Source organism: Schistocerca nitens, chromosome 3 (genome assembly GCF_023898315.1).
Source record: "Schistocerca nitens isolate TAMUIC-IGC-003100 chromosome 3, iqSchNite1.1, whole genome shotgun sequence".
NCBI lineage: Eukaryota > Metazoa > Arthropoda > Insecta > Orthoptera > Acrididae > Schistocerca > Schistocerca nitens.
In genome coordinates this window covers 858,192,187-858,264,275 of record NC_064616.1, presented here as the reverse complement: position 1 = coordinate 858,264,275, position 72,089 = coordinate 858,192,187, and the positions used below count along the sequence as shown (strand labels likewise).

The window sequence follows — 72,089 nt, the reverse complement described above, 5'->3', positions numbered from 1 at the left end:
TTGTTGAAAGTAAACTCTTCCGTCTTCAGACAAGTCTCGGATGGCAGGTAAAATGGATGTCTGAAGTTTCTGAAGGTACACCTCACCAGTAACTGTGCCGTCAATGAAGAATGACCCAATCAAGCCCCGGTAAGACAACCCACACCACACATTTACTCCTGGCAAATTCACGGCTTTGTCTACATGGACGTTCGGATTCTCGGCGGCCCAGTAGATGCAGTTGTGGCGATTTACTGTAGCATTGAGTTTGAACTGTGCCTCATCAGACTACACTATCATCTCTGCAAACTCTTCATCGTTGCGCACCATGTTACTAAACCACTCGCAGTACTCCACTCTACGATCTGGGTCGTCCTCGTTCATTGCGTGTAGCAGTCGTTGGATGTAGAACTTCCACTTTGCTGTCTTCAAAATTCGCCGAAAACTTGAGCGACTCACACTAGTTTCACGGGCACACTGTCTCACAGACTTCTGTGGTGAGCGAGTGAATTGTTGTAACACACGACGGGAGTTAGCTGGACTTGTTACTGTTACAGGTCGTCCAGATCGTTGTTTGTGTACATCTTTAACAGAGCCTTCGGCTTCAAATTTGTCTCGAATGCGACGAATTGTTAAACGTCTCGTTGGCTCTGTTTGATACTCATTTTGCCATTGCCGTTGAACCTCATTAATGTTTTCGTAGTTAATATACCGCTTTAAAACTGACTTCCTTTCATCGAATGTAAGCCTTGCGCCAGTCATGTTTCCTCGAGTAACTAGTTGCAACTAAGGCCAAAACACTGACTATCTGGCGACTGTCATCTGACAAAACAAAACAACGCAATACAACGCTTGTGTGGCGATTGCCGGATCTACAAACTATTACACTACCAAAGATGGGACAACTCTGCCAATTAGTTTGCCAGTTATGGACTTTTAAACAGTGGATACATTTTTTTGGTTCAAATGGCTCTGAGCACTATGAGACTCAACTGCTGTGGTCATCAGTCCCCTAGAACTTAGAACCACTTAAACCTAACTAACCTAAGGACATCACACACATCCATGCCCGAGGCAGGATTCGAACCTGCGACCGTAGCAGTCGCACGGTTCCGGACTGCGCGCCTAGAACCGCGACACCACCGCGGCCGGCGATACATTTTTTTGGACCCCTGTGTACAAAGCAAGAAAATTTTTTCGTATTTTGTTATCCGACTTGAAACTTAAAATCAAAACATTTTCGAAAGTTTTGAGGTTCTCGGGACCGATATCTTGCTAGCACTAATGTCTAAAAAAGGCAAAAATCGTCGAAAATTTCGTTTCCCAGATGAATGAACCGTCTATACACATAATTAAGTTTGTATGGAATCCTCAGAGAGCGATTCCTATTCGCAAGTGACCAGTTTTTTTCTTCTCATGTCGATGCAGCCAATGCTTTCAGCTGCCCTAAATTGAAAAATCTCTAAACTGGTTCTAAGACTTCATTGTTAACTTGAACAGTTTACTTTTTCGTGTCTTCATTGTTCATTATTTTAATTTTCTTCTAGTTGATTTTCAGGTTGTGTTAATACTCTCATTTGTTGCTCGTTTATATTCTCGTCTGGCAAACAGTGCAATTTCATCAGCAAAATTCGGTTCAGATACCTTTCGGACCACCCTGATTTAGGTTCTACGCGATTCCCTTAAATCGCTAAAGGCAAAGGCCGGGAGGATTCCTTTAAAATGGACAAGGTAGAATTTCTTACCCAATCCGAACATGAGCACCATATCTGATAACCTCGTCGTCGACGGGACGTTAACCAATAACGTTCCTTCCATGAGCCAAACGAAGGTGTTATTGGTATGTTCGATTGGCACTTATTCCTCCTTCGATGCCTCAGTTGAAGGGATTGAAAAGTTCCACTATATTTGCTAGGAATAGTTCTGCGGATGCGGAATCTCCTCTTTTACTTTAGAAATCCTCACTGTTGCCTATTGAGTTTAGTTCGGATGCGTAATTTACGTTCTATAAGGGCGATTTCTTTTTTACTTTAACAGTAGGTTTGAATTGTTATCAGACTGGTCCTCCCACGTTATTGCTTATGACACGAACTACATGTTGTCCACCCTTGGTTCAAAACGGTTGTTATTGCCGACGGAGGTGTGGTCCTTGGAGAAGTGCAAGTGCTTGAAGGGCGCTCCACAGGCCGCCTACTGTCACGTTCGCGTGATGCAGCAAGGTCTGCGGCGCCAGATGAACGGGACTCGTATTGACCAAACGCTTCGTGCTTCAAGGCGCGCGTCCCGGTTACCAAGAGTTTACAGAGGTCAAGCCAACTTTAAAGCGCGCACCGCCTTTATTAGTTAAGTTGCTTCATGACGAAAACATTGCCCTGCGATGAAGAGAGGACAAGCGCCCACTAAGAAGTTCGAATTGCCTGCTCTTATCGTCACCGTAGATAACGTTATTTGCTCACTACACTGCATAGATTTAAGATGAGACATGCAGGAATGCAGTATCGCTTTACAAAGGACTGCATGTGTCTCAGGTCGAGAGAGCAATATTCTGACTGGTGTACGTTCTTAAGAACGCCGAAACTTGTACTAATTTTATCAGTCTCTCCACTACTGTCGCGATATATCCTAACTTAAATACGGCACTCTGCTTACTACACGGAACAAAAATGTAGAGACGGGTTTTGTTATCATAATCTCTAGTAATACCGAAGTCAATCATATTGTCAGGAAACCTGTGCATGACACTTGTGACGCTGATGTTTTTTTATAAGTAGACTTCGTACCGTTTTTGTGATTATGATAGTTAGTATGAAGCTAAGTAGAAACTTTCTGGAGTTCTTGTGTTTTTATGGCTTACGATCTTTACTTAATATCAGGGTCCTTTTAATTTTCAGAAGTATTCTTTGAGTTCTGAAGTATTTATGTAATTCCAGTGTGAGTAACCACTATAATACATTTTATTTTATGGTACCTCTCATGTGACGTTAAAATACTTCACTTGTTAAAAACAATTGTATGATTTTTATTTGCATAGCAGTGGATTGTTATAGCACCACTTTTTGTACATTATTGGTCATTAAAATTGCTACACCAAGAAGAAATGCAGATGATAAACAGGTATTCGTTGGACAAATATATTGTACTAGAACTGACATGTGATTACATTTTCACGCAATTTGGGTGCATAGATCCTGAGGAATCAGTACCCAGAACACCCACCTCTGGCCGTAATAACGGCCTTGATACGCCTGGGCATTGTGTCGAACAGAGCTTGGATGGCGTGTACAGGTACAGCTGCCCATGCAGCATACTACAGTTAATCAAGAGTAGTGACTGGCGTATTGTGACGAGCCAGTTGCTCGGCCACCATTGACCAGACGTTTTCAGTTGGTGAGAGATCTGGAGAATGTGCTGGCCAGGGCAGCAGTCGAACATTTTCTGTATCCAGAAAGGCCCGTACAGGACCTGCAACATGCGGTCGTGCATTATCTTGCTTAAATGTAGGGTTTCGCAGGGATCGAATGAAGGGTAGAGCCACGGGTCGTAGGACATCTGAAATGTAACGTCCACTGTTCAAAGTGCCGTCAATGCGAACAAGAGGTGACCGAGACGTGTAAGCAATGGCACTCCATACCATCGCGCCGGGTGATACGCCAGTATGGCGATGACGAATACACGCTTCCAATGTGCGTTCACCGCGATGTCGCCAAACACGGATGTGACCATCATGCTCCTATAAACAGAACCTGGATTCATCCGAAAAAATGACGTTTTGCCATTCGTGCACACAGGTTCGTCGTTGAGTACACCATCGCAGGCGCTCCTGTCTGTGATGCAGCGTCAACGTTAACCGTAACCATGGCCTCCGAGCTGATAGTCCATGCTGCTGCAAACGTCGTCGAACTGTTCGTGCAGATGGTTGTTGTCTTGCAAACGTCCCCATCTGTTGACTCAGGGATCGAGACGTGGCTGCACGATCCGTTACAGCCATGCGGATAAGATGCCTGTCATCTCGACTGCTAGTGATACGAGGCCGTTGGGATCCAGCACGGCGTGCTGTATTACCCTCCTGAACCCACCGATTCCATATTCTGCTAACAGTCATGGGATCTCGACCAACGCGAGCAGAAATGTCTCGATACGATAAACCGCAATCGCGATAGGCTACAATCCGACCTTTATCAAAGTCGGAAACGTGATGATACGCATTTCTCCTCCCTACACGAGGCATCACAACAACGTTTGACCAGGCAACGCCGGTCAACTGCTGTTTGTGTATGAGAAATCGGTTGGAAACTGTACTCATGTCAGCACATTGTAGGTGTCGCCACCGCGCCAAACCTTGTGTGAATGCTGTGAAAAACTAATCATTTGCATATGACAGCATCTTCTTCCTGTCGGTTAAATTTCGCGTCTGTAGCACGTCATCTTCGTGGTGTAGCAATTTTAACGGCCAGTAGTGTATTAAACAACCTGCAATCCAGACTCGCGACAGCAGTACTTGACGAAAGAACGATACACAATAAATGAAACTATTCAGTCTCTACGTGTACACGATGACGATTCTACTAGACGTTAGCAGAGCTAGACACATGATGAGGAAGCCACATACCGAAGTGCATCTGTAAAAGCCCCCTTGGGTGAAGGTTGTAAAAATATAATAATTACATTACGTCTCCAGAATTCGCACTCGAATATTTTTCACCTTCTGTGCGTAGCATAACGAGCTGCGAGATTTCTACTTTTGCAACCATAATATCTGTTTCTCTGTTCTGTTCAATAGTTTACCTTATACATCGTCCGCCAAAAAAAAAAAAAAAAATGTGTAGGCTACATTCTTTGTGAGACTGTATCGGGAGTCGAGATTATCAATCGATCTGAATTGCAAGTATGTTTTGATATGCTCTTTCGCTCAACAAATGTCGGTACTTCCATCCCCATTGTAAGAAAACAAAATGGCTGCAGCACACTTGACGTTCAAGTAGTGAAAGTGGTTTATCAAGTTCAATAATGGCATTGAAGTGCAGCGTCACTGGAGGAGAGAGTTTGCAACAGAACCCCTAATCTGCCTAACAATGAAACGCGTTGTTGATAAGTTTGAGGGACACGGAACGATTTGTGATCTTCACAAAGCAAGATCTGGAAGTCGCGTACAGCTACAAGTTCTGCTTCGTCGGTTCTCGTGTTGGAAATGTTGGTTCCTTTTCCACAGACGTCTGCAATGCTATGTGCACGTGGAGCTAGGATTAGAAGTACAAGTGTAAGATGAATTCTAACGCTGCTAAGTTGGAAGCTACGTTATTAATGATGACGATCCTCATCGTAGGATACAGCTTTGCGAGTGGTATCAGCAAATGGTGACTCAAGATGACCAATTTGTGACGAAGATAGTGTGGTCTGATGAAGTCCAGTTTAAATTTAATGGAACGGAGAATCGGTATAACTGCGTCTACTGACAAGGGAACCTCCCCATCGCACCCCCCTCAGATTTAGTTATAAGTTGACAGGGTGGATAGGCCTTGAAAAACTGAACACAGATCAATCGAGAAAACAGGAAGAAGTTGTGTGGAACTATGAAAAAAATTAGCAAAATATACGAACTGAGTAGTCCACGTACAACATATGCAACTTCAAGGGTGACATGCAGCCAGGAGCGCCGTGGTCTTGTGGTTAGCGTGAGTAGCTGCGGAATAAGAGGCCAGCCCGCATCTCGTGGTCGTGCGGTAGCGTTCTCGCTTCCCACGCCCGGGTTCCCGGGTTCGATTCCCGGCGGGGTCAGAGATTTTCTCTGCCTCGTGATGGCTGGGTGTTGTGTGATGTCCTTAGGTTAGTTAGGTTTAAGTAGTTCTAAGTTCTAGGGGACTGATGACCATAGATGTTAAGTCCCATAGTGCTCAGAGCCATTTGAATCAAGATTTAAAAAAAAAAAAAAAATGCCGGCACGGTAACTCAGCGTGTTCGGTCAGAGGGTTAGCTGCCCTCTGTAATAAAAAAAACTGAGTTAATGGATCAACGACGAACTGAAACGGGTGTCTTGCGACGTCCGCCCCGAGCAGATACAACGAACGAAAACGAACAAAATGAGATTACAGCAAAAAAAAAAAAAAAAAAAAAACTTCCCGCGGCTGAAAATTTTAATTTTTTGTTTTCAGACAATTATTATCTGTCCGTCCGATGCGATCACTTTTTTGGGAGTGATAATCACATCCACAAGAAAACCTAAATCGGGCAAGGTAGAAGAATCTTTTTACCCATTCGCCAAGTGTGCAAGTTAGGTGGGTCGACAACATATTACTGTCATGTGACGCACATGCCGTCAACAGTATCGTATAGAATATATCAGACGTGTTTTCCTGTGGAGGAATCGGTTGATCTATGACCTTGCGATGAAATGTTTTCAGTTCCCAATGGAGAAACACGTCCTTTCGTCTACTAATCGCACGGTTTTGCGGTGCGGTCGCAAAACACAGACACTAAACTTATTACAGTGAACAGAGACGTCAATGAACGAACGGACAGATCATAACTTTGCGAAAATAAAGAAAGTAAGTTTTTCACTCGGGGGAGGACTTGAACCGTGGACCTCTTATTCCGCAGCTACTCACCCTAACCACAAGACCACGGCGCTCCTGGCTGCACGTCGCCATTGAAGTTGCATATGTTGCACGTGGACTACTCAGTTCGTATATTTTGCTAATTTTTTTCATAGTTCCACACAACTTCTTCCTGTTTTCTCGATTGATCTGTGTTCAGTTTTTCAAGGCCTATCCACTGTTCCAACTTATAGCTAAATCTGAGGGGGGTGCGATGGGGAGGTTCCCTTGTGAGCACCGGAGAATGCGAATGTTCACTCGCATAAGACGGTTAGCTTATCAGAGATTCATGTGTGGTGTGGACCACCATCTAGGGGCTTACTAGGACCCTTTTCTTTGATTATGCCGTCACTGTAAAGAGTACCTTGAAATATTACGCGAGTTTATTTTACCTTATGGAGATGATGATGTCTTCTACCTACAGGATGGGGCACCACCTCACTGTCAGCCTGCCATACGAACTTTCCTGGATGAAGATCTGGAGAGACATAATATTGAACGAAGAGGGTCCACTTAGTCCACCATGTCCCCTTCCCTCAGTCGCCAGATCTAACCTCTATGGACTTTTACTTGTGATGAGCTGTGAATGATAAAGTCTATCGACTTACGCAGCGCACATCTCGATTGAAACGTTGTCCGATGTAACAGAGGCCACCACTATCAGTCACCCTGTCTTGGTAACTATGTATTTACTTCTAGTGTCACGTCGTATGTATTAGATGTCTCACCTTTAGGTCTCTCACAAACTAAGTGGCCAGTGGTTTCAGAAGAAAGCCGGCCGAAGTGGCCGTGCGGTTAAAGGCGCTGCAGTCTGGAACCGCAAGACCGCTACGGTCGCAGGTTCGAATCCTGCCTCGGGCATGGATGTGTGTGATGTCCTTAGGTTAGTTAGGTTTAACTAGTTCTAAGTTCTAGGGGACTAATGACCTCAGCAGTTGAGTCCCATAGTGCTCAGAGCCATTTGAACCATTCAGAAGAAATCTATGTAATTACTATTTGTCATCATTTTGCGATCTTTACGATGTGTGTTTCGTACTGCCTTATCTAGAAGATTTAGTCCTATGCTACAAAATATGGTGCATAAGTTTGACCCTTTAGTATAACTTTATTAATTTGTTCACGTCCTTTGGTTGTATATGGAGTGGCATTATTAAACTTTTCGCGTGGTATTTGTAGCAGCTCTTCATTACCTAGTTAAAAAATATTTCGTTCACGACTTTTGCATATAGTTGAACGCGAACATGAGATTTACGAGAAACCGATACTCAATACTTGCGTCGAATTAGAGATATTTTCTCAGAGATCCCATCATGGGAGTGCTGTATATATGATCATCCTCGCTTGTACAGGCGAATACCTCGCTAAGTGCCTATGTGCTTCAGGAAAAATTAAAAAAAAAAACGAAAAAACTCGCAACAGAATTTACTTGATTAACTGACGGCGCACTGTGCAGTTACTTAAATTAAGGCGGCGCTGTGGCGACAGGCGGAACAATCGGCTGCATTTAGCAGCAAGAACGTGCGCCCAACACATGGAAACCAAACACTCACCAGATGTGGACCCTTCACGCGACTCTTTAATAACAGCGCTAAAAGAAAAGTATTTTTCTGTTACTTACATTCCTACACTGCAAATGCTCCTTCAAAAATGTACCCGACAGCATACTAATTGGTCACCCTATCTCACCGCACTTTTATCTCTTGCCTCATGAAATAGTCTTTTATGTAGAACATAACTTGACTGACATCCTCTCAAAATTCCTGCCCTTTAACTTGTCCGAAGATGAATTATTGCGCTATTCATCATGCTGTATACAGATTTCATACTTTATGATCTGTTTGTCTTCCATGAAATAAAAAAAGAAATTTCCAAGACACACACTCCGTCAAATTAAACAAACTGAAACGTTCATCCATTTGGTGTATTTGGCGAAATACAAAGAGTACTGACACTGAAGACTGCCGTGGAACTCACTGATTGTTTAATATCGATAAAATATATTGACAGACACAGAAAGCGGGCTCTGATACACTTGGTTTCTGGTTTTGTATGTGGCGTTGGTCGAATCAGTGAACGAACGGACATACAATGGAAAGGTCGAAAATCTAAGATTTTGCCACGTTTCTATTTAAACTGAATATGAGGTAATTAGCCGGCCGGTGTGGCCGTGCGGTTCTAGGCGCTTCAGTCTGGAACCGCGTGACCGCTACGGTCGCAGGTTCGAATCCTGCCTCGGGCATGGATGTGTGTGATGTACTTAGGTTAGTTAGGTTTAAGTAGTTCTAAGTTCTAGGGGACTGATGACCATAGATGTTAAGTCCCATAGTGCTCAGAGCCATTTGAGATAATTATTTAAATAAAAAACATTTTAATTTAACACGTTTTTAGAACGAACTGTAAAGTACAAAATAATTTTGCCTAGCTCCATGCAGATTCCTAATCCCATATACATAGTCCCGAAAATTTGTGCTTTTGAATTTTTAAGCGCTGTGACAGAACTTTTAAAAGTTAAAAAAAAAAAGAAACGAAAAACGTACGGCGCTTGCAATAGATAACTGATCCATGAATAGCTCACGGAAATCACTAACATTATTATTGCACTGCATATGATATGAACTGTGATGTGATTTTACTCAGTGACAGTTATTTTCGACGCTTCCTACTATTATCTATTGCATGAGCCCCATGTTTTTCGTTTTAAATTTCACAAGTATTACCACAGCTATTAAAAATTCACAAGCAAAATATTCAGGACTATCTCTTTGGGTTTAGAATCTGTATGGGGCAAGGAAAAATTATTTTTTACTTCCTAGTTCATTTTAAAAAGAGTTATACTAAGAAGTTTTTAATTTAAATAATTGTTTTCTTCTTTTTAGTGTTGCGTGTGTGTGAAATTTTTCAACTGATTTCAAAAATTCTGATGTGATTACTATAAAGACATGTGGTAGATTTCAGGTTTATTTCAGTTACCCTTCAACTGAGTCAACCAATATATTGCTTCCTATGACGAATATCTGGCGAAAAGACTGTGAAAGAAAAAATGAGACAGAATCGAGATCTCGCGGAGACTTGACAGCAACCGTTCTTACTGCGAAACATTCACGACCGAAGCAGGAAAAACGGGGAAATAGCAGTGGTACACAAAATACTCTCCGCTACACACTAGACAAGAAAGCGAGTTAATACTGCATTGTCGTCCAGTTACGAGGTATGGTGAAAGTTTCTAGCTCATTGAGAAGTTAGCTTAAAATCAATTGCGAAATTTGTACTGAACAGAGAAACAGACGAGACAGCGACCTAATAAAAACGTGTTAAAAAACTACAGTTTTGTTCAATAAGACCGACTGACCGAACGAGAAGCCGTATAGGTAAGGGACTGGATTTTTATCTGAGAGGACCCGGTCCAGTCACCGTCCGACTATCCAGATTTACGTTTTCCCTAAATAGCTTAAGGCTAATGCTGGGATGGTTCCTTCTAAAGAGCGCGGGCGACTTCCTTCCCCCACTTTGGGCTTGTGTTATGTCTCAACGTCATCTTCGACTGGACTTAAGCCCTAATCTTCTTTCCTTGAAACAGAATTGAAGTCAGAGGCCTGAGCGGCCTCATAAGCGATCTCATGTTCCCAACCTTTCTGACTCTACTTGTACTGTTCACCACGAAAGAGGATGGCAAACACATCAGGGAGTATATTTAATCTCATGTTACCATTGTCTGTACAATAATACCTCTACCAAGTGCCTGGACGATTCCCTGTTGGCAATTGGGATGTCTACTCATGTTCTCGTGTACCAGCTTACACCGCTATCTGTCAGTCATAGCAGGCCTAGTCGGCTGCCGCCGTTTTCAAGACACTTCAGTCACAACCTAAGTACACCCACAACCCTTATGATTTCATTTCCCATGCCTCTCACGACCCCGAACGCAAGACGGTCACTTATCCTAGGAGCTGGAAGGCACTGGGTCCGAGTCCCGTTATGCTTAATTTTCTTAAACCACAAAGAAAAAATCCTAAATCCTGATAGTGGGAGACATTAATTTTAAGAAAAACATGACGGGATTCGAAGTTAGGACCTCCTACTCCAATTGCACTACCGGACCCCCAGGACATTAACATAGACGTGTTGCAATAGAGCAACTGCGGTATGACACTGACGTTTCCCAAAAACCTTAGGAAACAAAATTTAAGAAAATTAAACATGACGGTACCCAAAACCAGAACTTTACACCTCTTAGGATAGATGGCCGTCTTGGTTTGGGAGCGGGTGAAGTGTGGGGGTGTAACTAGGATGTGACAAGCCTCTTGGAATCGGTGGTATCCCACCAATACTATGCCATATGTCACTTGCAACGAAATCCCATAAACTGACAGTGCTCTACACACCACAGAAATCAGTATTCGGTAAAAGTTATGTAAAGCCTCTCGAATTTTTCACGGTTTGTGTACAGTGTATACTCAAAAATATACGTTAATTAATTTCAAATATGTATTTAATATTATACAATACAGATTTCCTGAATTCGCATGTCAGTTTTAGTTTACTGAAGAAAATTGCGGAACAAGTGGGAAAAAACTGTTAAACACAGTGGAAATGTGGCCCTCAGGCTATGCTACAGGTCACTTTCTTCCCACAACCTTCGTTCCGTAATCACATTTGTTGACTTCACACAACTCTCACCCTAACCTTTCAACCTGACGTAGACCTCAGGCTATATTACGAATCAGTCAGCTAACCAAGATCGAAGAGGAGGAGCAGCGGCATTATCACACTCTGGCCCAGTGTTCTACTTTTAAGGAGTCCATTAAAGCACATACATAAAGTAATCACTTCAAGAAGCTGTGAATTTCTTCAGTCAGTTTCTTGATTAAAATGTTAATTAATTCAACTTTATTTATAGCAATTTCATAGAAATTAGGCCAAAATAAACTTTATTACATAAATAAAGAACGAGAATGCCGCTTAATTTAAAATCAACACAAACCTAAAATGGCTTACAACAGTAACGACTTCACAACTGTTCATCTTGCGGACCGGACGAGGTGGTGCAGTGGTTAGCGCACTGGACTCGCATTCGGGAGGACGACGGTTAAAATCCCGCGTCCGGCCATCCTGATTTAGGTTTTCCGTGATTTCCCTAAATCGCTCCAAGCAAATGCCGAGATGGGTCCTTTCAAAGGGCACGGCCTACTTCCTTCCCTAATCCGACGAGACCGATGACCTCGCTGTCTGGTCTCCTCAGCCAAAACAACTCGACCCAATCATCTTGCGAAACTGTACTCTTCGGCACCTTCACCTTATTTGTTTTTTTATTGATTCAAGAAACATCGCTAGTGATATTTATGGTTACGTATAATTTCTTATGGTTATATATAATTATGGTGGCCGGCCGCGGTGGTCTCGCGGTTCTAGGCGCGCAGTCAGGAACCGTGCGACTGCTACGGTCGCAGGTTCGAATCCTGCCTCGGGCATGGATGTGTGTGATGTCCTTAGGTTAGTTAGGTTTAAGTAGTTCTAAGTTGTAGGGGACTGATGACCACAGCAGTTGTGTCCCATAGTGCTCAGAGCCATTTGAACCATTTTATAATTATGGTGACATAGAGAAAATCAGCATATCAAAATATAGATATTCATAGAGTACATAGGTATACTTTATGACGATAGGACTACAGGTCGCCCGTGACCTTGAAGGAATCATCCAGGCATTTTCCTGACGCTGTTTAGGAAAACCACGGAAATGTAAATCAGGATGACTGGACAGAGCGAACTTCATCTTCCCGAATATTAACAGCAGCACTGTCCCATTCAGTGAGTACCTTTGGTACAAGTCATTTGATTTATCCAAAATTTATTGTATGAAACGTAGTTTTGTTCTTCAGTGAAATCCATACCGACATTTCCATGGTCGTTTTGAAGACGTACCAGATATTCACGAGCTTCTTGAAACTCTCCCTCCTCATCACCCACACCGACGCACCAATGTGCAATAGCTCACATGGCATACATGAAATCAAACTTATGGTCAAGGCGACCGTCGGCCTCTGCAGTTGCAGTTGTGTTTGTCATCAGGCAAACAACACGCTCAATCTTTGCAAGATCACCTCCAGATATCACAGTAGTTTATTCCGATCTACGGGGGGCGTTCAATAAGTAATGCAATACATTTTTTCTGAAACCAGGATGATTTTATTCAGAATTCCAGTACATCATATTATTCCCCACTTTTTTGGCTACAAAACTCTATTTCTCAATATAATCTCTTTTCAGAGCTACGGCCTTACGCTATCTTATTGAAGAGCCTGTATGCGTGCATAGTACCCCCCCCCCTCCCCCACTGATCGACGTCGGAGCCAATGTCTTGCAGCATCAATAACCTCATCATCCACATTGTAACGGGACATCCTCTTCTAGCATTTCTTTACCTCGACAGTAGTTGTCGAAACGAGTATAATTTTTCAAATTTTGGACAGGTCAATATTATCTCAGTCGCTTTTTTGAAAACTTTCGTATAATATTTTACACAGTATGTTTTAGCTTGAAATAAAATTTATGAAAAGGAATTACTTTATAAGATATTTTAGTTTCGATGTTATAATCGATAAGCACTAGTTCTGAATGTGCAGTTAAATTAGTTTTTTAGAAATATTTGAAATTAAGAATTATTGACACACTTAAAATTTCTATTGTTAATTACGCAATCCTCTACTGTTTATTATATTTATTTCTGGATTCATTTATGAAATAATAATCTAAATTAATAACTAAACGGAAACTAGTAGAAATCATTTGTTAAGAAAAATTGTAAACCCTTTGGAATGTTGTTATTTTCAATGAGTGTGAGAGTCGTAAGCATGCCTCTGATGTGGTCGGACATATTTTTGTAGCCGCGTGGGATTAGCCGAGCGGTCTAAGGCGCTGCAGTCATGGACTGTGCGGCTGGTCCCGGAGGCGGTTCGAGTCCTCCCTCTGACATGGGTGTGTGTGTGTTTGTCCTTAGTATAATTTAGGTTAAGTAGTGTGTAAGCTTAGGGACTGATGACCTTAACAGTTAGGTCCCATAAGATTTCACACACATTTGGACATATGTTTGTATTTTTTTGCGAACAACGAAATTTCGGCTTTTTTAATGCGAAAAATCAAAATACTGTGTGATAGAAAATATATTTACGTAAGAAAATTCTGCAACAACAATCGTAGGCCGCACGGGGTAGCCGTGCAGCCGGCCTCGCTAGCCGAGCGGTTCTAGGCGCTTCAGTCCAGAACCATGAGGCTGCTACGGTCGCAGGTTCGAATCCTGCATCGGGTATGGATGTGTGCGATGTCCTTAGGTTAGTTAGGTTTAAGTAGTTCTAAGTTTAGGGGACTAATGATCTCAGCTGTTAAGTCCCATAGTGCTTAGAGCCATTTGAACCACTTTTTGGTAGCCGAGCGGTCTAGGGCGCCTTGTCACCGTCCGTACGGCTACCCCAGTCGGAGGTTCGAGTCCTTCCTCGGGCATGGGTGTGTTTGTTGTCCATAGCGTAAGTTAGTTTAAGTTAGATTAAGTAGTGTGTAGGCTTAGGGACCGATGACCTAAGTAGTTTAGTCCCATAAGACCTTGCCACTAACTTCCAATTTCCAAAAATCGTAAAATTTATTTATTTCAAACCAACCGTGAGGACCTGATGCAAGATTTTCAGCTTCAGGAATCAGACCCCTAGACAAAAAGTACTGGAACCATCTCAGCATGACAAGCTGAGTAAACTTGAAAGTTTATTGTAATCTTCGCTCCTCTCAAATCTTCATAAAAGACTTTGCTTATTAATTACTTGGAATGGACTTTGTTTAATGTGGACAATAGACGGAATCAGGAAGGAGGGGGAAGATTACAATATATTGCTTCCCGCGGAGTGCATCCTTCATTGGGCCAAACCAATGGAATTCGGAAGGTGCGAGATCCGAGCTGTGGGATGGATGAGGAAGAAGAGTCCAATGAAGTTTGTGTGCGCAGACTTGTGTGAGACCCTGCGTCGTCTTGGAAAAGTACAAATTCGTTTGCATGTTTGTGGTGACGAACACGCTGAAGTCGTTTTTTCAGTTTCCTGAGGATAGCACAATACACTTCAAAGTTGATCGTTGCACCATGAGGGAGGGCATCAAACAGAACAACCTCCGAGTCCCAGAAAAACTGTAGCCATGACTTTACAGGCTAAAGTTACGTTGTGCAAGACGCGACAGTTGGCTGCGACTGCGACGCTGCCCCCTCCTCTTTTCCCACCCTGGCAGATGGAGACACGGCCGCAACACGACTGGAGTCGTCGCTGTTTCCCAAGCTCCGGTCGGCGGCGGCGGATTCAAATACATAAGAAAAATAAGAATTCCGATTTTCTTGCTGTAAAACATACTGTATGTTAATGCAACAAAGTTACATCGGCTCCCAGAGTTACTTTTTCGATACAGATTCTCCTTTTACTTTAAAAAATTTAAAAGTATCTCTTCCGGTTTTGCGTGTTTTTTTCGCTGTATATTACTTCTCTATCAATTGTGAGGAAAGTAAAAGGCACAAAAAATTGATGTTTGCGTATCTTACAGTTTCACATCACAGCTTGATAATGAGGTGTCTATTTTTCCGATATTCGTCACAGTTATTCCGATACTTAATTTACAAGTAACCTACTGCATAAAATTTGAATTGTGTACAGTGAAAAATGGTCATACATCGTTGCCGATGAAAAGAAGCTAACATATCGAAGTTATTTTTAAAGTTGAGATCAGAATGATATCGATCTCCGTTTCCGAGATTTGGGCTCATATATCTCCGGGAGCGTCGCGACTAGCCGCCAGTTCTGTCGACGCGCAACGAGAATCGTGTGGTCATCACACGATAGAGAATGCATTTGTTTTGTTTCGCTGACACATTTGGGCCTAATGAAACCATTTTATGTCATATATTTCTCCGGTATGAGTTACTAATATTTCTCCATATGCTCTTGACAATTTCATTTAAAATGCCACGAAATGTAGGTTTCTTAAAGCCAAGTGATCAAGCAGAACCCATTTTCTTGGTTTTGCTGAGGCATCTGAACCTGTTCCAAGCTTTCTTTCTCGTTTATTTCTCTGATACGAGTCCCGAATATTCCTCCATGTGTTTTTGCACATTTCACCTAAAATTCCAATGAAAGATAAGTTTATTAACAATAAGCGCACGATAGCGTCATTGCATTGTTTCAAGTTCTTGACAACAAGATAGGGTTACAACTTAAACATCTCTAGAATTTTCATTCTGAACGTCTATAGTATACACTGGCAGAAATGTGGAAGAAATAATGTCCGTGCTTGTTCACAAATTTTCCCCAAATTATACTTGTCAGTTTCTCCCATGCAGAAACTTTTGGAACAAGCTAAGGCAACTTTCATAGCCGACTGACTCTTTATTCCCATCCAAATGAACTTCCATATTCTTATATTCTGACAGCATACATCGTTGTGAATGACATGAACATTTAATCTTGCCAAACTGCACTCAAGAGATGACTCCAGGATTTACAAAAGACGAATTTCAATTGTGTACTGTGTCAGACCAGAAGGGCCTTGTAAAACAGTAGTGCACTTTTGGCACAAGTTTTTTGAGCACCATCTTCTACCAATGAATTGAAGTGAATGTGACAAATTACTTATTGCAGCATACTGTTTGCGCAATCTGTTGAGAAACGCCTTCCTCAAAAACGAACATCTATTGGTTACAGAAAGCTGTACAACGATCTGGTGGTAGTTTTTCACAACTAGAAGGTATCATCAAGACACCAATCTACCGTTTACTTTCGAAGTGAAGGTATTGTAAAATGTAACTTTCTCGTTGTACTTTACATTGTTCATTTTATAATGTACTTGCCGTTTTCAATTTTTATCGTCACAAAAAAGAGTAATGCGAAAATTGACCTTCAAGTTCATTTTCATCATTCTAATTCTACATCTGCATGGATTATACTGATTTTCATAACAGGCCTGAAAAATTTGCATTAATGGGAAAATATTATATATTTCACTCACCTGCCAGTTTCAACTGTGCACCAATTTCTTCCCAAATTCTGTCTCTGAACATAGTGTCTCTATATTTAGGGTTCTTCAAATCGTAAAGGCAAGGATGTTGCGAGACCAGCTCACAGAGCATCACATCCTGTGAGTGGCTCATTTCAGTTTTCCTTGACTGGCTCGACATCTTTCTGGCAGCCGTACGTCTTTGTGTCGTGCGACTTCCGTCGCAACACTGCTCAAGTTACGTTGTGCAAGACGCGACAGTTGGCTGCGACTGCGACGCTGCCCCCTCCTCTTTTCCCACCCTGGCAGACGGCGACACGGCCGCAACACGACTGGAGTCGTCGCCGTTTCCCAAGCTCCGGTCAGCGGCGGCGGCGGATTCAAATACATAAGAAAAATAAGAATTCCGATTTTCTTGCTGTAAAAAATACTGTATGTTAATGCAACAAAGTTACATCGGCTCCCAGAGTTACTTTTTCGATACAGATTCTCCTTTTACTTTAAAAAATTGAAAAGTATCTCTTCCGGTTTTGCGTGTTTTTTTCGCTGTATATTACTTCTCTATCAATTGTGAGGAAAGTAAAAGGCACAAAAAATTGATGTTTGCGTATCTTACAGTTTCACATCACAGCTTGATAATGAGGTGTCTATTTTTCCGATATTCGTCACAGTTATTCCGATACTTAATTTACAAGTAACCTACTGCATAAAATTTGAATTGTGTACAGTGAAAAATGTGGTCGCTGGCTACTTTACGTATGGTTCACGTTAGGTCATACATCGTTGCCGATGAAAAGAAGCTAACATATCGAAATTATTTTTAAAGTTGAGATCAGAATGATATCGATCTCCGTTTCCGAGATTTGGGCTCATATATCTCCGGGAGCGTCGCGACTAGCCGCCAGTTCTGTCGACGCGCAACGAGAATCGTGTGGTCATCACACGATAGAGAATGCATTTGTTTTGTTTCGCTGACACGTTTGGACCTAATGAAACCATTTTATGTCATATATTTCTCTGGTATGAGTTACTAATATTTCTCCATATGCTCTTGACAATTTCATTTAAAATGCCACGAAATGTAGGTTTCTTAAAGCCAAGTGATCAAGCAGAACCCATTTTCTTGGTTTTGCTGAGGCATCTGAACCTGTTCCAAGCTTTCTTTCTCGTTTATTTCTCTGATACGAGTCCCGAATATTCCTCCATGTGTTTTTGCACATTTCACCTAAAATTCCAATGAAAGATAAGTTTATTAACAATAAGCGCACGCTAGCGTCATTGCATTGTTTCAAGTTCTTGACAACAAGATAGGGTTTCACCTTAAACATCTCTAGAATATTCATTCTCAACGTCTACAGTATACACTAGCAGAAATGTGGAAGAAATAATGTCCGTGCTTGTTCACAAAATTTCCCCAAATTATACTTGTCAGTTTCTCCCATGCAGAAACTTTTGGAACAAGCTAAGGCAACTCTCATAGCCGACTGACTCTTTATTCCCATCCAAATGAACTTCCATATTCTTATATTCTGACAGCATACATCGTTGTGAATGACATGAACATTTAATCTTGCCAAACTGCACTCAAGAGATGACTCCAGGATTTACAAAAGACGAATTTCAATTGTGTACTGTGTCAGACCAGAAGGGCCTTGTAAAACAGTAGTGCACTTTTGGCACAAGTTTTTTGAGCACCATCTTCTACCAATGAATTGAAGTGAATGTGACAAATTACTTATTGCAGCATACTGTTTGCGCAATCTGTTGAGAAACGCCTTCCTCAAAAACGAACATCTATTGGTTACAGAAAGCTGTACAACGATCTGGTGGTAGTTTTTCACAACTAGAAGGTATCATCAAGACACCAATCTACCGTTTACTTTCGAAGTGAAGGTATTGTAAAATGTAACTTTCTCGTTGTACTTTACATTGTTCATTTTATAATGTACTTGCCGTTTTCAATTTTTATCGTCACAAAAAAGAGTAATGCGAAAATTGACCTTCAAGTTCATTTTCATCATTCTAATTCTACATCTGCATGGATTATACTGATTTTCATAACAGGCCTGAAAAATTTGCATTAATGGGAAAATATTATATATTTCACTCACCTGCCAGTTTCAACTGTGCACCAATTTCTTCCCAAATTCTGTCTCTGAACATAGTGTCTCTATATTTAGGGTTCTTCAAATCGTAAAGGCAAGGATGTTGCGAGACCAGCTCACAGAGCATCACATCCTGTGAGTGGCTCATTTCAGTTTTCCTTGACTGGCTCGACATCTTTCTGGCAGCCGTACGTCTTTGTGTCGTGCGACTTCCGTCGCAACACTGCTCAAGTTACGTTGTGCAAGACGCGACAGTTGGCTGCGACTGCGACGCTGCCCCCTCCTCTTTTCCCACCCTGGCAGACGGCGACACGGCCGCAACACGACTGGAGTCGTCGCCGTTTCCCAAGCTCCGGTCAGCGGCGGCGGCGGATTCAAATACATAAGAAAAATAAGAATTCCGATTTTCTTGCTGTAAAAAATACTGTATGTTAATGCAACAAAGTTACATCGGCTCCCAGAGTTACTTTTTCGATACAGATTCTCCTTTTACTTTAAAAAATTGAAAAGTATCTCTTCCGGTTTTGCGTGTTTTTTTCGCTGTATATTACTTCTCTATCAATTGTGAGGAAAGTAAAAGGCACAAAAAATTGATGTTTGCGTATCTTACAGTTTCACATCACAGCTTGATAATGAGGTGTCTATTTTTCCGATATTCGTCACAGTTATTCCGATACTTAATTTACAAGTAACCTACTGCATAAAATTTGAATTGTGTACAGTGAAAAATGTGGTCGCTGGCTACTTTACGTATGGTTCACGTTAGGTCATACATCGTTGCCGATGAAAAGAAGCTAACATATCGAAATTATTTTTAAAGTTGAGATCAGAATGATATCGATCTCCGTTTCCGAGATTTGGGCTCATATATCTCCGGGAGCGTCGCGACTAGCCGCCAGTTCTGTCGACGCGCAACGAGAATCGTGTGGTCATCACACGATAGAGAATGCATTTGTTTTGTTTCGCTGACACGTTTGGACCTAATGAAACCATTTTATGTCATATATTTCTCTGGTATGAGTTACTAATATTTCTCCATATGCTCTTGACAATTTCATTTAAAATGCCACGAAATGTAGGTTTCTTAAAGCCAAGTGATCAAGCAGAACCCATTTTCTTGGTTTTGCTGAGGCATCTGAACCTGTTCCAAGCTTTCTTTCTCGTTTATTTCTCTGATACGAGTCCCGAATATTCCTCCATGTGTTTTTGCACATTTCACCTAAAATTCCAATGAAAGATAAGTTTATTAACAATAAGCGCACGCTAGCGTCATTGCATTGTTTCAAGTTCTTGACAACAAGATAGGGTTTCACCTTAAACATCTCTAGAATATTCATTCTCAACGTCTACAGTATACACTAGCAGAAATGTGGAAGAAATAATGTCCGTGCTTGTTCACAAAATTTCCCCAAATTATACTTGTCAGTTTCTCCCATGCAGAAACTTTTGGAACAAGCTAAGGCAACTCTCATAGCCGACTGACTCTTTATTCCCATCCAAATGAACTTCCATATTCTTATATTCTGACAGCATACATCGTTATGGATGACATGAACATTTAATCTTGCCAAGCTGCACTCAAAAGATGACTCCAGGATTTACAAAAGACGAATTTCAGTTGTGAACTGTGTCAGACCAGAAGGGCCTTGTAAAACAGTAGTGCACTTTTGGCACAAGTTTTTTGAGCACCACCTTCTACCAATGAATTGAAGTGAATGTGACAAATTACTTATTGCAGCAAACTGTTTGCGCAATCTGTTGAGAAACGCCTTCCTCAAAAACGAACATCTATTGATTGCAGAAAGCTGTACAACAATCTGGTGGTGGTTTTTCACAACTAGAAGGTATCATCAAGACACCAATCTACCGTTTACTTTCGAAGTGAAGGTATTGTAAAATGTAACTTTCTCGTTATACTTTAGATTGTTCATTTTATAATGTACTTGCCGTTTTCAATTTTTATCGTCACAAAAAAGAGTAATGCGAAAATTGACCTTCAAGTTCATTTTCATCATTCTAATTCTACATCTGCATGGATTATATGATTTTCATAACAGGCCTGAAAAATTTGCATTAATGGGAAAATATTATATATTTCACTCACCTGCCAGTTTCAACTGTGCACCAATTTCTTCCCAAATTCTGTCTCTGAACATAGTGTCTCTATATTTAGGGTTCTTCAAATCGTAAAGGCAAGAATGTTGCGAGACCAGCTCACAGAGCATCACATCCTGTGAGTGGCTCATTTCAGTTTTCCTTGACTGGCTCGACATCTTTCTGGCAGCCGTACGTCTTTGTGTCGTGCGACTTCCGTCGCAACACTGCTCACTGGTGCAGTGCTGCGGCAGCTGCCGCAACAGTCGCGCGTCGCATCCCAAACTCGAACTGCGCATGCGCCAGCAGGCAACTTCTGACGTCACGTAGCGACCCGTCGCAGTCGCTAGTGTGCGTCGCGTCTTGGACAACGTACCTTAAGGGTGCAGCTTTGTACTTTTTCTTCGCAGGAGAGGTGGTGTGGCGCCACTCCATCGATTGCCGTTTTGTTGCCGGTACGAAGTGATGAACCCTTGTTTCATCGCCTGTGATGATGTTCGACATTAAATTGTCACGGTCAGCCGCGTAACGCGCAAGCAGTTCCTCACAGATGGTTCTTCGTTGTTCTTTGTGGTGGTCCTGTTAGGCGGCGAGGAACGCAGAGGGCACACACCCTTTGAGTACCCCAACAAGTGGACGAGTGTGTTAGTAGTACCAACGAAGACGTCCAGTTGTGCAGCGAGTTGTTTGCTTATAATCTGTCGATCACCTAGAGTGAAGTGCCCGCACGTTCCAGAACTGCAGGGGTCGCAGCTGTTAGCGTCCGGCGGACACGCAGGAGGTCGGACATGTTTGCGCGACATTGCTGCAATGACAGACACCTCGCTCAACGACTCACCGTGCTTTTGCTCACTGCCAGGTCTCCGTAGAAATTCTGCAAGCACCTATGAATAGCTGCAATGCTCTTGTTTTGCGCCAAAAGGAACTCAATGATAGTTCTCTTCTTAGAAAGCTGCTCCGTCACAGACGCCACTTTGAGGGTTACGTGTAACGCCGCTACCCATCAGAACTTTTTGATATTATAGGGGCTGAAGCGGGAATATTCCACGATGTACCACAACAAATTCTTCCTTTTTTTGACCAAAATTGGGCGAGAAAAAAAGTGTTACATTACTTACCGAACGCCTCTCGTACAATAAGAAGGCAAGTTTTACTAAACATTCTCAGTATTTCAATTCTGTTCCATAAAATAGATCAATAGTTAAATCTTTAGTGGTAACATAACAATCACTCAGACCTTGGAACCAGTGGGACACGAATCGACAAATTGAATGGTTCGCCTTGTCATAATAATTCACAAAGTAGGTTTCACATCCTTCAGCGCAACATCTCATCTACATCTACATCTACGTGATTGCTCTGCTATTCACAATAAAGTGCCTGGCAGAGAGTCCAATGAACCACCTTCATGTTGTCTCTCTACCGTTCCACTCTCGAACGGCACGTGGGAAAAACGCTCACTTAAATTTTTCCGTGCGAGCCCTGATTTCTCTTATTTTATCGTGATGATCATTTCTCCCTATGTAGGTGGGTGCCAACAGAATGTTTTCGCAGTCGGAGGAGAAAACTGGAGATTGAAATTTCATGATAAGATCCCGTCGCAACGAAAAACGCCTCTGTTTTAATGATTGCGACTCCAATTCACGTATCATGTCTGTGACATTATCTCCCCTATTTCACGATAATACAAAACGAGCTGCCCTTCTTTGTACTTTTTCGATGTCATCCGTCAGTCCCACCTGATGCGGATCCCACACCGCGCAGCAGTACTCCAGGATAGGGCGGACAAGCGTAGTGTAAGCAGTCTCTTTGGTAGACCTGTTGCACCTCCTAAGTGTCCTGCCAATGAATCGCAGTCCTTGGTTTGCTCTACCCACAATATTATCTATGTGATCGTTCCAGTTTAGGATATTTGTAATTGTAATCACTAAGTATTTAGTTGAATTTACAGGCCTCAGATTTGTGTTACTTATCGCGTAATCGAAATTTAGCTGATTTCTTTTAGTACTCATGTGAATAACTTCGCACTTTTCTTTATTTCTCTATACAACATATAACATGCCATGTACTTCCCATGCCCCAGATATCCTTTCACCATTTGATTGGCAGGTTCGAAGCAGGCGTTCGTTATTTCACAGACAGTTCCTCATGGTAAGCTTTTTCTGCCGGGATGACAGGGGCATACGTAACAAGAAGGAATTGAATACGAGCAATCAAGTTGGTTTGGAGTTCTGCGGGTCCACAATAAGAGCTCTAAAAAAGCGAAAATATGCAGTGATTGAGGATACACTCTGTCCCGTCGGCCTGTTAAGATTGTTGTTAGCTGGGCGTTTAACCTCCAAGCTACGGTGGCAAATGTCATACATAGACTCACTGCCACGTATGAAAATACATTAGAATTGCTCCAGCGTGGTGTGCGTTGTTAGGGTGGGGTTCTATTGCTCCACAACTGCTGTTGATATCTGGAAACAAGTTGTGCTTTAGTTGTAGAAACCTGCACACAAGGAGTTCCTTCAAATCTCAAAAGCAAGATTCAGTGTTTGACAAAATCTTCTCACCTGAGGAGCTGGGTAAATAGCAAATTCCAGTTATCTGTTTTTGTAACAATCCACAGATAACCGTTCCATTCACACTGAAGTAGAGCCTGAACCAGTAACATGCTTGTAACCAACTTCTCTTGGTGGAACAGGTGCCTGTAGGTGCCTGTACGCATCTCATCCACAACGCACAAACAAACACTGAAATATTTTTCACTGCATTCACCGCGGATTAAACATCGCGTATATTTCCGTACTTGCCAATAACTATCGGTTCCAGGTCCACAAATACTACAGGTGGTACATGCTTCCGAGAACCACTCTCGCTGAAAAACTTATTTAAGCCGTTATCGCGCCTACAGAGATGTTGCCTGATGGCATCTGACAATCGAGTTGGATGCTGTGATCAAGACAATGTGCTTTCCAATAATCTCTGGCAACAGTTACTTGCATAAAATATCTATCATTGTGGGCATAGAGCAAATGAAGTAGGACGACCACATAAAATTAATCGTGGGTAAGGCAGATGCGAGGCAGATTCATTGGAAGAACTCTCAGGAAACAAAGTCCATCAAGAAAGGAGGTAGCTTACAAAGCACTCGTTCACCAATACTTGAATATTGCTCGTCATCTTTGGATCCACACCGTATAAGTTTGATAGAGGAAATTGCGCTGAAACGCCAAAGAAACAGGTATAGGCATGCGTATTCAAATACAGAGATATATAAACAGGCAGAATATGGCGCTGCGGTCGGCAACGCGTATGTAACACAACAAGTGTCTGGCGCAGTTTTTAGATCGATTACTGCAGTGGCAGGTTATCAAAGTTTAAATGAGTTTGAACGAGGTGTTGTAATCGGAGCACAAGCGATGGGACACAGCGTCTCCGAAGTAACTACGAAGTGGGGATTTTCCCGTACGACCATTTCACGAGTGTACCGTAAATATCAGGAATCCGGTGAAACATCAAATCTCCGACATCGCTGCGGCCAGATAAAGATCCTGCAAGAACGGGACCAACGATAACTGAAGAGAATCGTTCAACGTGACAGAAGTGCAATTCTTCCGCAAATTGCTGCAGATTTCAATGCTGGGCCATCAACAAGCGTCAGCGTGCAAACCATTTAGCGAAACGTCATCGATATGGGCTTTCGGAGCCGAAGGTCCGTTCGTGTAGCCTTGGTGACTGCACGACACAAAGCTTTACGCCTCGCCTGGGCCCGTCAACACAGATATTGGACTATTTATGACTGGAAACATATTGCCTGGGCGTAATAGTCTCGTTTCAAAATGTATCGAGCGAATGGATGTGAACGGCTATGGAGACAACCTCGTGAATCCATGGACCCCGCACGTCAGCAGCGGACTGTTCAAGGTGGTGGAGGCTCTGTAATGGTGTGGGTCGTGTGCAGTTGGAGTGATATGGGTTCCCTGATATGTCTAGATACGACTCTCATAAGTGACACGTACATAAGCATCCTGTCTGATCACCTGTTCATTGTAATTGCGATGGACTTGGGCAACTCCAGCAGGACAATGCGACACCTCACACGTCCAGAAATGCTACAGGGTGGCTCCAGAAACACTCTTCTGGGGTTAAACACATTCGCTGGTCACAAAACTCCCCAGACATGAACATTATTGAGCTTAAATCGGATGCCTTGCAACGTGCTGTTCAGAAGAGATTTCCATCCCCTCGTACTCTTATGGATTTATGGACAGCCCTGTAGGATTCATGGTGTCAGTTCCCTCCAGCACTACTACAGATATTAGTCGAGTCCATGCCACGTCGTATTGCGGCACTTATGTGTGCTCGCAGGGGCTCTATACGATATTAGACAGGTCTACCAGTTTTTTGGCTCTTCAGTGTAATATAAAGCGAACTGTTCTTGTCGTAATTATTAAGTCCCGTAGTGGGTGATGCATACTGTAGTAACTGAGTCACAGGTTGAAGTAAAGAACACTTAATTCACGGCACAATTTCACAATTAAGATTACATCTAATGACAACTGAAACTTTGTTCGTGATTACTTGAGCATCACAGCAACGAAGTTCCTCGGTGGAATACCAATTCCGAGGCAAGCCAGTGGCTGTAGGAGCGGCGTCCATAGGGCCACACCGTACGGAGTACCCTGTGTTGTGCGGAGGCGGCGCGGTGTAAAGCGGGGCGTCTGGGCTGCTCTCGGAGAGTTCCGATCGATGAGCTACGAGTGAGGCCAGCTCCGGGCCCGGAACTGAGTGAGCAGTTGATCGCTGCTGCTCGAGGATGTGCCTACCCTGGAGTATCCAGCAGGCGGAAGTATGTCCGCGATCACGTGACGTGCGAACGGCACTCGATTCACCGATAGCAGCGCCGTCGATTCCTGATGCGCGCTCTATTCGGAAGCGTGCCTGTCGCCCTCTGGTGGCGCCTGTAACAGACAGTGTATCAACAGACTGTTTGTATATAGTATTTTGCCCATAAGATGCGACGTTTGTGTGATATTAGTAAATAGGCTCCAGAGGAGATACCCCTGCGGGCTGTGAGTAAGCAACACGCCGGGCGAAGACGTTGTGTTGGAAGCGTAAAAAAAAAAAAAAAAAAAAAAAAAAAAAAGACACACCATGTAGGAATTACGAGGGTTGTCCAGAAAGCAAGTTCCGATCGGTTGCGAAATGGAAACCGTAGTGAAACGTTTTATTTGCGACAGTTAGGTACACCTTGTAAATAGCCTTTCGCTCCCTGTATTTTACCCCTGCCACCTTTAGAATTTGAAAGAGAGTATTCCAGTGAACATTATCAAAAGCTTTCTCTAAGTCTACAAATGCTAGAAACGTAGGTTTGCCTTTTCTTAATCTTTCTTCTAAGATAAGGCGTAAGGTCAGTATTGCCTCACGTGTTCCAACATTTCTACGGAATCCAAACTGATCTTCCCCGAGGTAAGCCTCTACCAGTTTTTTTTGCCGGCCGCGGTGGCCGTGCGGTTCTGGCGCTGCAGTCCGGAACCGCGGGACTGCTACGGTCGCAGGTTCGAATCCTGCCTCGGGCATGGGTGTGTTTGATGTCCTTAGGTTAGTTAGGTTTAAGTAGTTCTAAGTTCTAGGGGACTTATGACCTAAGATGTTGAGTCCCATAGTGCTCAGAGCCATTTCAATCATTTTCTACCAGTTTTTCGATTCGTCTGTAAAGAATTAGCGTTAGTATTTTGCAGCTGTGACTTATTAAACTGATAGTTCGGTAATTTTCACATCTGTCAACACCTGCTTTCTTTGGGATTGGAATTATTATATTCTTCTTGAAGTCTGAAGGTATTTCGCCTGTCTCATACATCTTGCTCACTAGAAGGTAGAGTTTTGTCATGACTGGCTCTCCCAAGGCCGTCAGTAGTTCTAATGGAATGTTGTCTACTCCCGGGGCCTTGAATATCGTCGACGTATCGGTATGCTGTAAAGGCGCCGCAGATGACAACCGAAGGGGTCCTACTATGAAAAGAAATGGCAACCGAGACCAGACTCCCGGTCCCTTTTGTTTATTAATAGTATGCTACAGAAATAGAGAAAATCCAAAGAAGAGCAGCACATTTCGTTGCAGGTTCATTTAGTATTCGCGAAAGCATGACGGAGGTGTTCAGTCAGCTCCAGTGACCGACAATTCAACAAAGCTGTTTTTCATCACGATATGGTCTACTGTTAGAATTCCGAGAATGTACGTTCCTGGAAGAGTCAACGAACATATTGCTTCCACCTACGCATGCGAAAAGGACCATAACGATAAAATTAGAGACTCGAGCCCACACAGAGACTTACCAGCAATCGTTCTCCTGTCAACCATACGGATCTGGAACGGGAAAAGGGAGGAAATGACCGTGCTGCACATAGTACCCTCCGCCATACACAGAAATGTGGCTTGGTGAGTATAGATATAGGTTTAGAATTCTTTTTAAAAGACTGCACACCGAGATCCGTCTGTAGATCTCTGAAGACTTGCAGTGAGAATACATCATTGCAGTGTGATGCTACTATTCACGACAGCTAGCTAGCTAGTGAAAGTATCTTATTGGCTAACATCTAGCAAGTGAACCACACTGTATAAAGGACATTTCATACACTTTTGGCCATTAAAATTGCTACACCAAGAAGAAATGCAGATGATAAACGGGTATTCATTGGACAAATATATTATACAAGAACTGACATGTGATTACATTTTCACGCAATTCGGGTGCATAGATCCTGAGAAATCAGTACCCAGAACACCCACCTCTGACCGTAATAACGGCCTTGATACGCCTGATCTGGAGAATGTGCTGGCCAGGATAGCAGTCGAACATTTTCTGTATCCAGAAAGACCCGTACGGGACCTGCAAAATGCGGTCGTGCATTATCCTGCTGAAATGTAGGGTTTCGCAGGGATCGAATGAAGGGTAGAGCCACGGGTCGTAACACATCTGAAATGTAACGTCCACTGTTCAAAGTGCCGTCAATGCGAACAGAAACCATCACGCCGGGTGCTACGCCAGCATGGCGATGACGAATACACGCTTCAAATGTGCGTTCACCGCGATGTCGCCAAAGACGGTTGCGACCATCATGATGCTGTAAACAGAACCTGGGTTCATCCGAAAAAATGACGTTTTGCCATTCGTGCACTCAGGTTCGGCGTTGAGTACACCATCGCAGGCGCTCCTGTCTGTGATGCAGCGTCAAGGGTAACCGCAGCCATGGTCTCCGAGCTGCAAACGTCGTCGAACTCTTCGTGCAGATGGTTGTTGTCTTTGAAACGTCCCTATCTGTAGACTCAGGGATCGAGACGTAGCTGCACGATCCGTTACAGCCGTGCCGATAAGATGCCTGTCATCTCGACTGCTAGTGATACGAGGCCGTTGGGATCCAGCACTGCGTTCCGTATTACCCTCCTGAACCCACCGATTCCATATTCTGCTAACAGTCATTGGATCTCGAACAACGCGAGCAGCAATGTCGCGATACGATAAACCGCAATCGCGATAGGGTACAATCCGACCTTTATCAAAGTCGGAAAGATGATGGTACGCATTTCTCCTCCTTACACGAGGCATCACATCAACGTTTCACCAGGCAACGCCGGTCAACTGCTGTTTGTGTGTGAGAAATCGGTTGGAAACTGTCCTCATGTCAGCACGTTGTAGGTGTCGCCATCGGCGCCAACGTTGTGTGAATGCTCTGAAAAGCTTATCATTTGTATATCACAGCATCTTCTTCCTGTCGGTTAAATTTCGCGTCTGTAGCACGTCATCTTCGTGGTGTAGCAATTTTAATGGCCAGTAGTGTAAATTGATCAATCGCAGCACCACTGAAGGCCTCGCAGCATTACCAAAGTTATGTATTTCTCATGTTTCAACTTGTGCATACTGCAAATAATGTGATAATCATTTATTCATTTCATAGGTTCAAATGGCTCAAATGGCTCTGAGCACTATGGGACTTAACATGTGGGGTCATCAGTCCCCTAGAACTTTGAACTACGTAAACCTAAGTAACCTAAGGACATCACACACATCCATGCCCGTGGCAGGATTCGAACCAGCTACCGTAGCGGTCGCGCGGTTATAGACTGAAGCGCCTAGAACCGCTCGGCCACCCCGGCTGGCCATTTCATAGGTATCTGATGTGTTAAGCTACCACATAAAGTATGGACACAACAGACTGACGTGTAGTGTAGCCTGATGGTCACATTTCCACCATGTTTACCACATTTTTGCTATTTGTTACGCTATTTCCTGCAATAACATTGTGTGATTGTCCGCACTTTGTATCTGCACAGCTAGTGGACTAATGCGTGCAAACTTAGCTTACCACTTAGCACGCAAATGGACAAAACATCTTAACTGCCTTCTCAAGCCTCGGGTGTTAAACAGGCATTCTATATAAATGTGAACATGGCCCTGTAAGTCAGCTAATATCATGTGCGGATCGTAAGAGAAGTCATTAGAAATGCTGCTGTCACTTGACTAGAATGCGTGAATGAATAAGAGTGAAATTTTGAGGTCTATTCTAGAAGGACAAAACAGCTATTCCCTTTTTCATTCTACATATAATTTATCAACTGTGCTTTCAGGGGTCAAGTGATACACAACAATCATGTTCAATTACTTTTGACACTCAGTAACAATATATTTAACTCTTGGACATATTGAATTAACACTTATTGAAATCGTTATTTCTACATATGAAAAAAAATTTTATCGCAGGAGAGAATGATTAAAATCTTCATTAGCTCATTTACATCCATGATGTCGTAGCTGATCAACGCACTGAGTTGGTGGAGAATGAATTTCCTTTTTGAACCAATGAAAAAATTCTCATGTAATCAATGTGAAGGTAGGTTAGTATCCTAGCTTTAGATATTGAATGGTCAAAGCGTACGCAAGTTGAAGTGAGCAAAATCTCGACTCAACATTTACTGTGGCCTAATGCGGCATCAGGAACGGCGTTGTCTCCATGCTGGATCTGAAACGGTAATTCCTACACTTCGCAGAAAGTAAAGCTCTCAACGCCCTTGCTGTTTTCCACATACTTGCGCTGTCCGCCGCCAGATGAGAGAGATATCTAAAAATGTTAGTCCTCAAAATGCTTTTATATGATGGGGATCTCCCCACCGTGTCGCGCCTGCGTCGCCCAGTATGGCTTCAGCCAATCGCCATCTCGTTAGAGGTGAATTTTATTTTTCTTGCCAGGTTGCAGCCTAGCCCTATTAAAGCCGTCCAGCCACTTACCCATGCTCCTGGCCGTATTTACGTTAAAAGGAATAATGTATTGTTCTGGTATTATCCCTTTCTGCGCTGAAGCTCGCCGTTCTCTTGTTAAGTGGGGTTTTCCGATGCCATTACCCACCTCCTCGGTTCATCTCCAAAATGCGTTTCACTTTAACTTGTTTATTCATGCCCCTGTCCAAATATTGGTAGATATTGTTTTGTTAGTTTTCGGTACATGAGATTACTGCAATTGCCTATTGTTGATATAATATAATTATTTTCCGAATATCTGATACTGTATCGTACTGTCGTTATGGATCAAGCTCATGTAAGGTCCGTAAAATCCGGACGCCTTACAACATGAAGTGAACATATAAATTCTTGAAATCTATATTGGATAACAGACTTGACGTATTTTGCTGTATATTTTGTGTGTATACTATGTACAAACCACGAAAAATAGGAGAGGGATGCTTTACATAACATTTACCGAATACTGATTTCTGTGGTGCGTGCACTGTTATCTGTAGAAATGTGTACTGTCTGTTCTTGGAGTCTGGTTACAAGAAACGCATGACAAGTAGTAGTAGGTTACTGGCGTTTCCAAGACACTTGTCATTCACTAATTATGTTACCACCCCTCACCCACACCCAATCCAGTATGATCATCTGTCCTAGGAGGTGGAAAATTCTAGGTCCGAGTTCTGTTATGTTTTATTAAAGTCATCTGTTTTCCACTAACATCAAAATTTGGGATGGTCGGACAGTCTTGATCTCTCTATCTCTATTTTTTCTCTCTGCAGATACACGTGTGCGTCAGGCAGATCATCCCTAATACTGAAATTCTTGGAAAACGGTTGACATTTAAAAAAATTAAACATGGGGTTCAAACCCACAACCTTTGAGCACTTAGGACCAGTGGCCGTCTTGGATTGGGGGTAGAGGGGAGGGGTGGGAGTGTAATTATAGTGTGTCTGAAGCATCTTGGAAATGGTGGTAGCCCACTATTTGCACAGGTAGTGGTAAAAGCTAGTACTCCAAAACATGAGGAGATATCCCAGTTGCTAACAAAATGGCTCTGAGCACTATGGGACTTAACATCTGGGGTCATCAGTCTTCTAGAACTTAAAACTACTTAAACCTAACTAACCTAAGGACATCACACACATCCATGCCCGAGGCAGGATTCGAACCTGCGACCGTAGCGGTCGCGCGGTTCCAGACTGAAGCGCCTAGAACCGCTCGGCCACATCGGCCGGCAGTTGCTAACAAGAAACCCTTAAGGTATTCGGAGGAGGTATCTTTGTGTGGAAGACTGGTTACACGAGATAAAACGGGATCCATGGTGCGTTTGCCATTCCCTGACAGGTGTACAGTACAGGAACCTATTGTTCGAGCATGTGTGCATACGTTTGTTTGCCTAAAGTATTCCACAGGGGACTTGAACCTCCAGGCAAATGCTGCACCACTCCATGCCGCCACCCCGTGCACTCATACCATGAAAAACGCGAGATGGGATCTTTATATAACTTTTATCAAACATTTATTTCACTGGTGTTGGGACTGTTATCTAAGAAACATGTAGCGTTAATTGAATTTGACTAAAAATAATACACGGAAGGAAATTTAATTTTAAATCTTCATAAGACATGGCTTCCTACAGTTTATGAAATATTCATTTCGTACTTGTAAATCTGAGATAATATAGGTAGTTTTACAAACGATGTGCGGAGAAGTGAAAATCGTAGTTTCTCGAAGCTTATTTGACGTGAAAGTCATAGACTGCATAAGCAGTTTAAGAAAGTACTCCAGGTAGTGTATGAATAAATTCAAATGAAAAAGAAAACTTAAGTTGAAATTGAGGTAAGGTCCTAACATAAGGTATGAATTTGGCTTCGCAAAGAGTGACTTGGAGAATCAGAGTCTGCTAAATTGTAGTTGTGGCATGTACTTAAACAAAGGGAATGTGTATAAGAACCAAAATTTTAAATTGGTATGCTGTCATTCACCTGCAGGTTCGTTAGGTATGTACAGTGTTCTTAAAAGCAATCCAAAAAGTTAACTAACTCATGTTTTTCTCCTTATGCGATAATTACAGTTCTGAAAGTTCGTCAGTGTTTGTAAAGTTACTGTATTATGTAAAAATATATTTGAAGTACTTTGGCGCCCCACAGATTCGGCAGCATTTAAGAGACAAGCATTTTGATGAAATTTTACATGACAATGAGAAGACAAGCAGTGGTTGGTTCAAATGGCTCTGAGCACTATGGGACTCAACTGCTGTGGTCATTAGTCCCCTAGAACTTAGAACTACTTAAACCTAACTAACCTAAGGACATCACAAACATCCATGCCCGAGGCAGGATTCGAACCTGCGACCGTAGCAGTCGCACGGTTCCGGACTGCGCGCCTAGAACCGCGAGACCACCGCGGCCGGCAGAAGACAAGCAGTTTGATTAATGTTACATGAACATGAGAAGACGGCCTATTGGAGTTTTAAAAATGTTTATTTCTATTTCTTAAGAAACAAACTAACACAAAATTACAAGGGGAACTTCTGTTGTGAAAAGATAGAATACACTTCCTTCATGCACACGTCGACTTGTTCCCTGAAAACGACGTGGCAGTTTCTGAGGTACATGGCGAGCGACTTCATCAGGATATTGCTGTCCTGGAAAAGAAGTATGCGGGGAAGTTGACTCCCACTATTTTGGCACACTTAATTCTACCAGGGAATTGTGTTGCAGTTTGAATACCAACTCGTCATTTTCAGTATATAACCTGTTTCGAGAGTGACATGCAGATACACCACTTGACGAAAAGGCGAAGCACCAAGATGAGGACTTCGAATCTAAATGAAACTTCACAGGATTTGTGGTGTTATTTAAATGATTTCAGAATCGAGTCATATTGACAAAGAACTTGCAGTCTGAGTCCACTTATCAGTATGACGTTGCACTTAGTCTGGCATAGGAGTATACGCGGATTCAGATCGGAAGAAGGTCATCAAGTCATATTTTGTCCTGAGGCAAGGTGACTCACAACTGTTGTATGTGGTCCTCGATACCTCTGATATTGGCTCTGGGACGGATTTGACGTCCGATCTGGTCCAACATACGTTCTACTAGAGACAGTTCTGAGTATCCTGCTGGCCACGGAAGTACCTCAACATCTACATCTACATGATTACTCTGCAATTCACATTTAAGTGCTTGGCAGAGGGTTCATCGAACCACAATCATACTATCTCTCTACCATTCCACTCCCGAACAGCGTGCGGGAAAAACGAACACCTAAACCTTTCTTTTCGAGCTCTGATTTCTCTTATTTTACTTTGATGATCATTCCTACCTATGTAGGTTGGGCTCAACAAAATATTTTCGCATTCGGAAGAGAAAGTTGGTGACTGAAAATTCGTAAATACATCTCGCGGCGACGAAAAACGTCTTTGCTTTAATGACTTCCATCCCAACTCGCGTATCATATCTGCCACACTCTCTCCCCTATTACGTGATAACACAGAAGGAGCTGCCCTTTTTTGCACGCTTTCGATGTCCTCCGTCAATCCCACCTGGTAAGGATCCCACACCACGCAGCAATATTCTAACAGAGGACGAACGAGTGTAGTGTAAGCTGACTCTTTAGTGGACTTGTTGCATCTTCTAAGTGTCCTGCCAATGAAACACAACCTTTGGCTCGCCTTCCCCACAATACAGGGTGATTCAAAAAGAATACCACAACTTTAAAAATGTGTATTTAATGAAAGAAACATAATATAACCTTCTGTTATACAGCATTACAAAGAGTATTTAAAAAGGTTTTTTTTCACTCAAAAACAAGTTCAGAGATGTTCAATATGGCCCCCTCCAGACACACGAGCAATATCAACCCGATACTCCAACTCGTTCCACACTCTCTGTAGCATATCAGGCGTAACAGTTTGAATAGCTGCTGTTATTTCTCGTTTCAAATCATCAATGGTGGCTGGGAGAGGTGGCCAAAACACCATATCCTTAACATACCCCCATAAGAAAAAATCGCAGGGGGTAAGATCAGGGCTTCTTGGAGGCCAGTGATGAAGTGCTCTGTCACGGGCTGCCTGGCGGCCGATCCATCGCCTCGGGTAGTTGACGTTCAGGTAGTTATGGACAGATAAGTGCCAATGTGGCACTTCGTTCGAAATGCACGCTGAACAACTGTCGTCGATTCACTTCTGCCGTACTCAATAACACAAAAAGCTTTCTGTTGAGCGGTCGCCATCTTAGCATCAACTGACGCTGACGCCTAGTCAACAGCGCCTCAAGCGAACAAATGTACAACTAAATGAAACTTTATAGCTCCCTTAATTCGCCCACAGATAGTGCTTAGCTCTGCCTTTTGTCGTTGCAGAGTTTTAAATTCCTAAAGTTGTGGTATTCTTTTTGAATCACCCTGTATTATCTATGTGGTCTTTCCAACTGAAGTTGTTCTTGATTTTAACACCCAGGTACTTAGTTGAATTGACAGCCTTGAGAATTGTACTATTTATCGAATAATCGAATTCCAACGGTTTTCTTTTGGAACTCATGTGGATCACCTCACACTTTTCGTTATTTAGCGTCAACTGCCACCTGCCACACCATACAGCAATATTTTCTAAATCTCTTTGCTACTGATACTGGTCTTCGGATGACCTTACTAGACGGTAAATTACAGCATCATCTGGGAACAACCCAAGAGAACTGCTCAGATTATCACCCAGGTCATTTATATAGATCAGGCACAGCAGAGGTCCCAGGACGCTTCCCTGGGGAACACCTGATATCACTTCAGTTTTACTCGATGATTTGCCGTCTATTACTACGAACTGCGACCTTCCTGACAGGAAATCACGAATCCAGTCGCACAATTGAGACGATACCCCATAGGCCCGCAGCTTGATTAGAAGTCGCTTGTGAGGAACGGTGTCAAAAGCTTTCCGGAAATCTAGAAATACGGAATCAACTTGAGATCCCCTGTCGATAGCGGCCATTACTTCGTGCGAATAAAGAGCTAGCTGCGTTGCACAAGAACGATGTTTTCTGAAACCATGTTGATTACGTATCAATAGATCGTTCCCTTCGAGGTGATTCATAATGTTTGAATACAGTATATGCTCCAAAACCCTACTGCAAACCGACGTCAATGATATACGTCTGTAGTTCGATGGATTACTCCTACTACCCTTCTTAAACACTGGTGCGACCTGCACAATTTTCCAATCTGTAGGTACAGATCTATCGGTGAGCGAGCGGTTGTATATGATTGCTAAGGAGGGAGCTATTGTATCAGCGTAATCTGGAAGGAACCTAATCGGTATACAATCTGGACCTGAAGACTTGCCCGTATCAAGCGATTTGAGTTGCTTCGCAACCCCTGAGGTATCTACTTCTAAGAAACTCATGCTAGCAGCTGTTCGTGTTTCAAATTCTGAAATATTTTATTCGCCTTCCCTGGTGAAGGAATTTCGGAAAACTGCGTTCAATAACTCCGCTTTAGCGGCACAGTCGTCGGTAACAGTACCATCGGCACTGCGCAGCGAAGGTATTGACTTCGTCTTGCCGCTTGAGTACTTTACATACGACCAGAATTTCTTTGGATTTTCTACCAAATTTCGAGACAATGTTTCATTGTGGAACCTATTAAAGGCATCTCGCATTGAAGTCCGTGCCAAATTTCGCGCGTCTGTAAATTTTAGCCTACCTTCGGGATCGCGTTCTTCTGAACTTCGCATGCTTTTTCCGTTGCCTCTGCAACAGCGTTCGGAGCTGTTTTGTGTACCATGGGGGATCAGTTCCATCTCTTACCACTTTATGAGGTATGAATCTCTCAGTTGCTGTTGCTACTATATCTTTGAATTTGAGCCACATCTCGTCTACATTTGCATAGTCAGTTCGGAAGGAATGGAGATTGTCTCTTAGGAAGGCTTCTATTGACACTTTATCCGCTTATTTAAATAAAATTATTTTGCGTTTGTTTCTGGTGGATTTGGAAGAAACGGTATTGAGCCTAGCTACAACGACCTTGTGATCACTAATCCCTTTATCAGTCATGATGCTCTCTATTAGCTCTGGATTGTTTGTGGCTAAGAGGTCAAGTGTGTTTTTGCAACCATTTACAATTCGCGTGGGTTCGTGGACTAACTGCTCGAAATAATTTTCGGAGAAAGCATTTAGGACAATCTCGGAAGATATTTCCTGCCTACCACCGGTTTTGAACAAGTATTTTTGCCAACATATCAAGGGAAGGTTGAAGTCCCCACCAACTATAACCGTATGAGTGGGGTATTTATTTGTTACGTGACTCAAATTTTCTCTGAACTGTTCAGCAACTATATCATCGGAGTCTGGGGGTCGGTAGAAGGAGCCAATTATTAACTTAGTTCGGCTGTTAAGTATAACCTCCACCCATACCAATTCGCACGGAGAATCTACTTCGACTTCACTACAAGATAAACCACTACTGACAGACACAAACACTCCACCACAAATTCTGCCTAATCTATCTTTCCTGAACACCGTCTGAGACTTCGTAAAAATTTCTGCAGAACTTATTTCACGCTTTAGCCGGCTTTCTGTACCTATAACGATTTCAACTTCCGTGCTTTCTATTAGCACTTGAAGCTCAGGGACTTTCCCAGGGACATGACGCCGACAGTTCATAGATAAACATGTCATGTGTGAACGAGCATTGTTCTGCTGAAAAATGGCACCACGATACTGTCGCATGAGAGGTGACATATATAGGACGCATGATGTCTGTGACGCACCGTTGGCAATTCAGAGTTCCCTCAGTCATTATCGGCCGCGACCTTAACTCAAAACACATGGTTTCCTCAAAGCCGCCATGACTAGCACTACTATGTCTCTCCAACACATAATTGTCCGCCCACATACAGTGGGGAAATCGGTGGCTATCAAAACGCTGTACATCAAAAACACTGAAGGAATGGCACCTCTCCCAACGCGGCCGCCATACCCGCCAACGATGGTCATTCGCGGTATGTAGAACCTCGAGTCATCGCTCAACACAATTTGTTGCCATTCGTCAGCGGTACATGCTTCCCGGCCACAGCGCCATTACAAAATAGTTCAAATGGTTCCAAGCACTATGGGACTTAACATCTGAGGTCATCAGTCCCCTCGACTTAGAACTAATTAAACCTAACTAACCTAAGGACATCACACACACCCATGCCCGAGGCAGGATTCGAACCTGCGACCGTAGCAGCAGCGCGGTTCCGGACTGAAGCGCCTAGAACCGCTCGGCCACAGCGGCCGGCAGCGCCATTACAAACGCAGCCGTTTATGTTGCGGAGTTAAGGTAGCCCTACGCATGGGTCGGTATTCCCTAGTCTGGCTGCTAATACTCTCGGAGCAATGGCGAAGGATGACACAGAATGGTGCGGGTGTCTGGCGTAGATGAGCGGGTGTTATGATGTGCTTGGTGCACAAAACTACGTTCCCCCCATTGGTGCTCAGATGTAGTCCACTGGATCCTTGACAACAAGTGTACCTACCCTCAAGTACCCGTGCACTCCATTATTGGGCCACTGTCGCCTCCGAATGCCCCACAAATCTGGATATTGCACGATTCCACGAGCTGGCCACGATGAGATCCTCTCTCAAACTGTGCCAGTTGCTGATAACGCTGTTTCACACGAATACGCGGCATCTCCGTGTCATTCACAGTGATCATTCAACATCTGAAACTCTTCACGCCTCTTATATAACCTACCAGGCCTGTTAACAACATGCCACACGAACAACAATAATGCACTGTGGTGGCCATTCCACCCGTCACAGAGAATTGCGATTCTAATTATTTAAATACACGCAGATGGTGTGTACGTGTACGAAGTTGCACTGTCATCCGACCATGTTTGCTGGTTGCTTCATGTTTTGTTAGGCAGTTTTCACGTCTCACGCCCCACGTTCTCAACTTTATTTCCACCAGTATCTCCTTTCCTACCTCTTAACCATCACAGAAGTTCTTCTGCTGATCTTATAGGACTACCAGATCTAGAAGAAAGGATGTTGTGGAGTCATAGCTTACAGCCTAAAGTTATACTGAAGTGCCAAAGAAACTGGAACACCGCCCTAACATCATGTAGGGCCCCCACGTGCACGCAGAAGCACTACAACACGACGTGGCATGGCCACGATTAATGTCTGAAGTAGTGCTGGAGGGAACGGACACCATGAATCGTGCAGGGCTGTCCATAATTCCGTATGAGTACGAGGGCGTGGAGATCTCTTCTGAACAGCACGTTTCCAGGCATTCCAGATATGCTCAATAATGTCCATGTCTGGGGTTTGGTGGCCAGCGCAAGAGTGCTCCTGGAGCCACTCTGTAAGCGAATCTGGGAGTGTGGGGTGTCACATTATCCTGCTGGAATTGCCCAAGTCCGTCGGAATGCGCAATGGACATGAATGGATGCAGGTGATCAGACAGGATGCTTACGTTCATGTCACCTGTCAGAAAAGTATCTAGACGTATCAGGGGTCCCATATCATTCGAACAGCACACGCCCCACACCATTACAGAGCCTCCACTAGTTTCAACAGTCCTCTGTTGACATGAGGTTGTCTCCATACCCGTACACGTCCATCCGCTCGATACAATTTGAAACGAGACTGGTCCGACCAGGCAACATGTTTCCAGTTATCAACAGTCCAATGTCGGTGTTGAGGGGCCCAGTCAAGGCGTAAAGCTTTGTGTCGTGCAGTAATCAAGGGTACACGAATGGGCCTTCGGCTTCGGAAGCCTACATCGATGTGTTTCGTTGAATGGTTCGCACGCTGACATTGTTGATGGCTTAGCATTGAAATCTGCAGCAATTTGCGGAAGGGTTGCACTTCTGGCACGCTGAACGATTCTCATTAGTCGTCGTTGGTCCCGTTCTTGTAGGATCTTTTTTCGGCCATAGCGATGTCGGTGATTTGATGTTTTATCGAATTCCTGGTATTCACGGTACACTCGTGAAATGGTCATACGGGAAAATCCCCGCTTCATCGCTACCTCGGAGATGCTGTGTCACATCGCTCGTGCGCCGACTAGAACACGACGTTAAGACTCACTTAAATCTTGATAACTTGCCATTGTAGCAGTAGTAACCGATCTAACAACTGTGCCAGACACTTGTTGTCTTATAAAGAAGTTGCCGACCGCAGCACCGTATTCTGCCTTTTTACATATCTCTGTATTTGAATAGGCACCAGTTCCTTTGGTGCTTCAGTATATTTCCAGAACGAATTTTCACCTTTCAGCGGCGTGTACGTTGATTTGAAACTTCCTGGCAAATTTAAACTGTGTGCCAGACCGGTAGCAGGCAAATGCTCTACCGACTGAACTATCCAGGCACGATTCGAAGGTTTCTCTCACAGCATTACTTCCCCAGTACCTCCCCCACCTTCCACGTATGGTTGTGTTATACAGTGCTTTTGCTAAGGTACGTGATATGTGAATCAATAAATTGTCTTTACGTAGAAGTGAAAAAAAAAAAACATTAACTTCGGGTGTAGGATTAGATGATGCACGGAAAAACAGCTAGACAGGATGAGAATACCAGTGTAAATTGGTGGAAATGATATGAGATATCAAGGTAGAGCATTTACGGAATGTACGTAATATACGGGAAACAGTACGGAGAATTCCCAGTCCCGAGGCGCTGACCAATAAGGAAGCATGCTGCAGCCTTCACTGCGAGCTCTCTTGTGATAGCCGAGACGACAGAACGACCGCCAGATATGGGGAAGTAGTGGCGCCCTGAACTCATATCGTGCCGGCCTTGCCTTCCAGTCTCGAGCTTCCCGTCTCAATTTAGCTTTCCCCCAGCTTCCCTTAATAATCCTTGGGCAGTGTTCCTTCCAGATACACGCGACGGGTGCATCTCAGACGCACGTGGACAAAACTTAGGCCGTCTCTCATTGCTTCCCTGCCGACTAGATTTCAGCAGTATGACTGAGTCACTAGCATTCTGCCCTGTAATACAGTCACTAAAACTAAATATTCGAAGAAGGGCGCCACAAATGTTTTGTACGCAGTCTCTTTTGTAGACTAACTGCATTATCCTGGTCACCTGCCAATCAACCGAAGTCTTCCACCTGCTTTACTTACGACTGATCCCATGTGATCATTCCAGTTCAAACCCCTACAAAATGTTACACCTGGATATTTTTATGAAATGACTGATTCCAGTTGCGACTCACTGTGAGTGTTGTTAAGGGCAAAATTTTACAGATTTGTACATTTAAAGCAGTCTTTGCACCACTTTGACATCTTATCAACAACTGACTGGATATTTGTGTAGCTTGTACTTCGTAACAGATAACTGCATCATCCGTAAAAAGTCTGAAGTTACTACTAATATCACTTACCAGGTCAGAAATAAACGAACAGCAAAGGCCCCAACACACTTCCCTGGGGCACGCCTGAAGTTACTTCCACATCTGTCGATAGATCTCCGTTCGTGACAACACAAAAATCCTCAATCAAGTCGCGCATTTTGTTTGATAGCCCATACGATCACACTTTCATTAACAAACGTTGATGTGGTACCGCGTCAAATCCTTTTCAGAAGTCAAGAAATATTACATCCAAGTGATAGCCTGAGGCATCTGATTGCCTTGACCCATGGCTACCATGATATCACGGATGTCTACCACAATTCGTCACACTTCAGAAGCACACTGCTGCTACTTGAGAACTGTCATTGTGGTGTCACCGCCAGACACCACACTTGCTAGGTGGTAGCTTAAATCGGCCGCGGTCCATTAGTACATGTCGGACCCGCGTGTCGCCACTGTCAGGATCGCAGACCGTGCGCCACCACAAGGCAGGTCTCGAGAGACGTACTAGCACTCGCCCCAGTTGTACGACGACGTTGCTAGCGACTACTCTGACGAAGCCTTTCTCTCATTTGCCGAGAGACAGTTAGAATAGCCTTCAGCTAAGTTAATGGCTACGACCTAGCAAGTCGCCATTAACCATTTGTAACGTTGCATGTACCTCCAGATAGAGTCTCACTTGTATCATCCAGAATGCTGTATACCAAAGGACAATATAAAAGTTAAGTGTTCTAGTAGCTACGTTCTTTTCTTTATCACATTCATTACGACTCCTGTTCCAGACTTAACGCCAGACGGCGTGAGTTGACGCGTGCCCTTTCGGCTACTTCACTGTGGACTGGCTGCCTTAACAGTCCACTACAGTCATGACCATTTCTAATTCTATTAAATACGAAGTTCATGTTATTTAAAACGAGGAAGCAAGGTTAAAGTTTAAACTTCCAGACGATACCTTAGTGATTAGCGACAGAGCACTCAGACACTCAGTTGAACAAGAATGAGAGAAGAAAGCGACAGTGATATTTCTGAAGAAATAACTCTAGCTCCACTACAGTTCAATTCGGTGAACTATTCAAAATGCAAAGTAGGATGACTGAAAAGGTATTCGAACTATAGTTCTCCGATTTAAGTCCACTGTTTCAATCACTCAGCCGACCTCAGTTGTGACGTTTGGTAGGTAGCTCGTCACAACCTAAGAAAAAGTGATAACCAGTGAAACAGCCCGACATTACCAGACCACCAAGGAAAAAGAAAAAGTAAGTTACACAACCTGCGTCAGGCTGTTTGAAAATTAAGACAGTAATTAGAGACTGCGCATTCCCCTATCTCAGCCAAGCTGAGTTTTGAAACCAACGTCAGAGTCACGTGACAGATGGAATAAGTATGAGATCCCGTCGTTAGGTACATTACGAAGTTAAGCTGACAGTGACAATTCTTTTAGATTTCAGGATTGGTTCAAATGGCTCTAAGCACTATGGGACTTAACATCTGAGGTCATCAGTCCCCTAGAACTAAGAACTGCTTAAACCTAACTAACCTGAGGGCATCACACACATCCATGCCCAAGGCAGCATTCAAACCTGCAACCGTAGGAGCAGCGCGGTTCTGCGCCTAGAACCGCTAGGCCATATCGGATTGCTATTTCAGGACTGATTTTAACAACTGAGTGATCTAGTGTATTAGTATTACACTTGTAATACTACAACCAAAATAGACTTTTGTCAACTTCTCAAAACTTAAAGGTTCTCTGTGCTTTGCTACTATAAATTACGAGAATACTTCTTATCACCACTTTATTCCGTAACTAGTTTGTTTACATGCACTAGTTAGTTTCCTAGTAAACCACATCACATATCATTTACTTTTGCCAAACTTTACACCACTTATTCAATATCCATTGCCTATTTTTCAACATAACAACACATCCTTGTTTTTACATTTGATCAGGTAAAAACGTAACAAACAAAGTCTGAAACATCGTACTTACAGTTCTTACGTGTAAGCGTTTAACGGGTCAAGAATCACCTTTTATTAATTGAATTTATTCTTCACTGCTAGACGGTACGTCATATGGTACACAGTTGAGAAAGAATATACAGGTGATAGTGGGCCCACAAATTGTGTCAAAAAAACCCAAAACTACACCGGCTAGAATGAGCGCAGAGCTCAATTGCCGTCTTCGAGACCCCGTATCTATCGACACTATGCGCCGAGAACTCCATAAAGCGAATATTCATGAACGAGCTGCTATACTGAAACCATTAGCGACGACAACCAATGCAAAGAAGAGTAAAACATGGTGTCAGGAGCATAAATCCTGGACGGTTGGTAAGTGGACAAATGTTATATGGTCTGGTGAGTCAATGTTTTCGTTGTTTCCAACATCGGGCCGGGTTTACGTCTGGAGAACGCAAGAAGAAGCCTACAATCCTGATTGCTTGATTCCAACGGTTAAGCATGGGGAGGAAGTGTGATGGTGTGGGCAACCATATCATGGCATTCTGCTGGTCCCATCATTACTCTCAAAGGCCGTGTTACAACCAACGATTGTGAACATTTTAGGTGATCAGGTGCACCCCATGATTCAAATGTTGTTCCCTAAGAATGATGCCATATTTCAGGACGATAATGCACCCATTGACCCAGCCACAATCGTGGTATGAGGATCATGCTACTGAACTGCAGTGTTTCCCATGGCCAGCACAGTCCCTGGACTTGAGCATTATCGAACCGTTGTTGGAGGTTATAGTGCGCAGACTCCGGAGCATAATTTCTGCCTCCCTCGTCACTACAGGAGTTAAAAGAGATTCTGGTCGAAGACTGACATAACATTCCACTGGAGACTATGCAATGATTATATGCCAGTATTCCAAGAAGAATCACAGCTATATTACGGGGACAAACAGGGGTCCAGCCCCTTATTAATAAACCATTCCCAAGAAAGTACAGGTGTTCACATTATTTTACCTATCCCCTACATGAACCTTTTTTTCCCAGACGATTTTTCAGGAAATAAGTGTGAAATACACTACCTGACAAAAAAGTGAAGCAACTACAAGACATGGTCGGATGTCAATGTAACTACGTTCACTATGATTGGGTATGTAAATCATTATAGCTGCAGTTCACTGTGACAGATAGTATGGGTACAGCATGTTTAGTGTTGTTCGTGTTTAGTGTTATTACTGGTTATGGTAGAGTATATAGGTTGAACGATCACTCAGAAAGAGACGTAGATCCCGTGTACTCGTATGAGACAGCGTTATTAGCACTGACACAGTTTGAAAGGGGCCTCATTGGGGGGCTCCATTTGACCAGATGATCGAATCGTACAATATCCAGATTCGTGGGACATTCGGATGTGACAGTGGTGCGATGTTGCACTTCATGGAAACGTTAGGGCAGTAAAGTTTCCAGTCGACCACGTCTGACCATCACAAGTGTATTGTACACCATCTTTACATCTGCGCCTGCCATCTGACAACAATGAGTGGACTCCCTGCAACATTATGTCATCTCACACCATTCATATCGGAGGCAAACAGCACCCGGGCTAGGGAATTACTGTCCGATGAGTACGCTGCCGTTAACACCACAACACAAACGACTGCGTTTGGAGTGGTGCCGTGCCTGGGAAGATGGATCGCTGATGAATGGCGTTGCATAGTTTTCAACGTTGAATAGTGGTGCAGCACTACCCCGGATAACCGTAGTCGGAGAGTATAGCGGCGACCTGGAGAGGTCGCATTCTTTCAATGTTTCTGAAGTACAGCGGTTTGATATTCAATAGATTTCGTCACTATATGTGGGTGGACACCTCCGTGGTGATCGGGTTCTTGGATACTACTACACAAAACCATTAGTACATGTAACTGAACACATCTACATCATATTCCGCAAACCGTCTAATGCTGTTTGGCGGAGAGCATTTCTGGTACCACTAACTGAGCCCTTCTACCATGTTTCATTCGCGAAGGGCATGTGGGAAGAATGATTGTCGGCAAACCTCTATATTGGCTCTAATTTTCGAATTTTCTCTTTCTGGTCATTACTGTGAGTCTAAGGCTTCCATTTGCTCCCTTGTAGACCAGCCTGGTGTGGCAGTTGAAGATAGCAAAACAAAAGCCGAATTTTGAAATTTCACGTCCAAGAAATCGTTCACACCGGACAATCGTACAAACATGCGTCATTTGAACATCGGACTGACTCCCATATGCGCGACATTGTAATAAGCATGCCAGGTGTAGAGAAACAACTGAAAGATTTGAAAGCAAATAAATCACCAGGTCCGGATGGAACCCCAATTCCATTTTACATACATCAAAAAAAGTTTTGCATCACCCCGGATCCCAGAACCCCTTAAGATAGTGTGGATACTGTATCACAGACACAGTCCCTCTGACTGTTCAGAGATTTCACTAAACCCGCCCAAAGATGTAAACAACCAGGCATGAGCAGCGGCTATTAGACGGAGGACGTCAGATAGCCGATCAGCTCCAGTCATTCCACCAGGAAGGAGGTACATGGCTCGTGTTGTCTGTAGTTCAACCATGCCTAGACGGTCAATACCGCGGTTCGATTGCGTCCGCATTGTTACTTTGTGCCAGGAACGGCTCTCAACAAGGCAAGTGTCCAGGCGCCTCGGAGTGAACCCGAGAGGTATTGTTCGGACATGGAGGAGATACAGAGAGGCAGGAACTGTCGATGACATGCCTCGCTAGGGCCGCCCAAGGACTACTACTGCACTGGATGACCGCTACCTACTGAGAAAACCCGACAGCAACGCCACCACATTGAATAATGCTTTTCGTGCAGCCACAGGACGTCGTGATACGACTCACACTGTGCGTAGTAGGCTGCATGATGCGTAACTTCACTCCCGACGTCCATGGCGAGGTCCATCTTTGCAACCACGATACCAAGGAACTCGGTACAGATGGGCCCAACATCATGCCGAATGGACCGCTCAGGATTGGCATTACGTTCTCTTCACCGATGAGTGTTGCATATGCCTTCAACCAGACAATCGTCGGAGACGTGTTTGGAGGCAACCCGGTCAGGCTGAACGCCTTAGACACACTGTACAACGGGTGCAGCAAGGTGGAGGTCCCCTGAAGTTCTGGGGTGGCATTATGTGGGTCGACGTACGCCTCTGGTGGTCATTGAAGACGCCGTAAAGGCTGTACGATACGTGTATGCCATCCTCCGACCGATAGTGCAACCATATCGGCAGCATATTGGCGAGGCATTCGTCTTCATGCACGACAATTCGCTCCCCCAAAGTGCACATCTTGTGAATGACTTCCTTCAGGATAACGACATCGCTCGACTAGAGTGGCCAGCACGTTCTCCAGACATGAACCCTATCGAACATGCCTGGGATAGATTGAAAAGGGCTGTTTATGGACGACGTGACCCACAGACTACTCTGAGGAATCTACGCCGAATCGCCGTTGGGGGGTGGGACAATATGGACCAACAGTGCCTTGATGAACTTGTGGATAGTAGGCCACGACGAATACAGGCATGCATCAATGCAAGAGGAGGTGCTACTGTGTATTAGAGGTACCGGTGTGTGCAGGAATCTGGACCACCACATCTGAATGTCTCGTTGTATTGTGGTACAATATGCAGCGTGTGGTTTTCATGAGCAATAAAAAGGGTGGAAATGATGTTTATGTTGATCTCTATTCCAGTTTTCTGTAGAGGTTCCGGAACTCTCGGAACCGAGGTGATGCAAAACGTTTTTTGATGTGTGTACAAAGAGCACTCTACGCAATTGGACTCTTACCTAGCCTGCATTTATTGTGAATCTCTCGCCCAGCACAAAGTCCCAAGCGACAGGAAAAACACGCAGGTGACTCCAGTACATAATAAGGGTAAAATAACTGACCCACAAAATTACAGATGAATATCCCTAACCTCGGTTTGCTGCAGAATTCTTGAACATATTCACAGTCCGAATATATTAAACTTTCTTGCGAGCGAGAAGCTTATGTCCACGAATCAGCATGGTTTTTGAAAGCATCGCTCTTGCGAAACTCAGCTTACTCTTTTCTCGCATGGTATACTGCGAACTATGGATGAAGGGCAACAGGCAGATTCCATATTTCTAGATTTCCGGAAAGCGTTTGAGACGGTGCGTCATTGCAGGCTGTTGACGAAGGTACGAGCATATGGAATAGGTTCACAGATATGTGAGTGGTTCGTAGTTTTCATAAGTAATAGAACTCACTATGTAATCTTCGACGGGTAGTGTTCATCAGAGACAAGGGTATCGTCAGGAGTGCCCGAAAGAAGTGTGATAGGAACGCTGCTGTTTTCTATATACGAGGGTTGTCCAGAAAGTAAGTTCCGATCGGTCGCGAAATGGAAACCACTGGGAAGATCCGATAAAGCTTTGCACAGATGTGTTGGGCAGTGTCTCTAGTATGCCCGTCGATCGTGTCGCGTGGCTCTTTCCAGTTGTGAGTGAACAGTGAGCACGTAAAGATGCATAGGGAATGGCGTCTCCCGCCAAGCATGAGGGCCTGGTTAGAGATTTCGCCTGTGCCAAGCAGCCCACGTAACACAGCTGTGGAGCCGTTCCTTCTTCACGCCAATTCTTGGCCGTACACAGCAGGGGCAATGAAGACGCTCCTGCAACGCTTCCGATGAGAAGTGTTTGATCACCAACAGTACAGTCCGTAATTGGCTCCCCCTGAGGCTCATCTCTGTCCACAAGAACCTCTGGCTATGAAGACAAAATTCTTCCACAGACAACGAGCTGCAGACCAGTGCAGATAACTGGCCGTAAGCACAGGCGTCTGCTTTCTATGACGAGGATATTGGAAAGTTGATACAACACTATGACAAAACTCGAAGTTGCAGCGGCGACTATGTAGAGAAGTAGGTGGAAGGTGGATTTAACTGTTGCAAATAAAACGTTTCTGGTTTTCACTGTGGTTTCCATTTCGCGACCGATCGGAACTTACTTTCTGGAAAACCCTCGTACATAAATGATTTAGCGGACAAAGTGAGCATCAGTCTGTCGTTGTTGGCTGATGATGCTGGGGTGTCCGGTAAGGTGCCAAAGTTGAGTGACTGGAGAAGATACAAGACAACTTAGATAAAATTTCCAGTTGGTGTGATGAATGGCAGCTAGCTCTAAATGTGGAAAAATTTAAGTTAATGCGGATGAGTAGGAAAAACAAACCTGTAATGTTCGTATACAGTATTACTAGCATCCTGCTTGACACAATAAATTCGTTTACATATCTGAGTGTAACGTTGCAAAGCGATATGAAACGGAACTACCATGTGGGAACTGTGGTAGGGAAGGCGAATGATCGACTTCGGTTTATTGGGAGAATTTTAGGAAAGAGTGGTTCACCGCATATAGGATGCCGGTGTGACCTATTCTTGAGTACTGCTCGAGTGTTTGGGATCCGTACCAGGTCGTACCGAAGGAAAACATCGAAGCAATTCAGAGTAAGGCTGATAGATTTGTTACCGGTACGTTCAACGAACACGTAAGTGTTACGGACATGCTTCGGAAACACAAATTGGTATCCCTGGAGGGAAGGCGACGTTGTTTTCGAGAAACAGTATCGATAAAATTTGGAGAACCGAACCGTCATCTGAAGCTGGCTGATAAACGATTATACTGCCTCCAGCATACATTGCAAGTAGGGACCATGAAGATAAGATACGTGAAATTAGGGCTCATACGAAGGCATATAGATAGTCGTTTTTCTCTCGCTCTATTTGGAAGTGGAACAGGAAAGGAAATGACTAATAATGGTACAGGGTACCTTCCACCACGCACCGTGCGGTGGCTTGCGAAGTATATATGTTGATGCAGATGAAGCAGTATGCTGTCCGACAATGGAAAGTGCTCTCTCGAGATTTCAGTATTAAAACTCTCCGTGATACACAACGGCTCTCCTGTAACGACGGGCCGGCCGGTGTGGCCGTGCGGTTCTAGGCGATTCAGTCTGGAACCGCGTGACCGCTACGGTCGCAGGTTCGAATCCTGCCTCGGGCATGGATGTGTGTGATGTCCTTAGGTTAGTTAGGCTTAACTAGTTCTAAGTTCTAGGGGACTGATGACCTAAGATGTTAAGTCCCATAGTGCTCAGAGCCATTTGAACCATTATTTTGTAACGACTGCCAATGGGGTTTGTTAAGCATATCGGTAAGGCTTTCGTGCCGACTACACGATACCGTGACTAAATGAGCCGCCCTTCGTTAGAACTTCTCTCTTTATTCTATCAGTACTAAGGATCCCATATTGACGAACAGTACTTATGAATCGGTCGAACAAGGGCTTTGTATGCCACTTGCTTCCTGGATGACTTACATTTCCTTAAGATTGTTTCTATGAATCTCAGTTTGACAGCTGATTTTCCTCCTGTTTGCTTTCTTTGGTCGTTTCACTTTGGATCTCTTTGTATAGTTCCACCTAGATACTTTACGGTTGATACCGTTTCCAGCAGTTTCTCATTAGTAGTGTAGTTGTTCAGTTGTGGCTTCCTTTTGCTATGTATGTGCAATATGTTACATTTATTTACATTCAGGGTCAACTACTAGAGCTTACACACATGTTTATTGCAACACGGTCATAAACCATAATATCCAGTTCAGATTAGACACAAATATGGGACTGTCCAGGCTGAGGACTAAGTCGTACAACAAAACGTACACTTCCAGAAGTAAACACCCATCCCGAGACTAAGCCCATTAAAAACGTTGCTATTCTAGGAAATTCGGTTGTTCCAATCTTCGTGGGTTGTTTACTGTTAGCAGATTCCGCTCTCTTCAGACTTCTGCTAAGTGCGAACGCCGTACTGCGCAGCTGATGCAGGCTAGATGAATTCTGGCTACCCGCCGAAGAACTGCTGTTGACTAGCTGACCGCGAGCTATAAAACCGAGCATGTTGATCCACTTTGTCCGCGTGATTGGCTGCCCCACTGGCGATACTCCGTGTCCTGGTCGTTCGCTGCCCAAGCGGTGTGAAGCCATTGTCTTGTCCGACTGCTGCACGTGACGTGGCGTAGCGAAATAGCGCCTGCAGCAGGCGACCTCTGTGGGCAACCGCGGAAATGCTCGCCGCTCTTGGTTTCGCCTATGTGTAGGCTACCTTGAAAGGCCACCGTGCAGGAAGAGTAGACTCATCGGTAGAGAGAGAGAGGCTTGGGACACAACAGTCTTAGAGAGGCCAGGGCTGTTACTTCTAGCGTCATGGTGTGGGGAACTATAGTGTCTGTCTTCACGTCACGGATGATTGTGATTGGGGGAGCTTTAATGGCACAGTTGTACGTTACGGGCATCAAGTGTCCTCATATGCCACCCCTAATGCGATAAGATCGTGGTGCATTTTTCAACAGGACAAGGCTCGACCACACATAGCTTATGTCTTTATGAACTGTCTGCGTGATTTTGAGGTTCTCCTATGGCTAGCAAGATCCTCAGATCTGTAGCCGATAGAATGTGTCCGGGACTTGATCGAATTTCAGCTTCGTCCGAGTGCCAGTATCCACGATACCAAGGATCAGTTACGACAGTTGTGAACCAGCTTGCTCCAAGGGAGGGTACAATGTCTTTATGTAGGCAAGAGGGGAGCGTAATGTCATACTGGTAAGTGGTCTCATACCCCCATGTTCTTTGTAAATTTGGGGCAATGTTGTAATCTCTGAAATAGCGTCACATACCCCCTCAACTCATGGAATTTCATTTTGTTTTCGCCTCCTCTTCTGAGTACTTCACTTTTTTTGTCAGGTGGTGTATTTTTAAGACTTTCTCAGAACTGATGACCACTTTTATCCATCACGCAGGTATTTATGTTTTGTGAATTCTACTTCATTCAGCCGACGAACTGAAGTATCATTAAGAAAAAATGCAGAATCTATTCTAAAACGTGTATTATGAATGCCATAGATACAGGCCTTAGTAGTACTGATTTTTGTTACTGCATGCCAACCTTTTTGTCGTGCTTAACCTTTAGTTGATTTCAGAATTCTAGTGCCGCTTTTATTAACCGGAAAATTCACTCAATTGTAGGGAGATAAAAATTACTACTGACCTTCTTTGTTTTTGTTTAACCCTTTAATAACGATGTCTATCATATGACGAACCAATGCGAGCGTACCCTCGCTACGAGACGAAACAAGATTTTTTAGCTATTAAATAGAGTTATAAAATTTAACCCAGCCAATAATTTTTTTAAATTCCTTCCTTTACTGAGGCTATCAGTTCTGGTCCTATTTCTATTAATTTTTTTTCTTTCTAGACTCTCGATTGATAATGAAATGTAATAATAAAATCATAGCTACAATAGATAGTACAAAAACATTCTGACACACGTACCAGATAAAGATGAATACCAATAATAACGCAATAAAAATGATGACTCAACCACTCATTACATAATAAGGAAAATCCTCATGTTCCTTTTCAGAATGGGGATCTAGTAATATGCACTCGTCTTTTTTACATAAAGTGAATTCTGTACTTGATATGACAATTAATAATATGTGATAATTTACAAGGTAAAACCTGACAATCAGCAGGAATATGCACTTCTAATTTAAGCAGTGTCACTCAAAAGTCCGGATCCGAAAGAAGGGTCCAGTATCATACTGTGTGTCTGCTCTTTCTTTCTTTCGCTTATGCCATAGTCCCGCAGCGATCGCAGGGTCGACGTGGTTACAACGGATTTGGCAGTGTTAGTGTTAGGGATGGCGGGATGCCCTTCCTGCCGCCACCCCGTAGCCCGCAGGACGGAATCAGTGTACCCCAACTGTCTGCGTCTAGTGTAAATCGTGAAATAGTGCGGATGTGTTTCAAATGTCTGCGACGCGTGTAATTGAGGCGGAACATGGGGACCAGCCCGGTATTCACCTAGCGGGATGTGGAAAACCGCCTAAAAACCATATCCAGGCTGGCCAGCACACCGGCCCTCGTCGTGCGGATTCGATCCGGGGCCAGCGCGCCTACCCGAGTCCAGGAAGCAGCACGTTAGCGCGCACGGCTACCCTGGCTGGTTGCTACACCGTGTGTCCGCTCTCTGAAGTAAAATTATGATGTGGCATGTAGTTACGTATTTATGCGACACTTAACGCCTAAGTGTCAAAGCACTTATGTGACAATGTTTACTACATAGTTTTGTGTGGTCGTGTGCCTTAAAATTATTCTGTTTCAAGTGAAGGGTCCAAACATTTCGTCGCACTTCATCAGTGGGGAAGTTGTTACCAATATTGACAACGTATTTAATATTTAATGAACTTCTGAACGTACTTTAGTGAGGCAAATATACGCTGACTTTCATCAATAGCTTTGTAACATTTATAAGCAAATCAGAAAATCCGTCAGTGCTTCACAATTGATAAAGATGTATAGGAACTGTATATGCGCCCCAATCTCCTTCTCCACACTCTATCTATCCGTCACCTCCTTCCCCTCTCTCAGTCCATTTTCTGCCCCACCCCTTCTCTCTCCATCTCGTCTTCCCCTATCTCTCTCTGACCCTGAGCCTTGTTTATTGTTACTGTAAATGAAACCTCTATTGAGAAGGGAAGTCACTTAAAATGAATGGATAAATAATTGGGATCATTAATAAAAGGGGTACAGGAGCGATCTCTCCAGCTGCTGTATCTATGAGGACAGTACGTTCAATGATAGTATTTCTCACAGTTTTGATCTGTGAACGGGTACGACTGCAAAGTTTCGGATGACTCAACTCCATAGTATTATTCTAATTATAAGTCCATAAGCCATAAATACAACATTCCTCTTTCCTCATAAAACTGAATGCGGTGAAGAAAACGGAACAACACACTGTTGTGTATTCAATTTTTGTTTAAAATTTTATATAAGGGGAAAGAATATATGTTGGAATAATGGTTTAAATGTCCCGATATCTAAGTCAAAACTGACCGGGAGAAAGAAAACGAAACTGCACATTTTCACAGCGTAGCATTTTATTTCTCACAGTCGGTTGTAACGGAAAATCTATGCATTGCTGATTAAAAAATACATAGCCGATTTCCGTCTGAATGCTAATACAGTATCGTGTAACAGTTTGAAGTAAAAATATCAAGAACTCTTTGAGTTTTCTGCTAACAACGTTCCCCTTTATCTAATACATATACATTTGTATAACACATATATTAAAAATATGTAGTCCATGTCCATGCAAACGTTTATTAGAGTATCGTGTAAACATTTGAATTAAATTGGTCTAGAACTTTTCGAGATTTTTGCTAACCAACGTTTACTTCTTCTGTGTTATATATGTTTATATATTACATATATTTAACAAATATACAGCTCATGTCTACCGATTATTTATTAGAGGAGCATGTAAAAATTTCGAATAAATTGGTCAAGAGCTTTTCGAGATTTTTGATAACAACGTTTCCTCTTTTTGTATTACATATATATTTATATACCATATGTATTAAAAAAGTATGTACCCCACGTCAGTCTGAAAGTTTATTGGAGTATAATTTAAAAATAGGAAAAAATCAGTCAAGAACTTTTAGTGGTATTTACCAACAGCATTCCTATGACCGTCCGAAAGTGTAGAATTTTGATGTAAGTCGATCAAGAACTTTCAGAGATTTTTTCTAAAATCTGTTCCTTTTATATAGTTTATTTATATACCGTATAGATTAAAAATGTGTACCTATGTCTGCCCTGACTTTTATTATAGTATTGTGTAAAAGTTTGAAGTAATCTTGTCAAGAACTTTTCGATATTTTCGGTAACAACGTTAAACTACGACTTGTCTTTATGTAGGAGTATAGATAAATGCTTTTAAATATAAGACTTTGTATCTGCTCGGTAACATCAGTCTTTGCTTTTCGCGTAATTTAATGACTCGATATCGCTAGATGTGTTAGCAAAGTTTTGGTAGTTTTAAAATATAGCTTCCTGTGACATATTTTTCCGGCAACAAAGCACTGCACAAAAATTTATCAATCTCATCTAATGATCTTCACTGAAAATATTACAGCCATAAAGATGTAGGTTTCATATTACGCCGTCATACGCTGTATCGGAATAACTAAACTCAAACACATAAAATAATGAATTTTTCAAAATTGTTTTCGATGTAACTATCGATCGATTAATCCCGAAATCACATATGTATGTTGGAGATAGAGATATCATTGTTAATTTATAAAATGGCTTACTTTTATGTGTACATTACTTTGAAAAAAGTAAAAAGTTGTAACTATTATTTCTTTAACTGTAAATGACTGCAGCACTCCAACGGCTTAAATGATGACTTTATTAAAAGTAAAAATATTATAGCCAAAATCAAGCAATTGGATAGGACGATTGGTCTCGGATCTAAAGCTGTTTTGGTGGTAAAAGTACATCGAACAGTTATAAATGTTATGATGCTGCAGTATACAGAGAAGTTGCAGCATTAGAAAATTGTAGCGAAATGCAGGAAGATCTGCAGCGGAAAGGCACTTGGTGCAGGGAGTGGCAACTGGCCCTTAACATAGACAAATGTAATGTATTGCGAATACACAGAAAGAAGGATCCTTTATTGTATGATTATATGATAGCGGAACAAACACTGGTAGCAGTTACTTCTGTAAAATATCTGGGAGTATGCGTGCGGAACGATTTGAAGTGAAATGATCATATAAAATTAATTGTTGGTAAGGCGGGTACCAGGTTGAGATTCATTGGCAGAGTGCTTAGAAAATGTAGTCCATCAACAAAGGAGGTGGCTTACAAAACACTCGTTCGACCTATACTTGAGTATTGCTCATCAGTGTGGGATCCGTACCAGATCGGGTTGACGGAGGAGGTTGAGAAGATCCAAAGAAGAGCGGCGCGTTTCGTCACAGGGTTATTTGGTAACCGTGATAGCGTTACGGAGATGTTTAATAAACTCAAGTGTCAGACTCTGCAAGAGAGGCGCTCTGCATCGCGGTGTAGCTTGCTCGCCAGGTTTCGAGAGGGTGCGTTTCTGGATGAGCTATCGAATATATTGCTTCCCCCTACTTATACCTCCAGAGGAGATCACGAATGTAAAATTAGAGAGATTAGAGCGCGCACGGAGGCTTTCAGACAGTCGTTCTTCCCGCGAACCGTACGCTAATGGAACAAGAAAGGGAGGTAATGACAGTGGCACGTAAAGTGCCCTCCGCCACACACCGTTGGGTGGCTTGCGGAGTATTAATGTAGATGTAGATGTGTCTCTCACTCACACGCTATGAAGTCGTCTGTGAAACCATCAAGTCACGGACGCAAGAATTTCCCGACTTAATGACGCTGTGAAGTTGTGTGAATCATGGTAGCCGCTGGCTCTGGAGAACTTCATGTTGGATGACTTGCATTAACTTATCAGAGACTTGAAGCCTGGGGAGATCATTGTCTGCCACATTTCCGACGACGCAACTGCGACAGCACAAGACTTTAATTTTGTTTAATAGAGGTTACATAAGGAGTATCAGTCCTAATGGTCAAAGTGTGAACATACAATTAACTTGAGCATTATTGTTTGTAACGTGCGCGTGGGGCACACAATACTTATTATAGCCTGTACTATGGTAAGTGAGTGGGGTTCACCTTACGAGACAGGATTTTTGTATAGATATTGACCGCGTGTACCTGAATGTGGCAAATCAGACTTACACCCACTCTGTAATAACAATGATCCGTCAAGTAAGTTCGAAATGCAATTACACGTCAGTATGAAACAAAAGTAACACTGAAGATGCTACCAATTTGATAATAATACGGTCGCCAGCCTAATTAGACATTAACTGAGTTTCTTCCCTGTACAAGTCGGTGTATATTCATGCAAAACAACACGTAGTAACACTGCATAATATAGTAGAATTTTAGAACCAGAAAATCTATTGAACTGATAGTTTCACGTTCTGTACTGATATGGAAAAACCATAAATACATAACACTACACTATAATGTATACTACAAAACTTCGTACTATCTATTGATCTGATTAAAATCGGGCATAGGTTACGCTAGAAACAGCACTTTCGAATCTCACACACACAATGTCAATTTTGATAAAAATAAAACACTGATAAATTTTGGCTTTTATATTGACTTTAACTTTTGCTGGTCAAACCAATGTGGAACACTTCAGAATTCAAATGAATAAAAAGGGGGGGGGGGACCCTGAAACTATTATGATCACTGTATTAAAAAATTTGATTACTGAAATTATTATGCGCTCAAGATTTCCAGTATATGAGTTACTACTCTTTTTATCTCATTTACTGCTCATTTAAATACCTTTATATCTGTCTCGAAATAATTAAACTTCATTACTATATCAATATTAAAGTTATCTTTCAACTTCGTTAGACCTTCGTTATTCATTTACTGGTTCATTAACAAAACAGTTCTTTAAACACCATTCTTACATAGTTAGGTCTGCAAGTAATTATTATTAACACAAAATTTAATTTTTCATTTCGGGACACTTGGATTGCACAAAATTTGGAAAGGACCCTGTCTAGGTTAGTTGTGAGGATAATTACATGATGTGAAAGTTCTGGTATAATTTTGGTTGTTATTGAATAGTTCACTCTCTGGTCCATATGAATACAATACTAAAAGTTTCAACCTGCTTGTATCGATGCGGCGGTTGGCGGGCGGCGAGATGGCGAGGCACAGAGCACACATACAACCACAGCTATGGCTCTTGACGTATCGGCACTTTATTTCTTCATAGCGTCGCAATACTTTTCCATTTAGTGCCTATGGAATTTTGCCGTTTCTGTGTGGGCGTTGGAACGGCATACCCGAGGCTGAGTAAAACTACGTCTTCCAGGAGAGCTTCCTCGCTCCAGAAAGTGTTGCTCAAACCAGTGCCAAACTCAACTACTACTGCTGAGCCCGTTGTGCCGTGCAGTGCCCGTGCGCATTTTCCCGCGCTCGCCTGCCAACCACCTTTTACCGCTCCCTTACAGACAGGGTATCCACCCGAGGTTTTGCATTCTACACATCCTAACACATTGCCTACGTATGGACCAGATGCACGGTTACAATTTTAAACATCTTACAATAGTTTCAACATTTGTTGCATTTCAATTCTATTACAATATTGCTTGACATTTGACATAAACATTAATATTCACATTGAAAATTGTTTACAGTTTCCTTAACATAATGGCATGAAACAAAAAAGAATTGAAATCAGAACATCAATTACACTAGTTCATCGAAAAATCAGATGGAAAAAAATTACTTATACACTCCTGGAAATTGAAATAAGAACACCGTGAATTCATTGTCCCAGGAAGGGGAAACTTTATTGACACATTCCTGGGGTCAGATACATCACATGATCACACTGACAGAACCACAGGCACATAGACACAGGCAACAGAGCATGCACAATGTCGGCACTAGTACAGTATATATCCACCTTTCGCAGCAATGCAGGCTGCTATTCTCCCATGGAGACGATCGTAGAGATGCTGGATGTAGTCCTGTGGAACGGCTTGCCATGCCATTTCCACCTGGCGCCTCAGTTGGACCAGCGTTCGTGCTGGACGTGCAGACCGCGTGAGACGACGCTTCATCCAGTCCCAAACATGCTCAATGGGGGACAGATCCGGAGATCTTGCTGGCCAGGGTAGTTGACTTACACCTTCTAGAGCACGTTGGGTGGCACGGGATACATGCGGACGTGCATTGTCCTGTTGGAACAGCAAGTTCCCTTGCCGGTCTAGGAATGGTAGAACGATGGGTTCGATGACGGTTTTGATGTACCGTACACTATTCAGTGTCCCCTCGACGATCACCAGTGGTGTACGGCCAGTGTAGGAGATCGCTCCCCACACCATGATGCCGGGTGTTGGCCCTGTGTGCCTCGGTCGTATGCAGTCCTGATTGTGGCGCTCACCTGCACGGCGCCAAACACGCATACGACCATCATTGGCACCAAGGCAGAAGCGACTCTCATCGCTGAAGACGACACGTCTCCATTCGTCCCTCCATTCACGCCTGTCGCGACTCCACTGGAGGCGGGCTGCACGATGTTGGGGCGTGAGCGGAAGACGGCCTAACGGTGTGCGGGACCGTAGCCCAGCTTCATGGAGACGGTTGCGAATGGTCCTCGCCGATACCCCAGGAGCAACAGTGTCCCTAATTTGCTGGGAAGTGGCGGTGCAGTCCCCTACGGCACTGCGTAGGATCCTACGGTCTTGGCGTGCATCCGTGCGTCGCTGCGGTCCGGTCCCAGGTCGACGGGCACGTGCACCTTCCGCCGACCACTGGCGACAACATCGATGTACTGTGGAGACCTCACGCCCCACGTGTTGAGCAATTCGGCGGTACGTCCACCTGGCCTCCCGCATGCCCACTATACGCCCTCGCTCAAAGTCCGTCAACTGCACATACGGTTCACGTCCACGCTGTCGCGGCATGCTACCAGTGTTAAAGACTGCGATGGAGCTCCGTATGCCACGGCAAACTGGCTGACACTGACGGCGGCGGTGCACAAATGCTGCGCAGCTAGCGCCATTCGACGGCCAACACCGCGGTTCCTGGTGTGTCCGCTGTGCCGTGCGTGTGATCATTGCTTGTACAGCCCTCTCGCAGTGTCCGGAGCAAGTATGGTGGGTCTGACACACCGGTGTCAATGTGTTCTTTTTTCCATTTCCAGGAGTGTATGTACAGTAGTACAGCGTCGTTGTTGTTACACATGCCCCTGTTTCCAGTAAATTTCACTAAGTGCAAATTTGATGGGAACACTGAACTTTGTATTTATACTGGGGTTCTGAATCTTTGTGTGAATGTGCCTTTCACTCACATTATATAGGTCTATACTTTGTAATATATCGAGAACATTTACCTATCATTTACTTAAGTGCCTTTGGCACAGTTCAACCTCCTATCACAACATGATTTAAGTAGCAAATTAATCATTATTATTAAATTTCTCAGAGAAATAAAAATCAAAATCTGGAACACAAACACTTAACTACAAAGCATATACGCATACCTATATACACTATAAGACAATTTGTTGCTGCTTGCATTGAATGGCAGTCCATTTCCTTATTTACTAATAAACACACAATACTATTTAGAAAAATTACTACACATATTTGCTGCCTGTTATTCAGATTCGGGCAGTCCATTTCACATCACCTGTACCACACTTACAATTCTCCTTTGACTATTTATCTGCCCTCTTTGGTGTTTGACAGTCCCATCTTTTATTTGGCTTGCAGCATTTACCCTTTCTTTTCAGCCCTTTTCTCCATACATATTTACATTTATAGTACATTTGGTAATCTGAAACTCACATAAGTACATTAGCACACTGACATTGGTATACATACATTTACAAAGATTTGTTATATTTAGAATAAAATAGTTTCAGTATAAGATACAGCACATTTACTGCAGGTTCTGAGTGTACTTAGGTCACTCACTCCTAGGAACATACAGTTTCAGGTCCACAACGTTTCTTACACCTAAAGGTCTCTTGGATTTTGGGTAGATCAGGTAGTAAGCATTATCGTGTGGAATGTTCTGTATTATATACGGTCCATTATAAATATATTTAAATTTGGAAATTTCATGGTTCAGTTCACTAGATTTTTCGTGGGTTTTTAAAAGAACATAATCTCCAATTTTAAATTTTGAAACTTTCAGGTTTTTATCATGTCTTTTAGATCTAGATTCAGCTTTTTGCTTTGCCCTTTTTCTGACTAATTCTTTCTTTTGACTCAACCCCAAGCTTGTACAAGGTGGAAACTCTAGTTTTTCCTCAATTAAACTTTTACTTCTGCTGCCTAATAAAATTTCTTCCGGTGGGAACCCAGTAGTTTCATGATGTAAGGTGTTCATGACATTCTCAAAGTCCAATATAAATCTGCCCCAGGCTCTAAATCATGCCCCTTCCTGTTTTTTTCCACAACGCACCTTGGTCGACTGTGACATCGTCCCAAGATACGTTCCTGACCTGTGAACCATTTATATCTGGTGGCTTTCTAGGTTTCTGGAGTTCAAAGTCTTTACTTACTTGAACTCTTTGCAAAATAAACACTGAGTCGTCAGGTGGTTCCTTTTTTCTGTGTTCAGTCTCAACATCTGGGTTTTGTTTTGAAACTTCGTCATCAGTAGGTACAATATCGCAATTAGCTGTATTCACATTATTTTCACTAGTACCGAAATATTCGTCATCTGAACTATCGTCAGAATCCGACCATTCTGGATCACTTTCAGGTTCTAACATAAAAGCTTTTCTGAGACAGGCACTAAGTTCTTCCTCTGCATTTTCATCAGGCTTTGATTTTAACTCAGTATCCTCTTTTGACAAAACGACCTCATTATCAGCTTTACTCACATCCACTGTTACTTCATATTTAGCGTAATCCTCGTGGACTTCCGTTACTCGTAGGTAATTACCTGCCTCTTCCCCACGGTGCCTTTCGGTAACAACTTGTACTGTTGGCGGATCGTTAACAGAAGTTACTTCCTCGTCAGTGCTTAGGATTTCATCCTCCAATTCCTTCCTATCTTTAACCATCGTCCTATCGGCAGCACGCGTACTTTGCGCGGCGCTGTTTACTCTCTCCTCTTCAAATTTGGGCCACGTCACCTTATCGACGTCCCTACTATTTCCTTTTTCACTAATTAACCTCCTTGCCTCATATTCCTTCTTAAAATCCTCCCACTCACATTGCTTGAGGCCCTTGTACAGATCGTCGATCTGCACACGCCAATCACTTACTTCTGCTAATTCATTCTCGCCATTTACTTCATTGCTAACACTGCTAACCGCACCTCTCTGTGTATCCACTGTTCCATCCACTATTTCCTTCGCCACAGAATTACCACTCGTAATGTATTCGCCAGCTCTTACGGCAATGTTTGTACCTACACTCCTGGAAATGGAAAAAAGAACACATTGACACCGGTGTGTCAGACCCACCATACTTGCTCCGGACACTGCGAGAGGGCTGTACAAGCAATGATCACACGCACGGCACAGCGGACACACCAGGAACCGCGGTGTTGGCCGTCGAATGGCGCTAGCTGCGCAGCATTTGTGCACCGCCGCCGTCAGTGTCAGCCAGTTTGCCGTGGCATACGGAGCTCCATCGCAGTCTTTAACACTGGTAGCATGCCGCGACAGCGTGGACGTGAACCGTATGTGCAGTTGACGGACTTTGAGCGAGGGCGTATAGTGGGCATGCGGGAGGCCGGGTGGACGTACCGCCGAATTGCTCAACACGTGGGGCGTGAGGTCTCCACAATACATCGATGTTGTCGCCAGTGGTCGGCGGAAGGTGCACGTGCCCGTCGACCTGGGACCGGACCGCAGCGACGCACGGATGCACGCCAAGACCGTAGGATCCTACGCAGTGCCGTAGGGGACCGCACCGCCACTTCCCAGCAAATTAGGGACACTGTTGCTCCTGGGGTATCGGCGAGGACCATTCGCAACCGTCTCCATGGAGCTGGGCTACGGTCCCGCACACCGTTAGGCCGTCTTCCGCTCACGCCCCAACATCGTGCAGCCCGCCTCCAGTGGTGTCGCGACAGGCGTGAATGGAGGGACGAATGGAGACGTGTCGTCTTCAGCGATGAGAGTCGCTTCTGCCTTGGTGCCAATGATGGTCGTATGCGTGTTTGGCGCCGTGCAGGTGAGCGCCACAATCAGGACTGCATACGACCGAGGCACACAGGGCCAACACCCGGCATCATGGTGTGGGGAGCGATCTCCTACACTGGCCGTACACCACTGGTGATCGTCGAGGGGACACTGAATAGTGCACGGTACATCCAAACCGTCATCGAACCCATCGTTCTACCATTCCTAGACCGGCAAGGGAACTTGCTGTTCCAACAGGACAATGCACGTCCGCATGTATCCCGTGCCACCCAACGTGCTCTAGAAGGTGTAAGTCAACTACCCTGGCCAGCAAGATCTCCGGATCTGTCCCCCATTGAGCATGTTTGGGACTGGATGAAGCGTCGTCTCACGCGGTCTGCACGTCCAGCACGAACGCTGGTCCAACTGAGGCGCCAGGTGGAAATGGCATGGCAAGCCGTTCCACAGGACTACATCCAGCATCTCTACGATCGTCTCCATGGGAGAATAGCAGCCTGCATTGCTGCGAAAGGTGGATATACACTGTACCAGTGCCGACATTGTGCATGCTCTGTTGCCTGTGTCTATGTGCCTGTGGTTCTGTCAGTTTGATCATGTGATGTATCTGACCCCAGGAATGGGTCAATAAAGTTTCCCCTTCCTGGGACAATGAATTCACGGTGTTCTTATTTCAATTTCCAGGAGTGTAATTCTGCCGCCTTGCCAGCGGCTACTCTTTGAACAGCTGTTCTGCTAGGCTGGGCCGTTGCCCTCTGATGCTCCACTCGCCTGTTAACATGTAGCGCTCTGCATGGCGAAGATGAGTCATCTGCGCTCGCACATGACGCTTGTTTCACAACAACACGTTGCGTCGTTCCACGCCTGTCTCTAAGCTGTCTCATAACTTTACTGTCAGTCCGGTAACATTTCTTAAATCGGGGCCGGTATGTTCTGTCCGCTTCCGTTTGGCCCGCAACGTTTCCGGAAATCAGTTTCCCGCGTCGTTATTATTTTGCGCGGTGTACCCTCTACCGCGACCTAGATAACTCCCTCTTCCTCTTCCTCTGCCTCTACCTCTCTGTATCATGTTGACGCGAAACTCATCGCCGTCATTCCTCTCGTCATTATTGCGGTTATTCCTGTTACTAAAATTCTTATAATTGGCACGATTTTCGCGCCAGTGGTCTTCGTCTTCGACCCTTTCGAGAAACGCTTGGAAGCTACGATGATTGCTTCCCACATATCTCTTCGAATCTTCTGGAAGCTTTTTATATAGCTCCCATACGATTTCAGAATCGGATCTTCTCCCTCTTAAATGTGTCAACTTTCGGTACCAATATTCGCAGAAATCTTTCAAAGAATTCCTGCCCCTGTTATCATGAAGTTTGACCATGATAAACTCGCGCCACAAATGATCCTGTTTTTGTTCGGACCAATATTCTTCCGTAAACTTTTGTTTAAACTCTTCGAACGTCATTAGTTCAGTATTCAAGTTAATTCCCCAGCGCTTAGCGTCACCTGCTAAGGCGCTAATTACTACGTTTATCTTCTCCTGACCAGACAAGTGTTCAGGAAACATCCTCTCGCAATTTTTGATGAAATCCAACGGATGCCATCCGTTATGTTTCTTGGCGGGATCGAAGCGCTCCTCACCTTCCAACAGCTTCGTAAGTGGCGTGCCCTTACAGACAACACCAGGCCTATCTTTGATTTTACTCTCGAGATCGAAAATTTTGCCTTGAATTTTCTATGTATTTTGTTCACACTTTTGTACACATCCAGTAACTATTTCGCCTAAATCTCTTTCAGTATCTGAAACTGCCTTTTTCAACTGTGAGATTCCATGTTGGCATTCGTTTACGATCTCAGTTTTAAGACCGAAAACTTTTTCGTCTACTTTTGTTTCAACTAGAGGCCCTACTTTCTCTTGGATGTTGAGAATTTCAACATCAAACCTACTGTTAATGTTGTCAATTTCCCCCTGCATAGTATTCATATTTTTATTAATTGTGTCAATTGCAGACTTCATAGTATTTACTACAGAGCTTAAATTACCCACTTTTTGTTCTACCTGTTCTATTTGTTTACTAATTTTAATTCCTTGTTCTTCGACCTGTGCTTTAAGCTGACCAACTTGTTTTTTAAGCTGCTCGTCAACGTGTGTTTTAAGCTGATCATTCTGTGTTTTAAGCTGCTCGTCAACGTGTGTTTTAAGCTGATCATTCTGTGTTTTGAGCTGCTCACTCTGTCCTGCAATTTGTTTGGTTAATCGTTCAAATAAGTTGTTCATGCTTAAAATTTTCACACTGTTTTGTTCTACGGAATCGGTGTATTCCGATCCTATTTCAAAATTTTCTTTCGGTTCTTTCTTTATCTGTGGTGAATCAAACATGTCAGTGGATTCGTTCACGTACCCACTATCATCTACAAAGTCATCCTCTACTTCCTGTTTTATTCCTTGCTGTGTCCTAGGCAATCTCGACATTTCAATCTGTTCGTTAACATGTTCGTGGTATTGTATGTACGCCAATTGTCTACAGCTAACGCCATCTGTTATCTGGCCGCGTAAACTCCTATCATTGCCAGCCGCATCTTCCATTACGCTCGGCACATCTACTGTGGCTACGTTCTTGTCCACACTGAACGCAAACTACACCTCACTACCGTACTTGACGTCCACTGCTATTTACTTTAGTGAATATTATTGCAATTCGTGCCACTGAACATCCACTGTTCGGTATTCCCATTAATTTGTGACCGAAAACAACTGGTGGTCCTGTCACCGGGAGCCACTTGTAACGTGGCGCGTGGGGCACACAATACTCATTAAAGCCTGTACTATGGTAAGTGAGTGGGGTTCACCTTACGAGACAGGATTTTTCTGTAATAACAATGATCCGTCAAGTAAGTTCGAAATGCAATTACACGTCAGTACGGAACGCTAGAAATAGCACTTTCGAATCTCACACGCACAATGTCAATTTTGATAAAAATAAAACACTGATAAATTTTGGCTTTTATATTGACTTTAACTTTTGCTGGTCAAACCAATGTGGAACACTTCAGAATTCAAATGAATAAAAGGGGGGGGGGGGACCCTGAAACTATTATGATCACTGTATTAAAAAATTTGATTACTGAAATTATTATGCGCTCAAGATTTCCAGTATATGAGTTACTACTCTTTTTATCTCATTTACTGCTCATTTAAATACCTTTATATCTGTCTCGAAATAATTAAACTTCATTACTATATCAATATTAAAGTTATCTTTCAAGTTCGTTAGACCTTCGTTATTCATTTACTGGTTCATTAACAAAACAGGTCTTTAAACACCATTCTTACATAGTTAGGTCTGCAAGTAATTATTATTAACACAAAATTTAATTTTTCATTTCGGGGCACTTGGATTGCACAACATTTGGAAAGGACCCTGTCTAGGTTAGTTGTGAGGATAATTAAATGATGTGAAAGTTCTGGTATAATTTTGGTTGTTATTGAATAGTTCACTCTCTGGTCCATATGAATACAATACTAAAAGTTTCAACCTGCTTGTATCGATGCGGCGGTTGGCGGGCGGCGAGTTGGCGAGGCACAGAGCACACATACAACCACAGCTATGGCTCTTGACGTATCGGCACTTATTTCTTCATAGCGTCGCAATAATTTTCCATTTAGTGCCTATGGAATTTTGCCGTACTGTGTGGGCGTTGGAACGGCATACCCGAGGCTCAGTGAAACTACGTCTTCCAGGAGAGCCTCCTCGCTCCAGAAGGTGTTGCTCAAACCAGTGCCAAACTCCAACTACTACTGCTGAACCCGTTGTGCCGTGCAGTGCCCGTGCGCATTTTCCCGCGCTCGCCTGCCATCCACCTTTTACCGCTCCCTTACAGACAGGGTATTCACCCGAGGTTTTGCAATCTACACATCCTAACACATTGTCTACGTATGGACCAGATGCACGGTTACAATTTTAAACATCTTACAATAGTTTCAACATTTGTTACATTTCAATTCTATTACAATATTGCTTGACATTTGACATAAACATTAATATTCACATTGAAAATTGTTTACAGTTTCCTTAACATAATGGCATGAAACAAAAAAGAATTGAAATCAGAACATCAATTACACTAGTTCATCGAAAAATCAGATGGCAAAAAAAATTACTTATATGTACAGTAGTACAGCGTCACTGTTGTTACAAGTTCACTATTACCAGTAAATTAACTTTAAATTGAACACTGTATCACTGCTCTATCCTCAGTCGTTTGTCGCTTTGTTACAAATAATAACTTCTGTAAATTTTTCTTTCTTGAGAATCGTAATTGCATTTTGAGGAACTTTGGTACTTCAAAATATGATGTTAAATATGAAGTTGTTTTAACTGGTTAGAAAAATAAGCCTTATGAACTGGTCGACTTTGCTTTTCCATTTGCTGGTGTTTTTTTTTAAAAGAATCTTCACAAGCCAAGTAATAATTTTCAATAATTAATTACGTTAAAGTTTTAAAGATAATTGCCTGGCATTAGACAGCGTGGCATTTTTATCATTATTGCTTAATTCAGTCTTGCATTTCTAAGTACACAGAGCAGTTAACAGAATTGCTTATTTAATTCACAGTAAATTTCAGAATTAATCAAAATTAAATTAGCTCCTTCAGAATTTGGCGACCATAAGAACCTACGCATAATATTAATTTCAGGGGGCTTGATAAGGTGAGTGACAAACATCTCTTTTCCAGTGCCGGTTACAAGAGGCTGTTGAAGCAGCGTATGTAATCATGGCATCAATGCGATACCGAAGGTAGGCAGTGTTACAGTTACGTCAGTGTCTTTTGCAATAGTGGATGAAATATACGATAGAGCCCCTACATCCACCGCCTACTTCGGAATTAGTAGCCGAAATCCTTCTTGTTTAACAACAATCCAATTAGAGCTCACATGGTTCAGATTAGTAAAAACATTGATAATAATATCGTTATTTGCCTAGGCAAATACAATGCAAATACTCCACTGAGTGATACGGCAAAGCTTTTATGTTTTATGAGAATTTCCCAAAAGGTAAAAGTTATGATCTGTTTCACAGCCAAGGTGGCGCACTACAGGCTCGCAATGGGCAGCTGCAGCGTCCGATTTCGCGCTCGCAGCGGACGGCGACGCGGAATAATGTACGAGGACAGTTCAATAAGTAATGCAACACATTTTTTTTCTCGGCCAATTTTGGTTGAAAAAACCGGAAATTTCTTGTGGAATATTTTCAAACATTCCCGCTTCGTCTCGTATAGTTTCATTGACTTCCGACAGGTGGCAGCCCTGTACGGAGCTGTTAAAATGGCGTCTGTAACGGATGTGCGTTGCAAACAACGGGCAGTGATCGAGTTTCTTTTGGCGGAAAACCAGGGCATCTCAGATATTCATAGGCACTTGCAGAATGTCTACGGTGATCTGGCAGTGGACAAAAGCACGGTGAGTCGTTGGGCAAAGCGTGTGTCATCATCGCCGCAAGGTCAAGCAAGACTGTCTGATCTCCCGTGTGCGGGCCGGCCGTGCACAGCTGTGACTCCTGCAATGGCGGAGCGTGCGAACACACTCGTTCGAGATGATCGACGGATCACCATCAAACAACTCAGTGCTCAATTTGACATCTCTGTTGGTAGTGCTGTCACAATTGTTCACCAGTTGGGATATTCAAAGGTTTGTTCCCGCCGGGTCCCTCGTTGTCTAACCGAACACCATAAAGAGCAAAGGAGAACCATCTGTGCGGAATTGCTTGCTCGTCATGTGGCTGAGGGTGACAATTTCTTGTCAAAGATTGTTACAGGCGATGAAACATGGGTTCATCACTTCGAACCTGAAACAAAACGGCATCAATGGAGTGCCGCCACACCCACTCCCCTACCAAGAAAAAGTTTAAAGCCATACCCTCAGCCGGTAAAGTCACGGTTACAGTCTTCTGGGACGCTGAAGGGGTTATTCTGTTCGATGTCCTTCCCCATGGTCAAACGATCAACTCTGAAGTGTATTGTGCTACTCTTCAGAAATTGAAGAAACGACTTCAGCGTGTTCGTAGGCACAAAAATCAGAACGAACTTCTCCTTCTTCATGACAACACAAGACCTCACACAAGTCTTCGCACCCGAGAGGAGCTCACAAAACTTCAGTGGACTGTTCTTCCTCATGCACCCTACAGCCCCGATATCGCACCGTCGGATTTCCATACGTTTGGCCCAATGAAGGACGCAATCCGTGGGACGCACTACGCGGATGATGAAGAAGTTATTGATGCAGTACGACGTTGGCTCCGACATCGACCAGTGGAATGGTACCGTGCAGGCATACAGGCCCTCATTTCAAGCTGGCGTAAGGCCGTAGCATTGAATGGAGATTACGTTGAAAAATAGTGTTGTGTAGCTAAAAGATTGGGGAATAACCTGGTGTATTTCAATGCTGAATAAAACAACCCCTGTTTCAGAAAAAAAAATGTGTTGCATTACTTATTGAACTGCCCTCGTAGCTTTCATAACCCAGTATAAAAATTTTGAGCGCACTTGGCGCATGTAAATACTATGAACTCTTACAAAAGCCATAATAAGACCAAATGGTCCCTAAGTTAAGTCTTGTAATAACTGATAAATAAGAAACTTGATGCGATTGAACGCAATTTGCCGTCACATAAAAGCACAAATCGAATTTACGTAAAATAGTGAGTGTTTGCTCGCAGCTGTCTGTCTCGTCTATGGCCTAAGTTCAACCAAACGTAAAGAAAAACTGTTAGTGAGAATTTCTACATTTGTACCTATGGACTCAGTGCATGTGCCACAAGGGAACTGTCACTGTCTTCAGTTTCGGATGGAGCATTCGTCGAGCAAGTAGAGAGTCACTTATTTTCAGAGTTGGTACAAAGATTTTTGCTATTAACGCTGAGGCCGAAGAAGATGTGATGAAGTTCTTGAGATAGCAGGAAGATCACTCTCGCGACAGAAGTAAAAAAGCTGCCTCTCGGCTCAAGAAACATGAGTGCTGCAGTGGTGATTGTCTGCGAAAGGATCTAATAGCACGTTCTAAATATTCATCTGATTATTGAGAAAATATACATACTTTGTAATGAATAATTCCAGATAATCTGCAAAAGGTTCAATCAGTAATCCTTTTACTTTACTACCAACTTGTTCTGGCTATAGCGCCATTCTCAAATGAACCTGTAAATGTTACATTTGATGAGTCTACTCACGTTTATAATAGTTTTACAGTAAGGTCAGTTTGGATACATACTTACATCTACTTGGAGTAGATGCCAATATTGCATCAGTGAATAAACTGTCGGCTGTCTATTTGTTGGTAGATCGCTATAATCACATAAGTTTTGTCTGTATAGAAAATTCTCGCGAAATACACTCCTGGAAATTGAAATAAGAACACCGTGAATTCATTGTCCCAGGAAGGGGAAACTTTATTGACACATTCCTGGGGTCAGATACATCACATGATCACACTGACAGAACCACAGGCACATAGACACAGGCAACAGAGCATGCACAATGTCGGCACTAGTACAGTGTATATCCACCTTTCGCAGCAATGCAGGCTGCTATTCTCCCATGGAGACGATCGTAGAGATGCTGAATGTAGTCCTGTGGAACGGCTTGCCATGCCATTTCCACCTGGCGCCTCAGTTGCACCAGCGTTCGTGCTGGACGTGCAGACCGCGTGAGACGACGCTTCATCCAGTCCCAAACATGCTCAATGGGGGACAGATCCGGAGATCTTGCTGGCCAGGGTAGTTGACTTACACCTTCTAGAGCACGTTGGGTGGCACGGGATACATGCGGACGTGCATTGTCCTGTTGGAACAGCAAGTTCCCTTGCCGGTCTAGGAATGGTAGAACGATGGGTTCGATGACGGTTTGGATGTACCGTGCACTATTCAGTGTCCCCTCGACGATCACCAGTGGTGTCCGGCCAGTGTAGGAGATCGCTCCCCACACCATGATGCCGGGTGTTGGCCCTGTGTGCCTCGGTCGTATGCAGTCCTGATTGTGGCGCTCACCTGCACGGCGCCAAACACGCATACGACCATCATTGGCACCAAGGCAGAAGCGACTCTCATCGCTGAAGACGACACGTCTCCATTCGTCCCTCCATTCACGCCTGTCGCGACACCACTGGAGGCGGGCTGCACGATGTTGGGGCGTGAGCGGAAGACGGCCTAACGGTGTGCGGGACCGTAGCCCAGCTTCATGGAGACGGTTGCGAATGGTCCTCGCCGATACCCCAGGAGCAACAGTGTCCCTAATTTGCTGAGAAGGGGCGGTGCGGACCCCTACGGCACTGCGTAGGATCCTACGGTCTTGGCGTGCATCCGTGCGTCGCTGCGGTCCGGTCCCAGGTCGACGGGCACGTGCACCTTCCGCCGACCACTGGCGACAACATCGATGTACTGTGGAGACCTCTCGCCCCACTTGTTGAGCAATTCGGCGGTACGTCCACCCGGCCTCCCGCATGCCCACTATACGCCCTCGCTCAAAGTCCGTCAACTGCACATACGGTTCACGTCCACGCTGTCGCGGCATGCTACCAGTGTTAAAGACTGCGATGGAGCTCCTTATGCCACGGCAAACTGGCTGACACTGACGGCGGCGGTGCACAAATGCTGCGCAGCTAGCGCCATTCGACGGCCAACACCGCGGTTCCTGGTGTGTCCGCTGTGCCGTGCGTGTGATCATTGCTTGTACAGCCCTCTCGCAGTGTCCGGAGCAAGTATGGTGGGTCTGACACACCGGTGTCAATGTGTTCTTTTTTCCATTTCCAGGAGTGTACTTACGTCAACTGGAATGTCAGTTTATTCCCGTTGATACTTCACGTTTACAGTGCAGTCTTTTATAGCCGGCTTATGTGGCCGAGCGGTTCTAGGCGCTACTGTCCAGAACCGCGCGACCGCTACGGTCGCAGGTTCGGTTCCTGCCTCGGGCATGGATGTGTGTGATGTTCTTAGGTTAGTTAGGTTTAAGTAGTTCTAAGTTCTAGTCGACTGATGACCTCAGAAGCCTCAGAAGTTAAGTCCCATAGTGGTCAGAGCCATTTGAACCATTTTTGAGTCTTTTATAATCAGTGATGTTAGCTGCGTTTCATAGCTATTATAAGGAGTTGTAGACACTTGTGAGAAGCGACACTTGTGAGAAACTGGAATGTGGCGACACTTGTAAGAAATCCGGGATGCTGACGGCCCGGCACAGGGTGTGTCGCAAATGCTGCGTCACTACCTGCTCGGCCACTACCTGCTGCCGCTTGGTGTGACTGAGCGCTCGGCTTGTGCCGGCCCGGGTAGCTGCCGAGGGACATTCACACTCCTCCAGTGCAGCCAGGTTACATTATTTGAGAATTGTTTTGGGCAAGGAAGAGTGGCCTTAGTCAAATTAGAAATCGGAGCTGAGTTTGCCCCCACGATATCATGTCAACCATTAGTTGCAGCGCAGATATGTGTAAGACCTATTTCATTGGAAGTTTTGTTCTGATTAATCTTACATAGGGCATAATTTTTGCTCAACCTCATACTTAACGATGTATTTTACAGAAACTATAGAAACCGAAAATGTTTTCCATTTTTCAACTTCTCACCCAAATTTTGATATGATACGAGTGGCAACCTTTTACCATATATTAAGAGGAACCAACTAAAGAATTTGGTTCTCGGTAGAAACTTTTTTCTTTTATTATTTCGAAATAAATCTCAATTTTCCCGTACCATGCAGGGAAGTGTACTGAGGTCTAATGTGAGTCCTGCTAGCAATTAGCGTTAAGGAATGCAATTTATGTATTGAAACAAGATTTATTCATCGTCCACTCAAACAGACGTTGTTTCTAAAATTCTCTACACAAAAATGGTGATTGTGATTGTTAGAAAAGCTATGACTTTTCAGACTTCATTAATGAATCTTTTACAATTTGCAAGAGACATTGCCGGCCGGAGTGGCCATGCGGTTCTAGGCGCTACAGTCTGGAACCGAGCGATCGCTACGGTCGCAGGTTCGAATCCTGCCTCGGGCATGGATGTGTGTGATATCCTTAGGTTAGTTAGGTTTAATTGGTTCTAAGTTCTAGGCGACTGATGACCTCAGAAGTTAAGTTGCATAGTGCTCAGAGCCATTTTGCAAGAGACATTTAGCCGACTTCGTGTCGTTTCCAGAGAACACCTCGAGGATGTAGTCTCTCTTTTCCTTCCCCCAATATTTTTATTTACAGAATGATTATTTATTTACAATTTTTTCAATAGGGCGATCGGCGTGAACTGAACCCTTTTTCAATATTTGCAAGTGTTGCTGTAGCTTCAGCCATTTCCTTCTCATTGTAATTTCTGTGCATAGTAAGAAATGATTTTATATTGCCTTAGAAACTATTTCACCTGTCTTAATTGATGACTTCTTTCTTCTTTTCCCGCCTAGATTTAAAACTAGTCGATCAAATTGGTGCCCATGATATTCTGCGTCCTCTCTCAGAATTTTTACTAAGGAGTAAAAATTTGGATGAACCTTCGAAATTAATGTATTTATCCTCCGATTCCATCCTTCTGAAACATTGTTGGTGCGGTGACGCCTTCCTGAGCAGTTCCATATATCCCTTGGCATGTCTTCATTATCCAGCCATTGTTCAACAAAATAGTCGTAAAAATCCTGCAGTTTTTCATTATCTGGCGTGCTCTCCTGAATGAATAGCCACCCATCATCTAACATCTCCAGGGGAATGTGAGCCAAAGCGGAACACAATCTTATGTGAAAACGAATTTCTTCGTTTTCCTTGTAGGCAGAAACAAGCCGCAATTCTGCACTTGCCTCCACAAGCACTGATTGAAATGGTACACTACTGGCCATTAAAATTGCTACACCAAGAAGAAATGCAGATGATAAACGGGTATTCATTGAACAAATATATTATACTACAACTGACATGTGATTACATTTTCACGCAATTTGGGTGTATAGATCCTGAGAAATCAGTACCCAGAACAACCACCTCTCGCCGTAATAACGGCCTTGATACGAATGGGCATTTAGTCAAACAGAGCTTGGATGGTGTGCACAGATACCGCTGCCTATGC

At 43.5% G+C, this 72,089-nt stretch overlaps 1 pseudogene; it reads right to left on the bottom strand.

Moving 5' to 3' along the window:
• Positions 1-19,746: 19,746 nt before the first annotated feature.
• On the bottom strand, positions 19,747-49,105 carry LOC126249452 (tubulin alpha-1 chain-like; annotated as a pseudogene).
• Between the last annotated feature and the right edge of the window lie 22,984 nt (positions 49,106-72,089).